The sequence below is a fragment of the Lutra lutra genome, chromosome 1 (genome assembly GCF_902655055.1).
Source record: "Lutra lutra chromosome 1, mLutLut1.2, whole genome shotgun sequence".
NCBI lineage: Eukaryota > Metazoa > Chordata > Mammalia > Carnivora > Mustelidae > Lutra > Lutra lutra.
Window position 1 is genome coordinate 28,708,658 of NC_062278.1, and position 60,948 is coordinate 28,769,605.

Genomic DNA, 60,948 nt, shown 5'->3' on the forward strand with positions numbered 1-60,948 from the left:
AAATGCTCATTTTCACAGTGCTGGACAGAATAATGGTTTCTCAAAGATGTCCACATCTTCAGAATCTGTGAATATATTATCTTATTTGGCAAAGAGACTTCGCTGCTATGACTAAATTGAAGATTTAGATGTGGAGATTATCCTGGATTATCTGGGTAGGCCAAATGTTTAATCACAATGCTCCTTGTAAGTGAAAGAGGGAAGACAGGAAAGTTGGATTCAGAGAGATTTGAAGATGTCACCCTGCTGAATTTGAAGATGGGAGGAGGAGGACATAAACCGAGGAATCTACATTGGCTCCAGAAACTGGAAAAGTCAAGGAGACAGAGTCTCCCCTAGAGCTTCTGAAAGGAAAGCAGACCTGTCCACCCCTTAATCTTAGCCCAGTGAAACCCATGTTGGATTTCTGACCTCTAGAACGAGAAGATGATAAATGCGTGTTGTATTAAGGCACTGGGCGTGTGATATTTTGTTACAGTGCTCATAGGGAACCACCACACCCCCCTTAGGGCTTTCCTACTAGCTGTTTCCAGTACCTTCCAGCCTTGGAATCTTCCCAGGGCTAGCTCCTCTGTGTCCCCTCGTCTCAACTGGTATGTCATCTTGACCATATAACCCAAGGAGCCATCTAGGCCTTCAGCTAAGTCTCTGCATAGTATATGTGCCATCTTTCTGGGTTTTTGTTCATAGACTGTTTCCCTCTAAGTTCAGCTTCATGAGAACAGGGATCTTATCTGTCTCAGTCAGCACCCCATCTGTGATATTTAGAATGGTGTCTACCCTTCATCGGTATTTGTTGAATGTCGGAATTAGGGAACCCGGTGAGGGCTTGGGATCCAAATCTTACAGAAACTTTTTAGATATGCACAATGGGGCCACAACACATGTATTCCCATCATCCTCAGTCAATGCAAGAGCCATCTGCTACCGCCAAAACCCCCAGCCCCTTTCCTCCATTTTGATTGTCTCTCCTTATTTCTACCCATCTCACAGAGAATGGTTGAGAAAATACGAGAGTGGTCTGAACATTCCCCCCACCAAAGTAAACTTCGGGATAAGGATGGCACATATTACATCTAGAGGTCTTTGGGTTTTTAAGGAATAAATGGCAGCATATGAATATTAAAGTACTGGAGTTCCTTTAAATTGAAAATTTCATTTTTATTTATCTGTTTGATAACTATACAACATTGCCACCCCAGCAAAATCCTGTTGCGGCAAAAAGAAGACGAGTACCTCCCTCCCTCCTTCCCTTGAAATTTGTTAAAATGGCATTTCCCTTGGGTTGCATTTCCTCAGACCTGTGCAAAAACATCTCCCAAGATAGAAAGCAATGCACAGCTGTAGGCTCGGGAAGCATAATGCTGTGCTCGGAATATCAGATTTTTAAATCTACCAAAGCTGGAAAAGAGATTAAGAGTTAAGGCTGAAAGTCTGTCTTTAATGTGCTCTATTATGCACCAGGCATTACAGTTAATATGTCCCTTCAGATTTTGATGACCTACTTTTCTGGGCTTACAGATGCGGCAACACACATTAAGGATAGCGGTTCAGCAAAGATTACATATTTCTTTGCTTCCATTGATTGACCTCATACCCCGAATATTATGGTGCTGTTTTGTTGTGTGTGTGAGAAGGAAAGAGAGGGGTGGTGAAGAAATGGTGAGAGGAAGAGAACAAGAGAAATAATTCTGTACTTTTATGATCCCCATAAATAATACAGCATCAAGAGGGGGAAGAGAAGATTTAGAAATTGTCCCCTGCGTCTCACCATACATCCATCTTTGGTTGTTTTTCAATATTTTAGGAATATTTCCTCTTTAACTGCATTTGAAGTTTCTAATGGAGGTCTTTATTTTTCCTTTGGCCAGAATTTGCAAACTGGCAGTAATTGTTCAGTTGGTCCTCATAGACATGTTTCATTTGGTTCCACCTTGCTTAATTTTTTCTTTTTTACTTAATTGATACACTTTTAGGTGGATATATATACACTCTCGTTCCAGCAGATTCCGGTACTCACTACTCCCTGGCCTCTGGCTGCTTCACACGTTTACTTTCCAGATGGTCCTGGACCCCAGTGTAAGAGACCACGATCTAGTCTATAACTGGCTCATATATGCACCTTGGAACATCTAACTCTATTTGCCTCCATATAGACTGTTTACTTTGTTGTTCCTATTAAGTAAGAATATGACTCATAGATATGGCAACCTTATTTTTCACTACCCAATCAGGACTTCTCCTGATTTATGAATTTAGGTAGTGGAAAAAATCTTCCAAATTTAAAATTCAAATCACAATTAGATTTAATAACATCTTGTCTTTTTTCCAGAAAAGATTGAGGATGGCTATTCAAGGTAGTTGTCAAGATCCATGATGAAGTGCTTTTATTTAAAAGCATCAGATAACCTAAAGTCTGGATTATCTTGGAAATTCCTGCCCACATTGATACTGCGTGCCTGGCAGAAGGCGGGCATGAAAGGCTGCTGTTTTATGGAATTTGTTAGAAATGCGGTTTCAAAGTAGGAGACAGATGTTCCATTTTCAAAGCTTTTGACACTATTGATAGATGGAAGATTTCACACTGGGCCAGGCAAGACTGGGAATCCATGCAGCAGAGATCAGCATACATCTGGTTCCAAAGTGAGGCTCACTGAGCAGAGGAGCCCACAAGAGATGATTCTTAGTAGAAAGTGCCGAGTGCAAAAGAAAAAAGCAGGTGGAGAAGGCGGAGCAGGTGTCGAGGCCTCTGTGGTAACAACTACCAACCGGAGCAGAGTCAGCAGTGACTTGCACAGACAGGAAGGAGAAGAGGAGGTGCTTTTGGAAGAGCCAGAAGATTCTGAAGAAAAGCGCAATTCCCTTTCTCTGGAGTCCAGTTATTTTCTCTTTTTCTATTTTCTATTTTTTATTTTCTATTTTTCTTTTTCCACATCCAATTCATTCACTCCCCAGTTCAAAGCTCAGGAGATGTTGGGATATACATTTTAAGTCAAGCCAGGTCCAAACCACCATCACCTCTCATCTGACCTTTGCGAGAGGTTATCGGCTACTCTTCTCCAACGGCAGCCAGAGATTGTTTTTTAAGAAAGAAAATAGAACCACATCACACCTTTCCTTACAACTCTCCAATGGATTCTCCATATTCTTGTGATAAAGCACCATACTTTTCACCTGCTCTTCGAGATCCTTATGATGAGCTATCTACCCCAGGGTTTCTCCATGTTGGCTTTATTGACATTTTTAGCTGAATAATTCCTTGCTGGGAGGTTGTCCTCTACATTGTAAGATGTTTAGCATCATTCTTGGCCTCTACCTACTGGATGCTAGTAGAGTTACTTACCCCCAGTTGTGACAACCAAAAATATCACCAAACATGTCCAAATATCTTACCCTGAAGTGATCTTTCTGGACCATGCCCTGACTCTGTTTGAATTCTGCATCACTTCCCCAATGCCTCTGAAATACCACCACTACTCTCCTCTTCTCCAGCCATACCATCTTTCTTCCATCTCTTCAAATGCATTCTCCAACATGTTTTGTCACTTTGCGCTATCATGACAAACAACACAGAGTAGGAGGCTTAAAAAACAGGCACTTATTTCTCACAGCCTGAAGGGTGGGACATACAAGGTCAGGGTGCCAGCCAATATATTTTCTGATGAGAGCTCTCATCCTGGCATGCAGATAGCTACCTTCTCTCTGCATCCTCATAGGGAGGAGAGAGAGAGAGAGAGAGAGAGAACCCTCTGCTTTCTCTTCCACTTCTTAAGGACCCTAATCCCATCACTGGAGCCCCCTGTTCTCATGATCTCATCTAATCTTAATTATCTCACAAAGATCCCACCTCCCAACCATTGAGGGCTAGTACTTTAATGTATGAATATTTGGGTGACACATTCAGTCCGTAGCACACCATTTTCCATTTTCCATTTCCATTTTCCATTTTCCATTGTTTTCTATTCCTCTACCCCCAACTCTGGACCATCCAATTCCTACTCGTCCTTCAAGGTAGACTCTTTCCTGATCCCAGTAGTTAGTTTCCCTACCCCGAATCTCATATATTTTCATAATACCTATTATTCACATGTGGTTTATCACCGTTAAAATTGCTTTTTAAATTAGTTCCCCCTGTTATTCTTTCTGCCCTGAAAGTTGCATCAGAATAGCAGCCATATTTGCACAGCTCACAACAGCTCCTAGCACAGAGCCTGATGCACAGCATTCCCAAATAAACAATGAAAGATGAAAAAACAATAAGTAAAGATGAAATATTAAAAGGCGGGAGGCTCAAAGAGGGATATAATCACATGTAAGCCCTGAAGCTGCCCACTTGGGGATTCTTTGGTAGATGGTGTTATAATATATAATAATGGCTTTGCCTACAGTCATAATAATAGCTAACATTGATTGAGAGCTTAATTTATGCCAGGTGCTGCACTATATATTTATTGTATCAATGAATCCTTAAAATCATCTGACAAAAAAATTGCTATTAGCATTCCCATCTTACAAAGAGGTTAAGTAAATTGGCTAGGGTCACATAGCTACGAAGGGACAGAGCCAGAATTCAAACACCAGCAGTTAGACCCAAAGGCTGTTCTTCTACACCCCCCCCCCCCCCCGCCAATGCTATATTGCCTGCCATGAGTTAGGGAGCAGGGAGTTCAATTCCTAGCATTTCCTCAAACTGTATGATAAGAGATTGTTTTAATTGTGCCCGAGGTCTACAGGTCTATATTCTCAAGAACAAGGATAAAGAAATCATTCAAAAGCAGAACACTAATTGCTGATGAATTCTTCTCAGTACCATTTGGAAGATGACAATTGGGCAGAAAGATATTAGGGGAGAAACAAGGGAATAAGGAAGTTAAAGACTGTCTTCCCACCATATCATATCCATTTCAAGTTTCATTTTAATTATCAGACTTCTCTTAGAATTTATAAACATATTAGTCACATGTACCTTGGTATGAATGATCTTGAGCCCATAAAAAGAAAACTATCTTCTGAAACTATGTGTATGTGCGGGTGCATGATGGATGTGAATATAACAACTATGGGCCCTGGGGTCCTTCAGTGCAGGGTAGATGTGAGGGGAATGACTCAGAGAAGAGTTTGGGAAACCATAAGCTTTGCTAAGTCTACTAAACACATGGTTCCAGAAAAGTAGGTGGGAGCAGGGCACTGGATCTGAAGTGGGAGGGGTGCCAAAAGTAATTGCTACCCACTTTGCAATTACTCCCAGGGCCCAGAAGCTGAGAAAAATCATCCTGAGGTCTACCTTTGGCACTGTAAGCCTGCAATAGAGTTTTCATGAATAATTCACTTTGCCAAAGTAGAAGTAACCAGAGTTTGTAGTTCACTTTCCTTCCATTAATTTAATCTATGACTTTCATTTTGTCTCTCTGTAAAAACAAAAGGGATACTAATATTTAGCTGTGAGCCAGGAAAGTGATTTATTAGGCAGCACTTATAAATCATTATTCATAGCACACTAATATTCTTGCAAAAATCTTTGCAAAATAAGATTTTTACTGAGAAAACATTTGGGAGAAAAACAGGAATTCTATAATTCTGGTCAACTGAATTTGTTTCTTCTACAGTTAAAATTTCAACTACCCAATCTTGAGGCATGTACTCAAGTGCCAGGGACGGCTCAAAGTATAAAGTCCATCTGTCTAATGGAGGTTTAGCCTATCAATCAAATTTGTCATTACTTGGATTAAGTTGTTGAGATGAGCAGCTTTTTGGAAAAGAAGGAAGATGGAAATGCCATAACAAATTATGGTAAATTATAGGGATTGGGGGTAAATGACCCTATACCAGTAGAAATCCAAGATCCTGTTATTTGGACTCTCTTTAGGACTGATAGAAAGAAAATATTCTTTCAAATGCGTCCCTTTGGCATCCTCCTGAGGCACCCGCTCTTGTCATCATGATGCCATCCCGGGGCACTGGCTATCAGTGCCCTCACGACTAATTAAAAACTTGCATAACAGCAATGTTAGAGGGCTCAGAGTCCTTTCCCTCTGAAAGCAGGACTTCTGGCTCCACATGTGGGGCTTGGTGCTATCAAGCTAAGCTAATTCTACCACATAGACACAGGCTATTTTTGAGCAAAGCCAACTCCAGTGCCTCACTATAGTGGGAACAGGAGCTGACCTTGGCTGACCCTGGATGGCCTAGACATCATGGCTTCTCTTAGGAAGTTATGTCATGCAGTTCAGAAAAACAACGTGGAGTGTCGCCTGCAAAGTGCTTGGTGCCGGATGACCGCAATAAATCTAGAACCTTTCCAGAAAGTCATTTTCAGGGGAGCAAAACTCCTGACTTTTTTTTTCCTTCCTCTTTTCTCCCTCTCTCAGAAGAACAGAAGAGGGTGATGAGATGTTCAAAATGGCAAAAGTGGTTTTGAAAGGGCAGGGGGTGGGAGGTTGGGTGAGCCCGGCGGTGGGTATTAAGGAGGGCACGTATTGCATGGAGCACTGGGTGTGGTGCATAAACAAGGAATTCTGGTACACTGAAAAGAAATGTAAAAAATTAAAAATTAAAAAAAAAGCTTAATTTCATACATTTTGAACTTGGCATAATCACATGTATACATTAGCAAAAAATGTAAACAAAATAATGTTATTGGTATATGTTGTGATTTCTTTCAAAATTAAATATTGTCTTGAAATTTTCATTTGTAATTAAAGTAACTTGTAATTTTTGAAAGTCTTAAAAAAAAAAAAATGTCGTCCTAGGCTTATGCACAATGTAAGCACACTGATCTCCTTAAAGACAAGTTTAGGTACTTGTTTAGTTATTTGGGAAAGTCCTATATGTCTCTATGTGTGAAATCAACCTTTCTAAGATTAGGAACCTCTTGAAGGGAAGGAAATTTCATTCCTAAGTGTGTATGTCTATCTCTCCGGGTCAGCATTTAACATGTAAATCTAAATTATTTTACACTCAGGGAGCAAAAGGAAAACAATGTAATTTAGAAACATTTTGCATAAACATGTGATTATCAGACGTTCATGAAAAGTATGTGCCATTTTTCCATGAAGGACAAAGTATAACAGGAAAGAAATGACAAGAGAAAGTAATGAGCTATCACACAATTATTCTCCCTTCTTTCCTTCGGTGAGGTAGAAAAGTTATTCTGCAGCTCTGTCCCAGACCACTAACACCCCTCATTCCGGGGCCCATAGAAATTGCTTCCATGCTGCCTGGGGAAGAAATTTAGCAGGCTACTAGCTGTTCTTCCAAATATGTTTGGAAATTCATGGGTCCTGTCCTCCTTTAGTTGCTTCACTCTCTCCTTATGCCTGCTAACGTAAGCAGAGTGAAGTCTGCAAAGATGACCAGAAAATCTGGAAGACGGGATGAAAATGCAAGTTCCTCACTTTATTTTTTTATGTCATCTGTTTATGGAGGAAAGTAAAATTAAGTTATGTTCCTTATAGTTTTAAATAACAGTGAAAAATAATGGTTAGAAAAAAACTTTTCAACTTCAACAAATTTGTTAAGGCTATTGAGACACTAAACGAATATCAGGACTGGGGTGATTATTTCCTAATTGTTTTGAGCCCGGTGGATTTTCATTATGGATCAAAACAGGTTCAACAATTTTGTTGCATGTATTGTCCTCATGATATAATTAATTGTCTGTATTGTAAAATTATTGTATGTCGTTCAACAAAAAGAATGGGGCCCTTACTTTGTGTCCTGAACCATGTGAAGCACGGAATGAAATCTGATTTAAAATAAAACACGGTTCCTACTTTCCGTGAGCTTCAACTCTGATTCCAGAGAAAAGACACAAATAAATACATGCCTTTTACAAATGTTGTAAGAAACACAGTGACAGGAAGGCTACGGAAGTTAAAAAAAAAATTCTTTTCCAGCAGCAGCATCACAGAAAAGTCTTCAGAGAAAATAGCATTTAATACTAAAGCATAAAATAATATTTTGCTCAAGAACTGATTTGTGTATGTCTTACTTCCTCAGCTACACTGTAATCTTCTTGTGGCTAGACAGTGGATATTAAGCTTGCTTTTATTTTACTTGTTTATTTTTTTTTAAGATTTTATTTATTTATCTGAGAGGGAGAGAGAGAGAGAGAGAGAGCACAACCAGGGGGAGGGGCTGAGGGAGAGGCAGAAGCAGGCTCCCCACAGGGGGTTGGGTCCTGGGACTCTGGGATCATGACCCTGAGCGGAAGGCAGATGCCCAACAGACTGAGCCACCCAGGCACCTCTATACCTGCTTTTTAAAAAATTCTCCATCTTTTATTCTTTTAGCAAGAATCAGCTGCCTAGGAGGACCTTCAGAAATAATTGGTTTTGATATTTACTGAATGGTAAGACAAGAGTCAGAACAAAGACCAAAAATGTCCACTGTACCTTCTAGCTACTAGCTAGAATCTAGCTTCTAGATTCCAACAGCTTTAAGTGGCAGATAGTCTAGTTCCGTTCTTTTGTATTGTAAATTGGGAAAACTGGATTCTAATTCTCACTTTTCTACTGGCTTAATCTAAGAAGTGGATCAGCATTCAATGATCTCACCTGAAAATGAGCCCACTAGCATCTTGAAGGTTTAATAAGTATCATTTTATGACATAAAAGAACTGTAAGGTTATTGGAAAGACATTGTACAAATACAAGATGCCATTATTACTACCGCAACTTGTGTGTGATGTTAAGTTCATTCTTGACAATAGCACAGAGATTTCTTTAGAAGTATGTCATTGCTTTAATTTTTTATTTCACTTTTATGTTTCATGTGGCTCATCTTTTTGAAGTCATTTTCCTTGTTTAAATAGTTTTGTATTGTACCTTTTCTCTCAAACTGGTTTTATTTTGATGGATTTTGCTTCCCTGGAGGAAGCTGAATATGGAAAAACCTAAGAATCATTGAGCTGCTAATAATAATTATCCTCTGCCCTTTTAAAGCCTCTTTTATCTGAGGATATCAAAGGACTTTTCAAACCGGTATCTATAATTACCTTCATCACACAAAAGACTAACTGCCAGTGAGGCTGAATGACTTACAGGAGGTTGACAAAGGCAAAAAGCAGAACCCCAAATCCCCTTCCCATTTCCTTCTTTCCTATCTCCCAGACTTCAAGACCCTTAGGGAAAACTGAGATCCAGCGTAGGCTCTAAGGAGATCCAGGGAGAAAGGGAGCGAGTCTTCATGATACGTAGCTCTAATGAAGACCTAAAGCTGCGACCCTCTGGTGGCTTATAACCTAAGAACATTTGAACACAAGTGGCAAGACACCAGTTCAACAGGAAACCAGTGGAGGGAGAGGTTACTTCGGGGCGTAGAGGCTGAGAAATGTTAGTCAAGTGGAATTTCAGTCGACCTACCCCAGTGGCCCCTTCTCCACCCTAGTTTGCCTTTGCAATGTTCTTTCTTCCCTGGATTAAAAATAATAATAATAACTAAAAAAAATAGAGTTTATGCTTGGTAGAGGGCAGGGGTTCACTTTTCCCTCAGCAGGCCAAGTTTAGAGCTAGCAGGATGAATTTCTGGGTCCTCCTTAAGGGTATAATTTAGCCACAGTGTTCGGTAAGATTTAAAGTGCTTTCACAATTGACCATCCGTTCTTTATAACTTTCAGATTCTCTTTCTGTATTCTATTTGAAGATAGAATGACATATCTCAAACTGGCAAAGTTCCCCTAAGAATGGGAAAAATGAGTAACATGAACAGGGGTTGATTAAACATGGGGTCTCAGAACTGGTAGAAGGTCTGGCTCTGACTGATGGCTCTGGGGCCTCCCTACTAAATGGCAAACTAGGGACCATAAAAGAGATAATATAGCAAGGAGCTTCAGCCATCAAGTTATTCTAAAAATGGAGTGGGGCATTTTACACCATGGAGAGAAGGGCACTGGTTGTTATCTGGATATTGCTAATATGTCCCCTAGAACCTAAATGGAATAATTTTTTACTATTAATTTGAACAAGAGTGCCGAGACACTTTATATGTATAATAAAGCTAATTTCTACATTTAATAGAGACAATTTTATTTTTTAACATTAGTGGAATCAGCATCTTATTAAATTTTAGAAGTGAATACAACTTTTATAACTTCAGGATTTCTTTCTGGGATCTATTTGGTGATTAAGATGCTCTCATTTCAATCCCCTTAGATTAGACCAAATCGGTGGTGCCATTTGTCTCTTAGACATATCTCGAGTGTTCTGGAAATGGAGCATTCTCACAGTAAACTGTTTCATACAATAAATTCATTTTTATATTTGCTCTTATATTTCAGCCAAATGCTAATGGTTGGTATTTTCCCGATCAATGAGAAATTGATGATGTTTGATTTCAGGGAAACAGTGGCTATTCCTTATGAAGCATTTACTATATGCCTAGTCTTGGGTTAAACTGTATCCGGTGTCATTTAATCCTTAAAACAGCAACATAAGGTAGACCCTAGTATTATTTGCATTTTACAGATGAGGAAATAGAGGCTTAGAAATTTAAGTCATTTGATCAGTGTCCCACAGCTCTTAGGAGACTTAGCTGTCATTAAAACCCAAGTCCCAGGGACTCCAAACACACTCTTCCATAGACTCCAACTTTAACCTGTTTCGTAATTGATTCTTAAATTTCTAGTTCTCTGACCTTCACTGTGTCTGGCTAAGCCATCACAGACCATGTGCCATTACTATCTGCTCAAACATCTTCAGCCAGAATGTTGACATATCTATATTTGATCAAGCTGGAAACACCACAGATCCGTACCCCCATACCTCAGGCCTTATTCGGCTTTAAGAATGCTCTGGATACAGCTTTCGACCTTAATGATTGTAATATTCTCTCGAAAAGAGATGACCTTACCAAATGTCATTTCTTGGTAAATAAAGCTCTACTGCTGTTGACTTTTGATTCATCATCACACTGATATCTAGTGTCAGTCCAGAGTGCTGGACGAGGCCGTGGTATTGAGCTCTTATAAAGGGAAACAGGTGGCTGGTCACATTGGACATAGTCCCTTTGGCAGAGGTGGGGGAACTGTAACTAGTACTTAGCATTTTAATTGACGCTGGTGTTTGCAGAACCGCTTTTCTCTTTAAAATTCTTTTCCAATGAAGGGAAACCAAAATAGAAAGTATTTGAACTTCTTCTTGTGTCATGAACGTTTAGCTCCTTCAGAAGACGAGACTTTCTTTGCCTCAAGTGTAACATTCACAGTCTCCCCGAGCGAACACTCGGTCATCGCCACCAATACACGCCAGTGCTTCACATATCGGGGAGAGTCGATGTTTTCTGTCAACTTTTTAAACAACTTCCCCACAATCACCGACACTCTCCAAATAGAATCTGCTGACTTCAATGGCCGGGTCAGTGTTACAGAGTGACTCATTGCCGGAGAGAACAAACAAGCTCAACAAAGGCTACTTCAAGATGTAAATCCTGCTTCCTTATTGCCTGTGAAAGCTAGAGTGTTCACCAAATAGAAGGAGAAAGTCTGTGTTTGGGGGTTCCTGCTGTTTCAGATATCCCTGGGCCTCCAGAAATATACACACCCTCTAACAACTCTTCCCCTCCCTTTCCTCTCCCAACTCCTAGAGTGCACCAGATGCATTCAGTTCCTCAGTGAAAATACTCCTGAACCTGATCCAGCCCGGCTCCAACCCACGCCACTTCCCAGAAGCTAGCCTTGCCAAGGTCTCCAGTAACACGCTCACTGCCAAAACCAAATGGCACTTCTCCATCTTGATGCTCCTTGACCTATGTACAGAATTTGACTCTGCTGATAACCAATTACACAACTCTCTCTTCTTGGCTTCTGGGCCTCTTTCCTCATTTAGTCTGCCTCTCAACTCATCTGCTTTGGAGACCCTTCACCCCTCACCCCCCCAGCTCCCACTCGCCATGGGGCTACCCCCACTGCTTTGCAAATTAGCTGTTTCACGCACGTACAGTCGCCTCACTGATGGCAAAGGCAATGCTTTATTCACGCCGGAACCCCGGGGCCCTAGGCAGTGCTTGCAAAATCGCATGGGATCAAAAAGAAATGTTTGTTGAATGAATGCACATATCTCCTAGAGCAGTCTCTATATTCACTTCTGTCTTGGATGCCGCGTCTGGCCGTAAGACAAGTTGCATGACCAATCCATACTAAACAGAAATGTATGGCATGCCTGTAACTTTTCCCACGCCCAACATCCATGTGTCAGTAAAGAACACCGATACAAAACTCCCAAATAAAACTCCTCACTGACTGTTGGTTGTTTTTCAATTCTATTTCCAGTTCCTAATTAAATCTGCTTTTTCAGTCATGACATTTTCTGAATCTGATTTGCCTTCTTTTCAACTCTTCCAATGGATTTTTTTTATCGAATAAATTTTCAAAAGTACTCTGTGTTCAACTGGCATTTGTATAGTAACTACTTGCTCTCATGTATTGCAAAGAGCAACGAATTATTATTTGTTGAGTGATGGCCACACGAACCACTGGATTATGTGTGCTGTTTCTCAATTTCATCATTAAGGTGGTCCAGACAAGTGAATTAGCTGTTCTATTGTCTGTTTATTTTAGTCATTTTAATGACCAAATTGTATTATCTCAGAGGTGATATAATCAAAGTAAAGCAATTTGTTATTTCAATGAAAAATAAGAATTTGATCCTATAAGCTGTTAATTTCATTTTATGGCTAATATGTAATCCTTTACTCCTGCTTACGTAACCATAGACTCATCTCTCCAGAATCCCCAATTATATTTCTTTCCTTCTTTCTTTCCTCTTTAGTTCTTCTGATGAACTTAACTTTTTCACCTGTCATTTTGATTTTACTAGACTTTTCTGAGACCATACAATTTTTTTAATTTGTTCTATAAATTATGTGTAAGTTGCTCTTGCTCAGTTGTGAAGTCTTTCATTCTATTTCTTTTAATATCTTACTATTTTCTCTCTTCTTGTATACCCTGTGAGTGAACCACATCATGTGTCTGCTTGCTACTCTCTTTGTATGATCATTTCATTTGTATCTTCTCCCACTGCATAGATGACGGATGGATGGATAGGTAGATAAACATATAGTTAGAGAGAGAGAGATCAATCAACAAATTCACATCTTACAGATATTAAAGAATTGTTCAATACAATCAGCTAGCACTAAACCCTTACTTTCTAATGACAGATATTTTCTTTTTATCCCCTTATTATAAGCAAATCTGTTCTACCTTTCTAGTGGATCAAGGCATTTATGTTTGAACATCGTTGTATTTGTGGTTTATAGAGTTGTCTCTCCTTTCATGTATTCTGTTTTGTTTTCATTGTCTCTGATTATAAACTCTGAAGGGAAGATCTGATATTTATTAAGCATATCCTTAACAGTTTCCAACATTGCGATATGAGGATATAGGCGATTAAAACATGATTTATGTCTACTAGCAAATGATCGTGTCTGTGTTTAAAACTATTAGGTATCTGAAACTACAGAAATCGATTAATTCTTTGTTCTTTCACCAGAGTATATTCACTCAACCTCGCTAGCTGGAATATGTAATAAAAATGGACCTTTTACATTATTCGATGGATCTTGTTAGATCAATAGTATTTCCTATTTAGTAAAATGCGATGTCTCATGATTTTTCATAGCAATCTGTATAATTGGAAGGGATTCACTTTGATTAACATCAAAGAGTGGTAAGTGATACAAGGCACCATAATGAAATATAAGAGAAGTCTCTGTTGATAATTCTAATCCATCTGAGTTTCCAAAATAGATAATTTTAGGAAACTAAAGAGAGGATCCTTTCAAGTTTCCTGATGGTTATCATTTCTTCTAGTCGATTCTGCTGCTATAAACCATGTACATCCCCAATGTCTTTCTCCGCTTGTTATGGCCACACTCTTTTGCCCAACATTTTATATCTTCAATAAAATAGAAATGAGCAACAGCTTCCTGCTAACCACAAATTCCCCTTCTTGTTTTGCTTTGTCTAAATGTTCTTCTTGAATGCCCAAAGGACTTTCTCTTCCTGCTTGGCACAGTCCGAAATCAGTTTGAATCATATTATCCTCACAATCAGTGTACCTGCCTTATGATTCCAAGGGTAATTTGTGTCCTTTAACCATAGTGTGCTTATCATCAATGCTTCAAGGGACTACAATCTGGCCTTGATCTTGCTCAGTTTACCAAGGCTACTTGGGGGTAGAGTTATTCATGAGTACAATACTGGTTTTATTCCTATGACAACTCAGAAATCTATTTCTCAACCAAGGCAGTGATTTTTAACAGTTTTTTTTTATTAAATCACATTTATAAGACAATGTTGATACCAAAGTGTGCATCCATTTTCTCCATCAAGTTCAAAACAAACAGTTCTTTTTAACATCTCTCCTTGAACTTCAGTTCTGACCTAAATCTTCAGCCCTTGAGCATCAGCTAAAAATCTCGTTCTGCCTTTGTGTGTTTTTTTAAGTGTGTGTGTGTCTCTTTTTTAATGTCTCATTAAAAGATTAAGCTGTACTATTATTAGTTGAAATAAATGGGTAGACTTTGTCTTTCTTACTGCTCATCCATGTTTTTATCTTCTTCCGGTCAGATAACCCTAACGCTGGGTCAGTTGGTCTGCCAAAAAGACTGATTATAGACCTTTGTTTTGTGCAAAATTCCCACTGTCTCCCGGGTGTGGTACAGAGACACTCAACCATTCTTGAGCTGTCATAGCGTTCCTATACATTTTCGTGCATAAACAGACCTACTTTAAGAAATTATTTATGACCTTACAAGTTTGTGTTTGTACTCAACTGTTTTCCATGTTTATTTCTGGATACTAACCTGGAATCTATCCTCTCAGCTCGAAGTCATTGTTACAAGTACCCTGAAGATAGTTAACATTCTCCTCAATTCTTTGAAATTCCTGGTGAACAATATCTTCCCTTGAGTGAAATCTACGTGAACCTCAAACAAGTAATTACAGGGTAGAAAAGTTGTCAAAGCCCTAATCTTACATTTGTGGAAAAAGTATGATTTTATGAATTCTACTTTTTGTATGTTAAATTCAGTGAAGTCAGTTTTAATGTGACAACAATACCTCAGAAATGGAGATTTTCATCCAAAATGTGTAAGTCAGCAAGTTGCAGTCACATAAGTTTGGAGGCAGGGGTTTTCTCAAGATGCCAATTCTACTTCTCACCACCTTATCTAAAAGCTTAGATCTCAAAAGACTTAGAGCTCTAGATCAAGTCTTGACACTAACTCGCTGGATGACATGAGGGAAGGCAGCAAAACTTCTTATGACTCAGTTCCCTCTCTGTAAAATTGGAGGATTAGATTAGAGAAGCAACTGTCAGTTCCATCTAACCCGATGGGTCAAAGTAGAGCATTCTTGTTCTAGCACCAGGTAGGACAGGACCAAACCCCCAGCCTACATTTTCCAGCATGAGCTGCTGTAGCAGGAGGAAGTGTGTATCACGGAAGTGTTAACCACCATGTGTGCCATGGGAATGGAGAAGGTTGAGAACAGCTGAAGCAGAAAATCTCTAAGACATCCTTAGAGGATATAAATTTTCCTACCCAAAGTGAGTCATTGGAATAAAAATAACAATAATAACATTTATTTTTTATTTTTTTTTAATTTTTTAATAAAAACACTTTTCAGGAGACTGAGATTCTGAAAATTAAACCTATGTGTATGTGGTCTATGCCACATAAAAAAATACTACAACTTTGAGGAGACGTGATTATAAAACTCTGCGGATGAAATAATGTAAAAAATATTGTCACACTTTCACATAAAGGCAGTAGAACAGTAGAATATTGAGACTGTTCTACTTTGCCAGAGCACAGCCCCTGACTAGTGAAAGCAACACCCATTCTAGTGAAGGGGGCAGACATGTTTTCAAACTATTAAAATGCATGCCCTGCATGAGGTTGAGACTAACCTCGCACAGAGGCCAAGGGAGTCACCTGAAAAGGATCTTGAAGCATGAGTCCATTAGGAAAAAAAGATGGCATGGGATATCCCAGAAAAAGATATAGATTTCACAAAGGGGCTGTTATGTTTAAAGAAAGATGAGAAGTACCCTGAACCTGGAGAATTAGAAGGGTGGGGGTACCATCAAAATAAAGATTGAAGACATGGGTAGAAAGTAGGTTCTTACAGGATAAACTAAGGATTCAGATTTTATGTGATAGGAATTCTTGGCAATGTTTGTTTCTACAGTATTTATTTTTTAAATTCACCTATTTTTCTTTTCTAAATGATTACACCTGCCTTCTAAGGAAAGAGGAGGTAATCAAATGGAGAGCCATTTTCTCTGTGCCTTGATGGGCTTAACTGAGCAAGTCGGATGAGCTTTAATGTCCCTGAGGTTTGGGAAAGGAGTAGCTGAATTAGTCTGAAAAATGGAAGGAGAAGAATTTGGAGTTATTTGATAAGAAAGAGACTAGAAACAGAGAAATGAGGGAAACCCAACAAGACAGAGAAAAACAAACAAAATACAGCTTCATAAACATGTTAGTAAATATCCACCACATAAGGGGAAATGAAGGATATTTTAGGAGTGATTAGTTCCCTGCTCCATTTGAAATGACTTGTATTGTGAATATTTAGTCCACTCCTGAAACTTTCTCCCAGATCTCTAAGTTCATCAAACCCGTATTATGTTAAGTATTTATTGTTTGTGAAAATCAAGGGGTAGGCTGAGTTAGTGACACATATATGACACGTGCCACAAACTGAGGCTGAGGTGACTTGCAAATTTAACCTCCGTGGGTATATGTTAAACCTTTGGAAACCCTTTTGATCAAGCAGCCATGGAATTGGGGAAGATGAAGATTTTAGCCCATTTTACCTAGAAGTCAAGTGCAGGGACAGGGGTAGTAGAGGCCCACCTAATCTCTGCTCATAGTCGGCTTGTCAGTAAAAGAGTGGCATGACCAAATTCACTGTTAAGTGATAATTTAGCAGTATGCAAATGGGCAGAGACTATGCAATTTGGGACAGTAAGATAGTACATCAAGAGGTAGTCCAGATATCGAAGCAATAGAAAATGGCACTTAAAGCAAAGTTAGGTGCCTGTGGGTGTCCCCATGTATCCAGCTTGATAGATCTGGGAAATGGTATTTGCAATAGGGAATCTAGAAGGGCACAGGGTGGGAGGGAGGTGACAAATTAGATTGAGAATATGCTGACTTTGAATTGACTGTGATAGAGTTAATTAGAAATGCCCATTAGGAGACTGTATACACCTAAAGTGAGATCGTACTCATAGTATTTGATTTAGCAACAATGAAACACAGACAGTGCACTTATTCCCTCTTATTGAGTTATGTGGTTCTCTCCCTCCTTCCTTCCTTCATTCCTTCTTACCTGCCTTCCTCGCTCCCTCCTCCCCTCCATTCTTCTCTCCTACTTCCCTCCCTATTCACTCAGAAAACAATTAAAGAAAATAAACACTTTGTCACTTGCAACTTTTCCTAAATCACTCTTTATAAAAATTATTTTGCACATTAATTTATTTAAAACATGACGAAAACATTTGCTCACGTATATATTAAATGAGTTGTTAAGGTTTGATATGGTGAGACCTATTATTTTCATTTTTTTAGGTTACTATTGTTCTTATTAAAAGAATATTGCTCCTGTCATAAATATTTTATATACATCATATTTCTTGGATTCTTTCTGTCTTAAGAGGAAAATTATTCTTAAAGCTATTCCTTTATCCATTTCTATCTATTAACATTAATTTAATTCCCTAAAACTGTCTTCTCATTTTCCTATTATTCTATCTATTTGCTCCTCTCATATGAATGAAGGCTTTCCCAGGTCCTCTGACTTTGAACTACCTAAATGTAAATGACTGATTGGATCATGTCACTATACATTTATGAAGCTTTAATTACTTTTTGGCTCTGTTATAGTCATCTTAGAGTTGTTATATAAATGCTCCATGAGAATCATTTAAAATTCAATTTATTAAGCCAGCCATTTTCCCACAGTTAGAGCAAAAAAGAAAAGCATGTTAGAACCATAGTCAAAATGGTTTGAAACCAGCATAATCACTGCTTTTTCTTTAAGTTACAAAAAAATAGACTTTATGAACATATTTCAAGTAGAATTGAAAACATTTGAATCCGTAAAAGCAGTTAGAAATCATTTTTAATTATCTTTTTATGAATTAGGATAAGTTTGAAGATGTGATTTTGTACATATGACATAAAGTTAGCAAGATAAGAAAATCATGATACTTTAAAAAGTGTGATGCTGGGCGCCTGGGTGGCTCAGTGGGTTAAGCCGCTGCCTTCGGCTCAGGTCATGATCTCAGGGTCCTGGGATCGAGGCCCGCATCGGGCTCTCTGCTCAGCAGGGAGCCTGCTTCCCTCTCTCTCTCTCTCTCTGCCTGCCTCTCCGTCTACTTGTGATCTCTCTCTGTCAAATAAATAAATAAAATCTTTAAAAAAAAAAAAAACTAATCTCTAAAAAAAAATTAAAAAAATAAAAAGTGTGATGCTTGTAAAAACACTAATTTTTAGTGGAAAGAGCTAAAATATATGCAAAAAGTGGTGACAACAATGAGGATTAAACTTTATTAAGTAACAATAAAATACTGTCACTCCACTAATGATTAAATACTTACTGGTGTTTCTATTATCTCCACAGAGAGTTGACTTTTAAACACTATGCCTCAATTTTTTTTAGAAAAAAATTCCTTTAGATGTATTCCTAAGGATGCACTCCAAACATTTATAATACTAACAACTTACACTGATTTTTTTTTTCAAACCTGAGAGTACCTAGGGCCTATTATAATACTTGTATCTATTTAGATCTCTAATTAAAATGAGTTTCTTTTATCATGTAGTTGATACAAAAATTGGACAAAGGATAATTGAGATAAATTATCATCATGTAGATTTTAAAGTACATTTATTCTGGAAAAAAATACATTTGAAAATGATAGTCACTACATAGAATTTATCCAATTATATCTTAAAAATAACTAAATTTGAATATCATTTGCTTGCATTCTATATTTCTTCTGAAGAACTTCAGGTATTTTGTTATATGCATAATATACATCAGTAAGTACTTATTTAGACAATAGATAATCGCAGAATACTCAGAGATAAAAATAATGGAAGTGGTTATTCCCATTAAAAAGAATCCTCAAGAAATTCTCACACAAAGCCAGCCGCAGAACTAAGAAAAAGAACAATACAATAGTCTGGTGTCGTTATCCATGCTTAAAACCACACTATTTTCAAAAGTTTCACCATGTATGTATAAAGGATATCCAAAATCTTCTCTAAAGTCTTACCATTTGTGTGGGGTGAATAAATTCTCCAGAACGTAGTCGAAGGCCTTATAACTAGTACCTCTTCCATAAACCCTTCATGAAAAGGTCACTGCCATTCAAGCTCACCTTTCCTTTCCCTTATATATTTATATGTGTCACTCAACGCCCTTCCTCCTGCTTGGAAAGCCATCAAGAACTTTTATCTTAGGAGTCAGTTGCCAGTTCTGTTTAATGAACCAGTCAGCAGGATTCTCGACAGCCATGAGTATAAGCCTGTCTGTGCCCTTTTTTTCTCAGACTAAGAATGGCATTACCTCAAAAGCTGGCCATTGGGAAGTAGCCTTAGAACTAGTTAGGCAGCCTCAAAGCCCACCTGGACAGCCTATTCCTGGGTGTACATCCTTTCTGTTTTAATTCTATAGGTCTACTGACTCTTAAATGGGTTTATCAAGGCAAAAGAAATCACTGAAAACTCCTCCTTTTTCATTGTCTATGCTCGGGCCCAGATGTGGAGACTGGAGATGTTAACATGTTTTGGTTAGCCTTCCAAACAGAAGACATAAATGCACAGAGCTTTCTGGCATCTACTGCTTCAGTACTACTCTTCCATCCTCCCCCCACAATATTATCATATTTGGCAAGATGGGGCTCAATTCCACTTAAGAGGATGGAATTAAACAGTCAGTTGGTCTAATGCTTGGAACCTACATACTCTTAGAAGCACAGTTAAATTTAATCAGATATTAGGCCATAAAATTAATAGTTCTACATTTGGAACTAAAACAGATTTTTGAGTTTCATTTGACATCTTAAGAGTGAGTTGAGATAGGGACGCCTGGGTGGCTCAGTTGGTTAAGCAGCTGCCTTTGGCTCAGGTCATGATCCCAGCATCCTGGGATCGAGTCCCACATCGGGCTCCTTGCTCATCAGGGATCCTGCTTCTCCCTCTGCCTCTGCCTGCCATTCTGTCTGCCTGTGCTTGCTCTCTCTCCCTCTCTCTCTCTGACAAATAAATAAAATCTTAAAAAAAAAAAAAAGAGTGAGTTGAGATAAATACATAGTACAACACCAGGCCCATTAAATCAAAATATGTAATAGTCCTATTTTATATTTTAAGGCTTTACAGTGGTACAAATTGCTAAGCTATATTTCAATTTTAGTACATTTGCATACTGTGTACAAAATAATAGGAAACAAGGTAAAGAAAGCATTGTGGGCATTTGGAATATGGGAAGAAGTGATGATGGCACAAATAAAGTTTACTGCTAATGAACTAAAGAAAATAGATGGAGTGTGTTGTTGATGCCATGGTGCATCTTTTTGGAGCTCAATCATCCCTTAAACTATAATGGGCAATTTCAGACTTTCTATATCGACTTTTCAACAAATGAAATGTACATGTATTCAAATAAGCTAACCCTTGATTTTTCCTAGACAAGTTAACCATATTGTAGATTATCAACTTCGAACTCTAGAATTAATTCTTTATCTTCCTGCTCAGCAATTTCCTTCATAGTCACATATATTTTGGGAGGGCTGTCCCTATTCAACAACTGCCCCCACCCTGCCAAAGGCTTTCTATCTTCAGTCCTACCCCCAAATACAACTTTTTGCTTCCTTTTGCAGTTTCACATATTTTAGAAAAATAACTGCAAATTTCTGAATCAAAATAATTTTAAAATTAGATCATTAAACTCTTAAAATCCTTTCTTGCTGATTTTGATAAACACAAAATTGAAGCTAGTTTGTTCTTAACAATTTTTAGTACAATTCCCAATTCCATGAGTCAGCAAATGGCATTTACTCAATCACCAGTCATGCCTTTTATAGAGGAAAGGGAAATTGTATTTTCTTTTTTTTTTTTTATTATTATTTTTTTAAAGATTTTATTTATTTATTTGACAGAGAGAGATCACAAGTAGACGGAGAGGCAGGCAGAGAGAGAGAGAGAGAGAGAGGGAAGCAGGCTCCCTGCTGAGCAGAGAGCCCGATGCGGGCCTCGATCCCAGGACCCTGAGATCATGACCTGAGCCGAAGGCAGCGGCTTAACCCACTGAGCCACCCAGGCGCCCCTGTATTTTCAATCATCTATCAAAATAGTAGATATCTGTATCATGGCTTTCCTCCTCAAATATGGTGGGACTGTCAACATGAACTTTTCTCTTTTACATCTTGGGAATTTTCTGGAGCAATGTAACTTTACCTTACATTTTTCTGCATTCTTTCTCCAAAGAATTTTTGGTTTTGTTTTTGTATTTGTTTTTATTTTGTTGATTTTTTGTTTTGTTTTGTATTTCTTTGTAGTTGTATATAAAATTACCATTATTGTTAAGGAAAGAGGATAAGAAGACAATACAGGAGTTTTATCTTCACTTTGAAGACAGAAAACTTTTGTTTCCCCAGCATATAAAAGAGGCAGAGTATGGAATGTATAATTATTTATTTTGTAGTAGGTATGTAAAGAACACTAACCTCTCTATTGAGTGCTGCCCTTGACCCTGTACCAATAGACATTTACATAATCTCTTTTTAATTTAATTCTAAAAGTAACTCTATCAGATAATTTCCTGAGTTTTAAAAAATGTATGCATACTTATCAAGTAAAGAAAAAAGTTAACAAATATTAAATAGAGAGTAAAATGTCTTTCACTGTTGCTATTTTAATGAAATTTATCCTAATTTACCATTTTAATGACTTTCCTTCCTTTGTTTATTCAATGAATGAATGGATATATAATTCTTATGTAGTTCTGGTGACTTAGTAATTATATACATTAACTCTTCACATTTCCTGAACATTGTAAGTGTAACCTACTTTTGCGTTATTATATTATTGGCATATATAGTTAAAAACTGAGTGTGCTTTGCTAAGAAGTGGACCTACCATAATTAACTGTTTCTCATGGATTTTAAGTTGTTACTAATTTTTCACTATTACAGGTATTTTTAGAATAAAAAATTTTGCCATAAAGTTTTGTTTATTTGTTGCTGTTATTTGTATTTAGGAATTTTCCTTAGCATAAATTATCAATAATAAAATAAATCAGAACAGGAGTAGTACAAAATGCTAATAAATTAAAACGGTAATTAAATTTTATATTTGCATTTTAAATGAACAGAAACAATTGTTTTACAAATACTACTAGTAAAACTGTTACTCTCTTACTCTCATATGCTCCTGGTGGTAACTCCAAGTGGCACAAACTTCTCTTTGGAAAACAATCTGATGTGTAACTTTTTATATCCAATGAGCTAGCGTTACATTCTTGGGAGTCTCGCCAAATAAAATAGTGCAAAAGAGGGAAATATATCTAGCACAACAATGATCATTGTAGCTTTGCTGATTTCTTGATTAGTTCTAATCTTGTGAGTGAAAATTACTCCTTTATTATTATAGGAACAATGCGTATTCACGGTAAATGATTTATGCAGTACATAAGAACAAAACATACCCTCCAGTCCCATTCCCTAGAGGCAACTGTTCCTAACAAGCTCTTATCAACCTCCACATTTTTTTCTATGTAAACACAGATTTCTTTTTACACAGGTCACACCATACAAATTGCTCTTTAATTTGCTATTCTCAATTACCATAATATCTTAGATATCTTTCCATTTCAGTATGTACAGATCCAACACATTCTTTTGAATGGCTAAATAGTTTTCCATTGTATGGTTGTACTATACTTTGTATATCTAGTACTCATTTTCGGTTGTATGCATTTTTCTCTATTATAAAGAATGTTACAGAAAAATATCCTTTTATATAAATCTTTCCACATTTACAAGTATAATTGTAGGACCTCCTTAGCAGTAGAATGGCTAACTGGAAGGTATATGCATTTTAATTTTAGGTAGATTATTACCTAATTGCCCTCCAAAATTAATCTACATTTCCAACAACAGATTTGATAATGCCCTTTCCTCATACCCCTTATAACACTGGGTATTTTCAAACCTTTAAACCTTTGCCAACATGATAGCTCTTCATTTTATCCACAAGCATTTGTGCTCAGTAAAGCACCTGGAAGGAACTCAGTAGAAGACATGCCACGGGTTACAAAGAGACAAGCAATATAGCAACAGGTAATTTATACAACATGAAATCACACAGTCAAAAAAGTTTGAGTCTTAAGAGTTTTTGGAGGTGATATGCTTCAAATTTCTCATCTATTATTGAAAACTTATATCTCATTAACTTCAACACACACACACACATGCCCACACACACCCTCTCTCTCTCTCTTTGGGGGATGGCAAACCATTTCAAAACATTTATGTTCATCTCACTGGTGAGAAAACTAAGATCCAAAGAGAAAAAGCTTTCCAGTATCACACAACCATTTCTAGATGAGCAAGAGCTAAAATAAAACTCCACTACAGGTACAATGTCATTTCCAAGGCAACATGCAAGTATAATGTGTAATGTGGCTTTATATACAACGTAGACAATGGCACAATAAAGCCGGTTGATTTGTCATTTTATCAGTGGAAATCTCTTCTAACTAGCACAGTAATATTTGACATGCATAATGAACATCTGAGAAAAAACTAACTTTGTCCTCTTTAGTTTTTAGATTTCATGTGTTTAGTGTTAAATGTATTTTTTCCCAATTATTTGAAATTAATCATAGATGCATGTTAGATTTGGAAACCAGAATGTGAATTTCCAAAGTAATCCCTAACTTTCCCAGATGCAAAATATTTATTGCAAAATTCTGAAAGAAGGAGGCAGAGAAGGGAAAGAAAGTTCTGATTAGGTCTGGTGTGAACCGGGTACATAATGTTATGTGTCTTCTGTATTCCCATTTTTTATTACAATATGAGCATTTTCTCAAGTCATTAAATATTCTTTGAATACTTAATTGTAATGCCTATAAAGACATTTTTAATTTATTAAATTCCCTTTTAGGTTACTTCCATTTCTCTATATCACAAATAATACTGCAAAGAACCTTATATACAACTTTTTGTACATAAGATAATGACTATTTTAACAAACATTCATAGAAGTGGGTTTCTTGGGCCCATGCATATAAAAGCTTTTAAATGCTCTAATGGTTTTCCTAAAAGGCTAATCCCAATTACAATACCTATCAAGAGTGTGTTAGCATGTTTGTTTCACTTCACTCTTCTGAGCATTGAGCATCGTCATTACATTGAAAGATTTTTGAAAGGGACTATGGATAATAATGTTATAAATCTTCCCACCCCACCCTCCTCCCCATTTTCCAAACTTCATATTTTGTTATTTTATTCTCATATTTAAATGGATTACTTTGGTTGGGCATATGAAACCAAGATGTACAACAGTTTGACAGGTCCTGGAAACTAGAGCAGGAGATCAATGAAGGAAACTATCAGTTCAATGGCAGACTTCAGAGGAGGAAGAATTCAGGTTGGCAAATTCAGGCAAATTCAGAGGAGGAAGAATTCAGGCTGACAACCTGAATTCAGGTTGGTAGAATTCAGGTTGGCAAAGAGAAGACAAGGTTGCAGTATAGGAACAGGAAATGCTCAGAGACCCAGAGTTTCAAATGAGCAAAACACCCTCTAAGAACAACTGTTTTGATAAACTGGATTAAATCAGGTAGGGTCCATTTGATTCTAAAATCTTCTCGGTGGTTTTCTCCTTTAACTGTCTTTGAGTGGTCACCACCTCCTCCCTCAAAATTATTGAATTAAATATTATCAAGAAAGTGAATAAGAATGAAATAGGTAACAGGTTTAATTTTCAAAACCATATTTCCTATGGCAGGAGACCACCCCTCTCTGCAGACCTTTGGTTTGATCAGAATTCGCATAGCCCATTATGCTATGCCTGCTGATCTCAAGAAAACCCAGCATACTTGAGCTTTCTCAATTTGTTTTTCTGCATTCTTCATCAACACACCACTAGTCAGAATCCTCCCTAAGTTATAGAATCTGAGCTGACAGTTTTCAATTTGGAGCTTCCAATAAAATTCTTTTGCTAAATATATGTTTCTTTCTCAGTGAACAGAGGGAAGAGAAGATTTCATAAGCCTGTTTTTAGAGATTATGTCTTAATTAGCTATCTCAAGTATAGAGTACCCCCCCATCCATCTGTAAACTAGTATTCAAATCTGACCACCTCATTATGTTCAAACAATTAGATTAAAAAATGAAAGATAAAAGGCAACCATCTGGATATCTGATATACCACCCAAAGTCAGAGTCCTAAAAACACTCTGGGTTTACATTCAGTTTCCTCTTACATATTTATTCATGCATTTTTGCATTTTTAAAGACCATGTCCAGAAAGGATCTGTGGCTTTGCACAGTTGGATTCCCAAGAAGCCCTATTTTATGCCAGAGACACAACAGCCTTTTTCTCACTCCTCAGAATGCAGTGGGATACCCAAGTGTTCACAGAGGCTTTATTTATAATAACCCTAAATTGAAAGTAGCCAGAATGTCCTTCAGTGAGTTAGTGGCTAAACAAAGTCTGATACACCCATACAAGGACTACTCAGCAACATAAAGGAACAAACTATTGATAAGCCCAACAGCTTGGATGGGTCTTAAGGGGATCCTGATGAGTGAAAAAAACCAATCTCAAAAAAGTTGCATACCATAGATTTCCACTTACGGAAAATTCTCAAAATGAGAAAACTATAGAAAAAAAGGACAGACCAGTGGTTACCAGGGAACAGAGATGGGGATGAGGCTTTAAAGAGAAAGCACAAGGGAGAGTCTTTGTGATGAAGAATGCTTCTACACCCTGATTGTGGCAGTGGTTACATAGATCTTTACATGGGGGATAATCACATAGAACTACACACACACATCCCTTAGCCCATGTAAAAATTGGTAAAAACTGAGTAAGGACTGTAGTGTAGTTACTAGAATGATACCACTGTCAGGTTCTGGTTTTCATATTCTACTACAGGCATTCAAGATGTCACCACTGTGGGATACCGGTGGAAGGTTCACAGTACTCTATGTACTCTTTTGCAACTTCTTGTAATCTATAATTAAGCCAAAGTTAAAAGTGTTTTTTGAGAAGGCATTAAGGTCTTCATCCAAGTTACCCTCCACTGAGACCATTAGGGCCCTGCCTCACCCTTTGAACTCTAACCCTCTGACCCCCACCAGGAAAGTCTTTCTTGGCTCTCCCGATTAGGCTTGTCTCCCAGTGTTACATGTTCTCATGGCTCATGGTTCTTCTTCGGGCCTAACTATTAAATGGCTATTTATAATAATTCCATCAGTGTAACTAACCTAGGGCTTAATACCTGCCTCACACAGACTATTCACTTTTAAAAGGCACTTGGTTCACTACTGTGTCTTTAGTACTGAATATATTCCTTAAAACAATGTAGGGGCTTAGTCAATACTTATGGAAAACAAGAAACGAGAATGACACGGCCCATGAGCAAGCATTTCTGTAAGTCACAGCTGGGGAATTTCAGTCCGAGCATGAAGATGAGATCATGGGGAAAGTCAGTACATAGCTAATAGGTAGTTCATCACATTTTATACAGATGTCTGGTACCACAGATTATAAATATTAATGCACACCGTGCAAAACAGTTCATTTAGAACCAATCGAATATGATTATTTGATTATTTCCATCTTGTTGGGAAGAACATTTTGACTATTTTATTTGCCACTGGTAAAATCCAGTCTCCATCCCTAGTCTATGTCTTTTGGGGTATATTCCCAACAAAATATGTTAGAATAATCCCGATGATGAGGACATTCCTACCTTTCAGTGGCTTGCAAAGCTGTTCCTGCCCCTAAGGCCTCAAGAAAATATCAAGGATATAATGATCACTGACACTCTGATCCCTCTTTCTCCTATCTCCATCTCCTAACATTGAGCACTTCCTTTCTCTCAACTCAAGTAATCCCATTCCTTCATACCATCTTTTAGCTATTAAATACCTTATTTAAATTATTAAATAGATATTAAATACCTTCTAGCCATTAAATAGTGTGGAATGCACATGTACACACTTTCCCGCCAAATCTCAATTCCTCAGTATTCATGTCAACTCCTAGGAGGAAAGAATCAGACTACAATGATGAGAGTGATAAGCAAACAGAAAGCTCTGGAACAGTAAAGATATTTTTGAACAGAGGCAGCGGTTCTCTAATCCAACTTGCTGTCGTCCATTCCGCCTCAGATGCCACAAGGACAGAGATTGCAAAGGGAGCATGGCAGCTTGTTTCTGAGAGTTTCCCAACCCTTGGGGTATAAATCAAAGGGAACGTTTAAGAGACATCTGGACATACAAAATTTTGCAGTGCTAGTCTGTGTGTTCTGGAAGCAAGTACATCAAGAGACTTCTGTGAGATCTCAGTGTCTTTCACAAGATGAGTTCTGAGCTACACAGTGAGGATAGGCAAGCTGCAGAAACCAGATGCCAAACAGCACCAAGAAAATTCTGTGGGAAGTCGAGGAAATATTTCTAAGATAAGTTCTTATGTAAGAAAACTTGAGTTTACTTCCTTGGTGGTTTGGTTCAGCGTAGCTAGATGACAACGGCCATTAAGTACTGCTGCTTTGCCTGACAATATTTTAACATCATAAATTGAGCATTTTGTGATGTTTATTTGGTTTGTTTGCAGAAACTATACAATACTTTTGTTGTCAGTTACTTGAGTTATCATTTCAGACAGTAATAGAACCAGGTAAAGCCTAAGTCTAGAGTAATGATATTGTTGATTAACATAGGGAAGAAAAAATCAAAACAAATTTGCTAATTAGAATTTTCCAGAAAACTTTTTTTGTCCAGAATAACAAATTGATTTTTACGTTTCATTTCTCACTTGGCATTTTTCTTTTGAATGAGACAAGGATTACATTTGAAATTATTGCCATACACTGACCCGTAGTGGTAGCAAATTATGGAGAAAGGAATAGACCATGTTCTACTCTTTTGTTTTCTGATTTCCTTTAGGTGAAAATCTCTTCACTCCAATTTGAAACCATGCAAATTAATCTCTTTTCAAGTATAAACCACCCATCTGTCCGTTTTGTTCTCCCTGAAGTCATTTTGGAATTCACTATTGAAAATAAAGTTAATATCTTTAACCTACGTAATAAGTACATAGGGAAGAAAATGAGTGTAGGACACATAAAGAAAATGAAAACATCAACATTTATTCTCCCGCATTCATGACACTCATTATCAGAACCAGAAAATTATCACAGCAATAAGAAAAATATAGACTCCAACAGGCAAATGAATTGTGCACCAAAAAATGTTATTTGCAACTAGGTCGTTTAGAGCATTAACACCTATAATAGAAATTAAGTTCTACATCATAGATAGAACCCTCAGGCATTCTATGTATGACAATATAATCCATCTGTTTAGTCCAGAACCATAGGAATCATCATCAAGAAAGGGCCCCAGGATGAATAAGAAAAGAGAAGGAAGAGAGAATGGAAAAGGAAATGTTTATTCCCCCGTCTGGTACAGATCCAAGCACATTTTTGAATTAATGAAGTCCACTTTTGGTCTCCTCCTACTTGTGGCATCTTCCCCACTTTTTGGTAATTTTAGTTTCCCGTATCCAGGCACTTGCACCTCCCCGAGATCCACATTGTAGAAATCTAGAGATATTTGACCCCATGAACCATCTTCTCCGTGGTAAATATTTCCCCATCAGCTGACAAAAGGGTCCACTCATTCGGGTAGGTTGTTTATGATGATAAACAAACCAGTCTAATGCTTGGCATACATTAGGTGATTAAAACATATTTGCTGAATGAATAAATGAGGGATAGCTGGTATTAATGTCACGCTAAGGAGAAATTTCTAAATTAGAGAAAATCTCTATATGCATTGGTTTGGAGTTCTTAGCTTTGCTGGAATTCATCCATAATGAATTTTGTCATTACTGCATTGTAAGGAACTGATATAAAAAGTTATTCTATTATCCATAGTTTCATATGGATAGAATATTATATTCTGTTACTCATAGTGGCTTTCTCAAATTCTCTTAAAATAATAATGGTAACAATAATGCTAAGCAATACACATGGCTCTTAGAGTGTGCCAGGAGCTTTGCTAAGTGCTTCTCATATCTAAATATATTTCATCCTCTCATTAACCCTAAGGGCATGCACTATTATTATTCCCACATTAGAGATGAGCAAACTACACAGTTTATGAGTCCAAGCTCACTGGCTACCTTAATGTTAGTTCAAGAAGGGAAATATCAAAATACATATAAAATCCACAGCTCTTCTGTCTAGCCAGTAGGCTCATATTTGAGCTCTGAGCTCCTGTGCCATCCTTGGGGTGGTCTGGTCTCCTTTCTTATTTACCATTATTCATGCCTGATTTAAAAGCTCCTAAGGGCACCTGGGTGGCTCAGTCTATTAGGCATCTGCTTTCAGCTCGGGTCCTGATCCCAGGGTCCTGGGATCAAGTCCCACATCAAGCTCTCTGCTCAGTAGAGAGTCTACTTCTCCCTCTACCCTTCCTCCCTGCTTGTGATCTCTCTCTCTCCCTCTCAAATAAATAAATAAATAAATAAAATCTTTTTAAAAAATTCCTTAATGAGAAGGGATCATCCCGGATAAATGGGCTATGTTCCATTTGTCAGTGGCAGTGGTTGCATCCTCGCCATACATTGACGATGCTGGTGACGACAGGAAGAAAAGAGAAAAGAAGTGATAGTGTGAAAAGGGGCCCACTTTTGTCCCACTTTGTAGATTTCACAACACGTTTCTAACACTAGATGGAATCAATAATTTTTAGCCTCCAGGGTTGATAATTGATTTAGGATAATTTCCTTTTTAAGTGACATTTTTAATATTGCTGATTTTCGTATCATCAACACAAGCAGTTGGCGTGATGACTCTAGTTAAGTTTCTTCCTTATCAGTTATATCCCCCTTCTTAAACTAGCGTTGAGGTAGCTAGTGAACTTGGACTTATAGACCATTAAAGCAAAATTCGAACTTGCTTCTCCCTCTGCGCCTCACCCGGCCCATGTTCTCTCTCTCTCTCTCAAATAAATCAATAAGATCTTTAAAAAAGGGGGAAGGGGGTGATGGCAAAAAAAGAAATAAAACAAAACCAAAATCACTCGTCTAGTCATTTGGGAACCTAGTCTATCTGTTGGTTCATTAATTACCTTCAATGTATGCTACCTGATACTTTTCTCAAATCACAACTCAATTTCATATCATGCTTTTTTCCCTCTGAGAATTGCATGCCAACTTACTGATTTTCTTTCTAGAGTATAATTTTTTCGGTCATGAAATAAATTAACTTGTGGATTTTTAAAAGAATCCCAAAAGGCAACAACAAACAAAAATATATATATTCATAGGAAGAATAACAACCTTGCATAGTACTGTGTGAACTCGAATTCACAGAACTAAAGAACATGAGACACTGCTTAATTCCTCCCTGGATTTAGAACCTTGAGCCTGCTGGTTCAACTCACTCTCGAGTTATCCAGATACTAGAGGGATCGTCCACTTGGATTGTGTAATCATATCTCCGTTTTCTCTCTTCGCTGATATAGTATGAAAACCAAAAACTATCAAAAAATAGGAGTAGCCATTCTCTTTAGCTTTAGAAAATACAGCATATGAAGTTTACTGAAAAGGCTTCTAAGATGAAAATGGGAAAGAAAAAGCAATGCTAAGAAAAGAAGGAAAATTGTGTACTGCCCATTTTCCACTACCTTCTACCTCTCAGCGGCTGAGAAATGACACGGAATGCATCTTAAACCCAAAGACCGAGCCTGAAACCACTCATAGTACAATATGCATATTTGGCATCTAATTGATGATTTAAATCAGTAGAGATGCATAATCTAGATGAGTCCACTGGCTATCGGTCTGGATGTTTATCATCTGGAAATTGGTACCACCTCCAGTTCACCTGGTCTACAGAAAAACAAAGAATTAGACCCCTTAGTCAAGTGGATGCTAACACAATGGGTTATTCTACCTTATTTACTCTCTGGACTACCTTATTTACCTCTCTATTCTACCTTACTTACTCTCTGGATCCTTGAGCCTTTCTTTGATGCGCTTAGCTGGCAGAACTTCTGCGTCAGTATTCTGAGCATCAATATTTATCGAACACCCACTGCAGCAAATGAAGAAGGTGCAGAAGATTAATCTAACTATGGACTATCACAGGAAATGACTTCTATGGCTTCTGCGAAGGGCCTTAAACAACAAATCCATGAGTTCAGTTTGTTTTCTTTGTCAAGTGCGGGATACAAACTTCTCCCAGCTAAGGTTTTTGATAAATCAATTCTGTGCTTCTCTACCTCAAAATGACCACGGCATGCATCTTCCGTTTCAATGAATGAGTCTTTGGTATTGTTTCAATGTTGAATCTGTTTCATGATTAAGCAGTGAAATGCTTTTGGCTGCTGATGTCATCTATGGTGAGTCCTGTGGTGGGTCTTCTGCTTGTTGTTTAATCCAAAGAGGAATAATGAACCACTTGCTTCTAAAGAGGGATTATAAAATAAATAGAATTTAAACATCAAATCAGAATTTTTTGGTGTCACGAAATTAAAGTTGAATTTGGAAAAAGGTTTACCTTGAACCAATACATCAGACCTTTAAATAGGTTTAAATAGGATGTTAGAACAAGTCACTGAGTTTTTACTGCTGCCCTGTGGACAGCAGAACCAAGCTGTCAGCCTGGACTTTGACCCGGGCCCTTGGGGACTCATATTCCAAATGTTTGACCATTAGTGTGGAGTTTGAGATTTGAAGCAAAACACTGTAAATGAAAGTCACGAACTGTGGGCGCTGGAAAAGAGATGTATTTTCTGAGGTAATGACTTTTTAAAGTTTTTTGTTTTGGTCTGGTTTTCATTTTTGTTGTTACTGCTTCTGCCATAAAAGTGAAAACAAATATTATTTCCTTTCAAGACAATGAGTAATTTAGTCTCTTACTTTGGAAATTCTGACACTAATGTGCTGCGTTAAAACAAACGTTTTAGTACTCAAAAGACTCCAAAGAGTGCTAAGTGAAATATGAGTGGTTTATGGGAATTCATAAATTCTACACTAAATGCAAAGAAACAACCCAACTTTTGAATGACAGTGTTTATAATGTTGAATGGGAGACACAGCAAATCCTTTATTCCTGTCTTTTGTGTTTTAATTCGTAGGCGGGATTATAAAAAGTAAACTGGGCAATTTAGAAATACCCAAAAGATTATTTTTCTGACTTTTTTCCCTTCTCGGTGTTTCCATACTTAACCCATAAAATAGAAAAGATTAATGTGAAAAGTTACACCAAAGATAACGGTATAAAAGTCTCTCTAAATTGATACTCATAAAATTCATTTCTTTGGCTGCTGTGTAATTTGTAAAACATTTCCAATGGCGTCTTGGGCCAGTCTCTTCAGTATTTGATCTAATGGAAGGCACTGGAAAGATATCTGATCTTGCACAAGCCAGAAGTTTAGGCCCACAGCAAGAGAGTGCATAACGAGAGTGGGTAACGTGTGTGGCAGTTTTGTAAGTGAGCATTGGTGTTTGCAAGGTGGGGCTTGGAGAACGGGCATGCCTGAGAGCGGGCCTGAGCCTATGGTTGCCTGGGCTGGGGAGGCAGAGGGCATTCTGCCAAGGGTGTGGGTAGAAGTGAAAGCCCATCCAGATTTCATTCCCCAAGTGACAGCCCAGAACACAGTGCTTTTTTCTAAGTTATACACCCAGTGGGGCCCCTTTTCTCTGAATGGTCTGCCCAGAGGTCCGAAGTGGTGCCTTTAATAATATACACACGAAGGTGTTCTAGCAACTGTGACTTTGGCTGGTTCCAAATGACCACTTCTATTAGAAACAATTCAAAATGCCTGTCATGAAAATGACAAAGGCTCTTTTTTTTTTTTTTTTTTTTTTTTTTGCATTTCAAATACAGCACATTTTTTTTTTTTTTTTTGCATTTCAAATACAGCACATTTTACTTATTATGGAAAATTAAAATATTCTGTTTAGGTTTACAACATACTTGAGTCTATTATAGATTGTTCATATGAAATACTGAATACAACAAATATAATCAAATAGGAACTAAATGTAACTTTAAAACCTTTAGGTAAGTCTATAATTTGTTATTTTAAAAGGTTCCTGGTAAGGGTACCCGGGTGGCTCAGCCCATTAATCCGCAGCCTGCCTTTGCCTTGGGTCATGATCCTGGAGTCCAGGGATTGAGTCCCACATCAGGCTCCCTGCTCAGCGGGGAGCCTGTTTCTCCCTCTGCCCCTCCCCCTGCTCATGCTCTCTCTCTTTTTCTCCTTTCTCAAGTAAATAAATAAAATCTTTTAAAAAAAGGAAAAAAAGGTTACTGCTAGGGGCGCCTGATTGGCTCTGTCCATTAAGGGCCTGCCTTTGCCTCAACTCACAATCTCAGGATGCTGGGATCCAGCCCCGTGTTGGGACCCTGCCCAGCAGAGAGCCTGCTTCTCCCTCTCCCTCCACTCGTGCTCTCTCTCTCTTTCAAATAAATAAATAAATGACGTCTTAAAAAAAAAAAAAAAGAAAAGAAAAGGCTACTGTTAGGAGAGTTTATAATTTGTTATTTTCAAAGATTACTGTTAGGAGGAGAAAAGGTTACTAGTAACCAGGGAAGTAGTTAAGAATAAAATCACAAGAGTCAGGCCTGGATTCGTATCCTGATATCACCTTCTGCTGGCTTGTCACCTAGGACAAGGAACATTGCTGCCTAAGCCTGTTTTCTTACGCAAAAATGGAACTGACGGTAGTACCCAACTCACAGAGATATTGTAAATATAATCCATAGAAAGCCCTCCACATGGCACCTGTTGGGCACACGTCAAGCATTGACTAAAATGCTGACTGGAAGGAGGAGGAAGAAGAGGCAAGGTGGCAGGCAGAATTTCTAAAAGTCTCAGAAGATGTCCTACCTGCTCCTTAGTCTCCAGAAACTACCAATTTGATGAGTTATCAAATTACACGATTATGTTATACTATAGGGGTGTGGTTGGCTCTAAGAAAGGGACATTGCCCAGGGGGTCTTGATCCAGTCCTTTGCACCCCTATAAGCAGCAAGCTTTCTCCAAATGGCGGCAGAAGAGGACACCACAGAAACGCAAGCATGAGAAGGACTCAGGACCCCATTGCTGGCTCTGAGAGGAAGGGGGCCAGCCCAGAAGAAAGGCAGAGTCCTCTGTAGGAAAACAGAGCCGTTCACTGCTGACAACCAGCAAAGAAATGGCCACTTCAGTCCTACAACCAGAGGAATGGGATATGTCAACTCGAATGGGTTTGGAGATAAATTCTTTCTAGAGGCTCCACAATATAGCCCAGTCAGGCCAAGGCCCTGATTTCAGCCTTGTGAGACTCTGAGCAGAAAGCCCGGCTATGTCCACATGTTTGCTGACCTTCACAACTGAGAGGTAAGTGTGTGTTGTGTGAAGCTGTGAAGATCGTGGCAATTTGTTACACAACAACAGAAAATATAGGCAGTTGAGAAGTGGCTTGATGTCAGGAAAAGGCACCAGTTCTCATGGCTAAGGTGAATTTCCAAAAAGAAAAGGCATTTTTCATTTGCGACGACGTGGATGGAACTAGAGGGTATCATGCTTAGCGAAATAAGTCAATCGGAGAAAGACAACTATCATATGATCTCCCTGATATGAGGGAGAGGAGATGCAACATGGGGGGTTAAGGGGGTAGGAGAAGAGTAAATGAAACAAGATGGGATTGGGAGGGAGACAAACCATAAGTGACTCTTAATCTCACAAAACAAACTGAGGGTTGCTGGGGGGAGGGGGGTTGGGGGGGGCTATGGACATTGGGGAGGGTATGTGCTATGGTGAGTGCTGTGAAATGCGTAAACCTGGCGATTCACAGACACGTACCCCTGGGGATAAAAATATATTATATGTTTAAAAAAAATAAAATTTATTAAAAAAAAAAAAGAGTTTGAAAAAAAAAAAAAAAACAGAAAGACTTGTGTCTACTAAGAGGTCACTACAGCCCAGGTCACTAAGTTGCTACCTGTGGTCTCTAGGATTTTGATAATTTCCTGTCTTATATGTAGGTCTTTTATCCATTTTGAATTTATTTTTGTGTATGGTGTAAAGCATGATCTAGTTTCATTCCTCTGTATGTGGTTGTTCAGTTTTCCAAACATCATTTGCTAAATAAAGAGACTGTCTTTTTTTCCTTGGAAAAAAAAAAGAAAAGAAAAAGAAAGGCATTTTTGTGTTTGCTTGGAGAGATATCTTATGGGAGAACTTTATTTTATTTTATTTTATTTGGAGAATTTTAATCAACAACTGAAAGTACTAAGGAGTAACATTTTTATTTGATTTTTCTAATAGCATACAAAAGTGATTTACGGTAAAAAATCAAATGTCAACCTTTCCAAGAGTATATAACAGTACTAGTTGGGCCAACAAGGAAAACAAATAAAGAGATACTTCTAGAAATAATTTTCAAAGTGAAAGTATGGGGTAAAATCCTCACTCTGAATCCCCATGGAAAAATATCAGCTATTTTGCATTCATACATTGCTTGTATGGACCAAAAATGTTAAGAGATAGAGTAGACCAAAATAAATAAATAAATAAATAAAAAGTCACATTAGGATAGTACTGAGGATACTACTGCTCAAGAGCCTCTCAATACAGTGAACAGTGAATATTTTGGTTTGCCTAGTATTTTTTTTCCTTTGGGGAAACTGCCCATCTTCCTGGTGGGTTGGTTCACAAGGGGCTGTCTCTTTCTCCCAAGGGAGGAACTTGCTTCATGTTAGCCAATCAAAAGACCCCAAAGGACACATATTCATTTCTGTGCATAATGACTGAGGCAGAGTTGTTCATAGTACCCAGCACCGACCATCAGGAAACCAACCAGAGAAAGAAAGGAAACACAAACCAACAGTAAATACCGCTCGCCTCTGGAGGTAAAGATCGACTGTATCCTCTATCAAATTCTTGCTTATCCAACCAGTACTTTATCAAAGTTCTCTTCTCGTCTCTTTATTTCTTCCTGCAACTTTTTTAGGATTCTACTATGCGATTATGATCTTGCCTTCTTTTGAAGCTGCAAAAGGACAGGTAAAAGGTGTATTTTTTTTGTATTGCCGTTTTTCAGAGGTGGGTAGTTGGGGAGCGCTAACTTGGGTATTATGTGTGGGTATCCTGCACAAAGATGGTTTCTGCATCTCACTCCCAGAGAACTCAAACTGGCTAGACCACCCCTTTCCCTGCTAAGTAAAGTCTCTTCAAACTACATATATTCCAGGAAGCAAAAGCTTGGGGTTCAGCATCTCTCTGTGATTTGGTCACAAGTGAGGTGACTCGTTAATTTGGCGAATTGCTGTTTGAGCTTATTTCCAGTAGAGCTTCTGCTGAGAGAAGAAAGGACAGCAGGCGAGCAGAGAACATACTATATGCATCACTGAAACTTATTGCTTATCTCTATTGCATTTGAGTAAATGCTCTTTTTTCTGTTGCTGCCAAGTAAGTCATCATATTTTAGTTCTGCACTGAATCCCCCAGCAGGAGACGAGATTTGAATAGATCAGAGTGCAGGAAATAAAAGAATGCACACTTTGGCTCAAACACTCCTCTCCCCAGCCTTTTTCCCACTGCCTTCATTGGTCCCTTGCACGATCCATACTCATCCATGTGAAATGTTGTATAGAAGCAATAGTGAGGTGTTGTGTAAAAGTGTTACTTGAATCGAAATAGATCATTGTTAATTCTTCTGATTAAGAAAACACATGCTCAGGACTCCTGGGTGGCTCAGGCTGTTAAGCATCTGCCTTCAGCTCAGGTCATGATCCCAGGGTCAAGTCCCACATCAGGCTCCTTGCTCAGCGGGGAGCCTGCTTCTCCCTCTGCCTGCTGCTCCCCGTGCTTGTGCTCTCTCTCTCTGACAAACAAATAAAATCTCAAACAAACAAATAAACAAAAAAAAAAAAAAAAAAAAAAACAGGGGCGCCTGGGTGGCTCTGTGGGTTAAGCATCTGCCTTCGGCTCAGGTCATGATCTCAGGGTCCTGGGATCGAGCCCCGCATCGGGCTCTCTGCTCAGAAGGGAGCCTGCTTCTCCCTCACTCTCTCTGTCTGCCTCTGCCTACTTGTGATTTCTGTCTGTCAAATAAATAAATAAAATCTTTAAAACAAAACAAAACAAAACAAAACACATGTTCATTGTGAAAAGAAATACAGCAATGAATAGAAAAGAGATTTACCTGAAGTTCTTCCTCTCAGAGGCCCATTCATGTTTCAGCGACTAACACATAACATCTCTGTTTATTATACCTTCCTGTGTCTTATTACGTAAATACGGTCATAGTCATATGATTCTCCGAATTCCACGAGCCACTTATTTTTAATGGAAATATAATCGACATATACTATTCTATTAGCTTCATGTGTACGACAATGTGATCTAACATTGGTATATGCTACAAATGATCATCGCAATAAGTCTAGGTACCATCTGTCACCATACAAAGTTAATACAATATTATTGAATATATCTCCCACGCTGTACATTGCATCCCCATGACTTCTTTATTTTATAACTGGGTATTTGTATCTCTTGATTTCCTTCACCCATTTCACCCCTCAACCCACTTCCCTTCTGGCAACCACCATTCTGTTCTCTGTATCTTCGAGTCTGAAATTTGTTTCATTTTATTTGTCTTATTTTTGTAGATTCCACTTATAAGTGAAATTATGAGGTATTGTCTTTTTCTATTTGACTGATTTCACTTGGACAGCTTTATATTTTATCCATTATTTACCTGCCCTCTATTTCTTTCCTCTTTCCACACCTTTCTGCTGGTCAATCATATGCAAATACATTACATATTTTACTCCAAAATGGACTCATATGTCACCTACTTTTCTGTATCTGGCTTTTCGCACCTAGCCACACATTGCTGAAATCCTTCAAGGACGACTAGGATAAAATTAATACTTTTTTTGTTAATGGTTGTGCAATAAACCCTAGTATGAATGTCCTACAATTTATTCAATTATTCACCTCTTTATGAGTATTCAGATTGTTTCCAGTTTTGTTGCTCTCACAAATAATGATGCAATAGGCAACTTTAAAAAAAATATTTTATTTATTTATTTGCGAGAGAGACAGTGAGAGAGAGAAAGAGAGAGCATGAGCAGGGGGAATGGGAGAAGAAGCAGCAGACTCCCCACTGAACAGGGATCCCGATGTGGGGCTCCATCCCAGGACTCCAAGATCATAACCTGAGCCCAAGGCATGATGGCTTAACCGACTGAGCCACGCAGGCACCCGCAACAGGCATCTTTATATAGTTGGTGTTTTTGGTTTTATGGAGTAGTGTCTCCCAGTAGGATCGTTGAGCCAGAAGAATGTACGTGCGTGTGTACATAGACGTGGATTTGATGTTAAGCAATATTGCCAAAGTGCCTCCCAGGATAGCCTGAAAAGTTCACACATCTGTAGGAATGTACAAGGATGGCTTTCCCCACAAGCCACTGGGCACCTGGACCTAAACCATTTGTATTTACAACTTGATGAACGAGGAGTGAGATCTCATTGCTACTTTATTTATAGGAACTACTGAGGTCGACAAAATGTATTTTACCCCATTTTTACTGGCCATTTAGGGTGTTCTACTCTGTAAAATGCCTACTCGTTTCCTTTGCCCATCCCTGGTCTGCCTTTATTTTACATAACCATGAAAAATCGCAGTGATTGTGACTTGAAGAACTTGAAGGATACTGTGATCCTCCGGTTTGTCTTTCCCAAGGTTACCCCTTGTCCTCATCTCTCCTTACACATGGCACAGTTGGCCAACTGCGGTCTCTTTAGCCATGTTTACTCTTTCTCTGAGAGTCCTGAGAACCTCCTACTGGGACAGCTTGTTTGGGTTTTCCTTGGCTTTGGAGGATACTATTCTGTAGCACTTGTCATGAATTAATTATGAAAATTATGACTTTGGGGGGGAAGAAAAGATTAATTTGCTTTTTTAAAGCAACATCTTATTCCTTCTTTATCCAGGTATCTATTTATAGCTCAATGTAAAAATCACGTCTTTCCCTCAACTCCTTGAATAAGCTCTGAGTATTTCCTTAATACATTCTTGGCCTGGCCCTGGATGGGGATGGGGGTGGGGGGGGGGGGGTCTTTGCTTGTGTTATTTGAAAAAAAAAAAAAATGCTGTGTGAGGACAGTGCATGACCCAGTTCTTTTCATTTATTCCAGGTCACTGGTAACCAGATGAATTCTAGTTGTGCAGGAAGGTTAGTATTTGTGGAGACGTGTGTTATGCTTCTGGTCTGTAGCTTTGTTTGAAAGCATTAAGTTTCTAAGCAAAGTAGGTGGAAGCTTGAGGGTTAGTGGGCAACAGAAATACGTGTATATTTAGCTCTGTTTGTTCTGGCAAACTTCAGAGGGCAGATCTGGCTATCCCGGCTCCTCCTAATGTGTGGCCAGACTTTACCTACGCCTCTGATCCTATCTGACTTTGAATTTATCCATCAGATGCCTCGTTCTCCTCACTTCATCCAAGGGAGCCCTCCTGAAAGACCTGACAAAGTGGCTGATAAATCTTCCGTCTAAATGGCAGATTCCAAACAATAGAGCCAGCACAAGTTCGTCAGAGCCGGAAATATAATATGCCCTCTCGGTCTCGGTGCTCTCTTGTAAAAGATGGTACACACATATGCTGACAGTGGAGTGACTTTTAAGAAACTTGGAGCCCTGCACGAGGAAGAAAATGAGGCTCTGGGCTTTCTCCCAGTTGCTCAGGTATGCCACTGAGTCACACAGCGGTCAGCATGCCTGGCGACAGGCCATGTGTGGCCCCTGAATTGTGAAGCTCTCTTAATTTACTCCTAAATCTTGATTTTTCTCGAAGCAGTTCTTTCCCTTGAAGGGATCTTTTAATTACCATCCTCTGGACTAACCAACCAAGCTGCAAAACCCTGAAAGCAGCTGAGAGAGTCTTCCTTCCACGACCATCAAGTGCAGCCTCAGCACGTTTCCCTGCCTATGGAAGCAGTTTCTGTCAGCCGCTTCCTGCCAAAGCCCTGCGCTGAACGGAGGTTGTTGTTTCTGATGCCACTTCATGATCCCAAAGAACAGAAAACTTTAAATAAAGGGAATATCTTCAGAATCTGAAAATTGTCACAGGGCTCTTATGTAAAATAAAAACAGCAGCTACCAGGCGAGCTTTGGGTTAATAATATCCTTTCCTTGTGAGAGGGCTTCTTTTCTTCTCTAGCAGCTATAATGTTTCTCTAGGGAAAGTCACGTGTGAGGAAGCAAGCGTGGATTTTCCCTTTTCTAGCTCCACTCTGGCTGGGCCCCTCCTAAGTCAAGGCATAATACCACTGTAAATGGCAGAATAATAAAGTAGCATTGTCCAATATTCAACTTCAGCTCACTGACACCCTACACTAACCATCTGAGCAACAATGACGTCGCTGCTCAACACAGATAGACGTAGAAAGCATTTGTAGATGGATTTAGATTACCTGTTTTTCCATGTTTTTGGTCAGTACACGAGGTTCGTACAAAACCACACTGTCTCCCAAGGAGAGGTAGTCAGCCTGATACTGTCCAAGTTTCATCTCCATTAAAAATTTGCCCCAATCGCTTCTAGGTTTAAGCTTGGTGAAAGGTTGTGATTACAGTTTGTAATAAGATGAGTCATTGCACCAAACTTAGTCATGAAATAGTAGAGCTAGAAGAGGCTTGTAGATGAGATCCAATTTTTTTGTCTGTCTCCACGTTAAGTTAATGAAACCATCTATGGCTCCATTTTCCAAAGCGCATTTTATGAAACAAAAGCCAAGATATACGCTCTGCCAAAAAGAAAATCTTTGAAGGGAGACAAAGAAAGATTCTGGAAAACATGGAGATTCACAATAAATATTATAATATTAAAAGCTTAACTATGACCTTCAATACAGAAAGTGATTCAACTTCGTTTAACCTAGTGAGTCTCAAACAGATTTGACCACAGAACATTCTTTCTCACGTGACCCGTTAACACCCTGTGGAACCACTGTTACATGGAAATAACACTTTGAATCATGTTGATCAAATGATTGCAATTGCCAGAAGTTCTCCAGAGAAAATTTTAAACTTTCCTTCAGAGAGTTATGTCATTCTCTCAGAAATATTCTGCATTCTTGATTTCAAGAGAAATCTTCCTTTTGGTAAATTGGCAAGGATATTAAGAAAATGGGGATCACTGGCTCCAACCGTTGAGTGGGAAGGGCAGTGCTATTACTCAGCTCCCCACTATTGCTATAGAGTGAAGAACACTTGATCTTCCCTTCCTGAAAAGAAACACCAAAGGAGGACACTTTCTCTCTCCTCTCTCTCTCTCTCTCTCTCTCTCTCTCTATTTTTACAGTGTTCCTTCTTGGTAAGATTAGGGCAAATCACTGTTCTTGCCTTCCCTGATCTTTTGGTTCTCTCTTTTCCTTGAACTACATGTGAGGTTGATGGTAAACAACCATCGACCTGTGGGTAAGCATCTTGCTTTGTAGACCCAGTGCTTGCCTTGCCTGGGCCTTGAGTTAAGATTCATGGAGTTGAACACTGGAAATAGCACAGTGAATGGAGGAAAGAAAGTAGGCAAAGTCATAGAACTGTACTTCGGTCTCAGCCCCAAGCCACAATCCCCAGCTCAAGAAACCATGACTGTTAAGAGTAGGAAAGCTGTCTCTACCCTTGAATTCTTACCTGATTGCTTGTGTCTGTTCTCAATTTGGTTCTGGAAACTTGAAAACCAGAAGTGAGGAGGAAAAGAATTCATTGACACCCTCCGTCCCCAACACCTATTATTCTTATAATACCCTTTCATCAGTTGGAAATGATTATGAGGTCACCCTGCAGCAATTTCTTCTCCAGCTCAAATAATTCCAAGTTCTTTTCCCTTTTGTTCCCCATAGGTCCATTTGCCAACACTAATTATTTTTTGTTGCTCTTCTCTGGTTCATTTCCAACTTTTGCAATCACTTAAAAAGTATAGAGCCCCAAATGGGACAAAGACTTCTGTGGCTCTGGCTTAGTCTGGGCTTCTAGACGGCATGTGGGCCACCGCAGCATTTTATGCTTCGTGGTGTATGCAAGTGTATCCCCACGTCATATTAGCTTTCTTAGCAACAGACTGGCAGCAATGGCCCCACTCTGTGGTTTTACTATAATTTACACTTATTTATTGTGAGGTTGATTAACAACTATGATATTATGACAGTGGCACCGCTAAGCATTTCTGACTCTGTATCAATATTGTTCATTTTTTCTAAGTGCTTCACATTATATACTATTCCTAGGGGATCCTAGTGGGTTTCTTTATAACTCTATCTCGAAAAGATTAAGTTTGTTTTGACTTTTCCTGGTGCTTGAGGCTAGGAAACTTTCTCATTCATTTTAAAACCTCCAAAATATTTAGTCAAATTTATAAACAGTCATTCTAATCCTGCATTTGTTACTCAGTTTCTACATACTGCATTGGTTTGCTAATGCACACTTAACATTAAGACCTCTCCATATGTAATATAAGAAATACTTTCTAGCTTTATAGTTCACAGATTGCTTTCACGATACATATTCTCCTTTATTCATTCACTAACCAATATTTATTGACAGTGTATCAGGAATTGAGTTGGGTACTAATGGGATAAAGGTGAATATGATTTTTTTTCATGTCCACTCTTGCCACTGTTATTCAACATAGTACTAGAAGTCCTAGCAACAGTAATCAGACAACAAAAAGAAATAAGTGGTATTCAAATTGACAAAGAAGTCAAGGTATTCAAACTGGCAATGAAGAAGTCAAACTTTCTTTGTAGATGACATGATATTTTATATGGAAAACCCAAAAGACTCCACCCCCAAACTACTAGAACTCATACAGCAATTCAGTAATGTGGCAGGATACAAAATCAACGTACAGAATCAGTTGCTTTTTTATACACTAACAATGAAAATACAGAAAGGGAAATTAGAGAATCAATTCCATTTACTATAGCACCAAGAACCATAAGATACCTGGGAATAAACCTAACCAAAGAGGTAAAGGTTCTGTCCTCGAGGAACTACAGAACACTCATGAAAGAAATTGAAGAAGACACAAAAAGATGGAAAAGCATTACATGCTCCTGGATTGGAAGAATAAAAATTGTTAAAATGTCTATACTGCCTAGAGCAATCTATACTTTCAATGACATCCCCATCAAAATTCCACTGGCATTTTTCAAAGAGCTGGAACATACAACCCCAAAATTTGTATGGAACCAGAAGAGACCCCGCGTTGCTAAGAAAATGTTGAGGAAAAAAAACAAAACTGGGGGAATCACGTTGCCTGATTTCAAGCTTTATTACAAAGCCATGATCACCAAGACAGCACAGTACTAGCGCAAAAACAGATACTTAGACCAGTGGAACAGAGTAGAGAGCCCAGATTCGGACCCTCAACTCTATGGTCAAGTAATCTTTGAGAAAGCAGGAAAAAATACACAGTGGAAAAGACCTCTTCAGTAAATGGTGCTGGGAAAATTGGACAGCGATGTGTAGAAGAATGAAACTCCACCATTTTCTTACATCATACACAAAAATAAACTCGAAGTAGATAAAAGACCTTAACGTGAGGCAGGAATCTATCAAAATCCTAGAGGAGAACATAGGCAGTAACCTCTTCGACATTGGCCATAGCAACTTCTTTCAAGATACGTCTCCAAAGGCAAAGGAAACAAAAGCAAAAATGAACTTTTGGAACTTCATCAAGATCAAAAGCTTCTGCAGAACAAAATAAACAGTCAACAAAACAAAGAGGCAATCCAGGGAAAGGGAGAAGCTATTCAGAAATGACACTACAGACAAAGGGCTGAATATGATGTTATAATTGACCTCAGGAGGCTCACAGTCTTTGGGGGCAATGGGAACAACTCTGTGCCAAATGGTAAGTGCACGGTGGGAGGAGGCAGTGCTTTTTCACAAGGGGTGGGTGGAGGATTTGCAGATTGGCAGATTGGCAGGGAAGGAGACCCTAAATGAGATTCAATATACCACAGGGTCAATATACCACAGTACAGTACAGGAGGATTAGGGGGAGTGGGGGGAGTGGGTAGAGAGAAAGCTAAAACCAGAAAATAAACACAGATTTTGAAGGTCTTCATAAACTTAGCATTAACTCCCTAGCTGGGGTCTGTATCATCATCAGTTTTACAGATGACAAACTTGTGGACCAGAGAGACACACAAATCCGATGTTAGAAGAAAGATAATTTCCGGTCCTTTGACTCCTGGACCAAATCTCTTTTACATGACACGTCTGTTATAAAAGTGAAGGGAAGACTGCGAAGTATTTACAATTTGGTGGCCAATTTTTCCCCAAAGTTTGTTTTTTATTGTAGAAATTAAACCATGTTTATGGTAGGACATTTGCAAAGTAAAAATGAATGAAAAATAAGTAAAAATCCTAGGTAACAACATTTCAAAATATCTCCTCTCTCATATATATATATATACACACACACGCGCGCGCGCACACACACACACACATATGAATATATATGTATATGTATTTTATAAAATTGAAACTGTTAGGTATATAGTATCCTGTTTCCTGCTCTTTTCCTTGAACTAAAGTCTATTGTAAATATTTACCTCTTGCAAATAAATATGCTTCCATACTATGATTTTTAAGGCTCACAAAGGATTCTATCATTTGTAATCATTGTAGAATATTCCATTTATGGATCTAATGGCACCAGTCTGTCCATTTCACTACTGTGAAACATTTAAGCAGTTTCTAATAGTTTGTATTATGAATAACATTTCCATGAGCAACTTGTTCACATTTCTGATTTTTTTTCTTTAAGATAAGGAATCACTAGTTCAGAAAGGACAGGGCTTTGAAGGCACTTGACACTTACCTGGCAATTTGTCCCAATTTACCATCCCACTAGAGATGAACAAAATGCCAGTTTCATTGCCAACACTGTGCAGAAGATAAACAACTTCTTTTTGCAACAAATAGCTTTTGTATTTGATTCTTTACTAACTTTAGAGGACATGTATCTCAGCTGTAACAGGTTTAAGAATAATATGTTAAGCCCCTGAGGCAGTGGCAGAGGAAGGGAGCGGGCATACGAGTGACAACTGTATGCACTCTCCAACCACATTTGCATTTGATGACAAGAGTCCTTCTATTTCCGGCCATCCTGGACTACTGTGGGAGATGTCCACCTGGCAGATCATACAGAGGCCAAAGTCTGTGCCATTCACACCTTACTTGTGACAAAAAGTGTCAGCCTGTAAGCCTTCTCCAGTCCTGAGAAGAGGAGCACTTGTCATATGGCCCGGGGCGAGCAGCAGGAAGTTCTCCTTCAGGGTTGCACCACCAGAGGCTGGACACTCAAAAAAGTGCCCTCCCAGAATCCTGTGGATATCCGCCCACTCGGCCCTCCTGGGCAGATGCCTGCTCCCTTTATGGGCAATTTCCCAAGCCATCAGTAAGGCTCACTGGCCACCCCCACACCACCCACTGAGTCTATTCTCTTCCCACTTCCCTACCTGCCCTCCAACCCAAAACACTTTAGTCTCCTCTCCATGACATTTTACAGAAAAGTATTGAGATTAATAAAGCAAATGCTCTTCTCGCCACATCCCCAATGTAACAAATATGTTCATTTTGCCAAAAGTGCTTCCGCTGTCGTTTTCTTTCCAAGAAATAGAATGTTATACCACTCCTCATGCTATTCCCTTTCCTCCCACTTCCTCAGAGATAACCACAAGCTTAAGGTGGTGTGGATCCTTCTATAAACCAGGTAAATCCAAGAAAATCCCAATTCTTCTTCATTTTTCTGGGTCAACCAGATTTCTTCTCATTTACATATTTGAAGGCACTGAGTTGGGCACTAAAGAGAAAAGAACTGTTTATTTGGAAGAGAAGAGTTGTTTTCTTACATGGATATGGAGCCATCAGAATGAAATGACAGGAAGGAAGCTCTTCCACTCTGGCCTCACTCAGATGATCATGGTCAAGGAAACAATAGAGCCATTAAACATAAAAATATGAACATCAGGGTGTAAATAGTTGGTTGATGTAGAAGCCTGATCAGAGATGCAAACCTGGAACAGTATTCAAAAAGGAAATAAATTCTTTTTTTTTTAAAGGTTTTATTTATTTAATTGACACAGAGAGACACAGCGAGAAAGGGAACACAAGCAGGGGTGCGGGAGAGGGAGAATCAGGCTTCCTGCTAAAGAAGGAGCCTAATGGGAGGCTCGATCCCAGGACTCTGGGACCATGACCTGAGCCAAAGGCAGATGCTTAATGACTGAGCCACCCAGGGGCCCCAAGGAAATAAATTCTGAATGAAAACGTTAATGTTCAATAGCAAAGAGATATATAAACAAAATATGGTCAATATTTTGATGATATATTATACAAGCTATAAAACCTTGTTTTTGAAGACTACTTAATAAAGATAGGGACATGTGCATGACAATATTGAAATTTTAACAAGGAATAAAAAAGGAAAAATGTAAAGCGTATACGTAGTACTATGTATATATGTGCATACATATCCATCTATGCAAATAGAATCATGGATAGAGAGATAGGACAGATAGCAACCATTTTGTTTTTATTTGCATGTATGTGTGTTTATGTTTACATGTTAGAAAAAAATACTTGGATAAAAGTAAATTAAAATGTTAATTTTGAGTGATGGGATTACAAGTAAATTTTGTTTTTCTTTTCATTTTCGCAAATTCTCTTTAGAGTTGCATAGCTATTTCTTTACCTAATGTATGTGTATGTCTGTGCGTGCATGTAAGAAAACAATGAGATTAGAGATAGGTTGAACTTCATTCAATAGGAAAGGCATTTTTGCATTCCTTTGGCCATCTTCAAAGAAACCAACCTGACAGCTGTGCTCCACTGTGTGCAGTCATGAAATCTAGAGAAATGTTAATAAATTTAAATGAATGGATGCAAAGTGGACCTCCATTTTGGGTTTATGTGGAGGAAAACTTATTTGTGTAAAAAAAAAAAAACCCTGATTTTGTGATTTCAGTGTTCTTTTCATTCAGTCAGGTTGAATAAGTTATCAATGTCATCAACTAAGCATAACTGAATCACCAAGATAAAAAAAAGAAAAAGAACGAGATTCGACTAAAAGTAATTGATCCAATAGCCACATGTAGACACAGAATCAATTTCAGGGTCAAGATAATGAGAAAACAAGGTAAACACTTATTTTGTAAAACTTATTCAAATATGCTTAGGAACAATAATAGATAATCATGATTTTTGATACAGCGAGTACTCTTTTTAAACTATTTGTTTTTAATGCTTGAGGACAGACAATATGCTTTTATAGTTTTCATTGTGAAAGCTTTTCCAATGTTGGGTTCTTTGCTTTTGGATGGTTGTGGACTGCCAATCACTTCTAAGTCCTCGGCATGCCTTCCCTCTTTCCTCCCTCACTACACAAACAACCAGAAATCTCAGCTGACTCAGGAATGCCCTGTTCTCAAAGAATTTTCTGCGAAGAGGGGAGAAGCTATTATCCCACATTTCTTCACTTTTATTGTTGTTGAAATAATTTTTGCTCAGAAAAATTTAATTTCTGATTCCTTTCAATGAGAGACCAGAGCAGCTAAAACTGAGTGGAAAGAGTTATTCCTAAAATGGAGCTTAGGTTCACAGTCATAATAAAAGAGATCTCACCTTGGGTGCAAATGAAAATGTCTCAAGAGATGAACACACATAAACACATTGTCATCCATTAACATTATTAGCAGGCATTAGTGTGCATTAATAAAAGCATAGTGTCTTAGGGGTGAAAAGAGAGTTAGACATTATCTAATTCAAGTCCTCCCTCATTTTTTAGATAAGAAAACCAAAACCAAAAAAAAAAAAAAAAAAGTGACCTGTTCGGATTGTAGCTAGTGTTTCCCAAATCTCAATGTACTTTAAAAAAAAAAAAAAAATGTTAAAATTTCTTCCAGATAGTTGCATGTGGTCATCTTTTGGTTCTGGTTGCACACTGTCTTAATCCTGGGCAGCCGGCACCAGCAGAAGCTTCATCACATAAACCATCAGGGCTTAGTGGCACAGTAGTCTCATTGAAAGCACCTCTGACCTGGGGACCTTCTGCTCATCCAGACCACACTGCAACTGACCAAGACAATTTAGTGTGGACATCAGGTGACTCTAATGATGTCAAAAAAAGAGAGAGAGAGAGAGAGAGACCACTTAAAAGCCCATTGCTTTCAGAAAGGCTTCTTTAATACTAGAGTCCACTATAAAATTGGTGATTATTGTATGTCATTATAGGAGGCCAATTTTTATGTGAAAGTTCTATTTTGTTGATTAAATGAAATTCTTTTTAGTGCCATTGGGTCACACATAACATATGTCCAGTCAATTATTTTAGGAGTAGTTGAAGATTTCTCTTTTCACAGTAATAGTTTTTTTGGCAATCAATAGAGCTTTGAAGAATCATTTTTCTTGATAATGACCTAGATCTTTTTTACAGGAGTTGTTTTTTTTTTTCCCCCAAGATGGATAGAGCTGGGTCATGGGAAAGGTGGATCATACATGCTTTATTGTAATGTTTTCAGTAAGATCGATGATTTTGCATTCCAAAAGAATGGCACAAAAATAATAGTTTTTGGTAAGTTGGAGTAACTAAAAACAAATGTGGGTTTGAGTTGACAGATGTCAAATAAAAATATTGACAGTAAAGAAATAGCCAATTTTTTTTTCCAGGAAATCTCATCTCTTTTTATCCTACTTAGATCAATAAGACAGATTTAAGCTATATGATGGTCAATAATTTAGCCAGGTAGAAGAATCTATATTAGATATTTGGGAATTGACTTTCAGATTTAATTCTGACACACTGATTTTCCGTGGAACAGTCATTTAACTTTTAATTGCTTCACAAATAAACTATTAGGTTTTAGCTATCATTTGTATTTGTAAAAAAAAAATTGCATGTTGACTAAAGGAAATACTTGCTTTTTGTTTGTTTGTTTTTTGTTTTTAGATTTTGTTTATTTATTTGAGGGAGAGCATGAGGAGGAGGACCAGAGGGAGAGAGAGAATCCCAAGCAGGGTCCACACCCAGCATGGATGTGGGTGCAGGGCTCAAGTTCATGATCCTGAGATCAAGACCTAAGCCGAAATCAAGAGTTGGAGGTTTAAGTGACTGGGCCAACCAGGTGCCCCAGAAACACTTGTGTTTATATATGGTTGTTTGCTTCTAGTTTCCATTCAGATTAGGATAAGAAATTCGGGGGGTCTGTTGACCTGCTCTTTAGTGATACATGCAATTTTACACTGAATAGTGTTTTCTCCTGGAAGGGTTAAAACACTAGTACTGAAAAGCTTAACTAAAGACCCCTTTTTGATATAAACAACGCTTCTATTGACAATGTGGTTAAACATCTCTGCCATTCTTGTCTGAGCACCATTTACCCACTCTGTTCATGACCAGGGAACCCTATGGACTTACCCTTTCTCCCTCTTTCCTATTCTCCAAGCAAGACACTTGAAGCTATAGCTCATCTTCATGCCTGGTACCTATAGACTGTGGCACTAAAGTACAAAACTTAAAGGTTAAAGAGTGCCTTCTGGCTGCAGTGAAGACGGAAGCGGGACGGGACTTCTTTCATACCTTCATCACACCTTAGGTGAAGAGGACAGACAGATATACTCTGTCCCATGGATTCAGAGCTACAAGGGACCCACATCTGATTCTAATCCTGATATACTCAGAGGGATCAAATAACGGCTTTAACCATGCAATGATCCAGTGGACCCAGCAATTTTCCTTAAAAAAAAAAAAAAGAAAAGAAAAGAAACTATTCCCATAGGATTAGGCAATGCCATGAGAGCTCAAATTTGGGGAATTTGGTAACACAAACTGGGCATGGGAAACTATTTTGTGCAGCTGCTCCTGCTCATCACACAGGTTTTTGTTTAGCAAGCACTTTCTCTTTGTTCATTTTCAAAGATATATAGATAAAGACACGTAATAAAATTTCATTATACTCCATGGCACCCCTTCTGGAAAATAACAGAAAAGTTGTGGGTTTTGTTTTGTTTTTTTCCATCTACATCTGCCATAGCCTAAATGAAATTCCCTTTTGAATACGTGAATCAGTTGCATGGGAGTTGGGGGTCACCTAACTCCATCTGAATCCAGCATCTGCAGACTGAACCCTCAATCTGAGAGGATGAGAAATGGAAGATGGTTTTCAAACTTCTGGATGGATTGTGATTCCATTAAGTGTTCCAAGAGTTGAGTCTAAGGATTCTGGACCAAAGCAAATTATAAATACTGTCATTTGTTGTATATCAGAAAGCTCCTTTCCACCTTTTCCTAACTAACTGGGACTATTCTAAACATAGTGTGAATAGACCATCTTGGCATCGATACCAGTAACATACTGAGAAATTTGGAAATGAAATTTGTACTCTACAAATATCACTAATCATAGAGGAAAAGGACAGTCAAGGATATCCACCAATTCCTATGATTTTCTAGATACAAACAGTGGTTCACGCCCTACCTTTTCACTCGGACCATCCCAACAAGACCTTCTCGGGAACTGAAACAGGTAATCTGACCCATGGAAAAGCCTTCAGCATTCCAACAGTTGGAAACTGACCCTTCTCCTGACACTGTGAGCAAAGTTCCTTCCACCTCGAGCAAAACTGATGCTACAAGAGCATCCTTGCAGGAGAAATCTCAGTGCCCACATCTCTAGAAACTTGGTCCTTCCTGAAGTCCCTACTGCTTATGGAACAGGAAATTCTGGCAATCAATGCCAAGTTTGAGTCAGGTCTCCAAGACAAACGATGACAAGTCATCTAAACACTGCGGCCAAGAAAAGCCAAGGCAACCAGAGTAGACTGGGGACATGGTCTGTGTTCTTTAAACTTCAACCAGCCCATTGTCTAAATCTTGCGTAGTCAGCACCAGCAGACACAAGCAGACACAAGGTCACACAATACAGCAGGGTAGAGAAGAGCAGACAACTCTCTGAGAACTCCCCTGACCTGAGGACCTTCAGACCATACTGTAACTGACCAAGACAATTCAGTTGGGACAGCATACAAATGCCTGATCATGGCAGTGCTTAATCAAGGTACTAGCCAGAGTCTTTCCCAGATTTTACAGGATCCCTATTATCTTAAAAAAGTGGCAGCATATCCCAGCAGAACCATTAACAATAGCTCCTTCTTCTAGGCATGTCCTGGATCCCAGCCTAAATCCTGATCTTTGTCTCTGCTCTGCTCTTTGTCTATCTGGATCCATTTTCCAGCTTCAGTATCTGTGACCCTTATCATTTGGTAACTGGCCTTTGAAATGGCATTTGGGGCCCTAGTTTTCTTCCTGTTGTAGAAACATTAGAGAAAGAAGCAAAAAGCAAAAATAAGAATTCCACCTTTCCTTTCAGAGATAAATACTGTAATACCATTTTCATGGTATATCCTTACACACACATGCTTACACATACATGATAATTCTGCATAGATACGCACATATGAGATCCTACAGGAACAATCTGTTTCCCAGTGCCTGTCACACACTAGAACACTCTGCGAACATGAACTGTTGTTTGAATATTTGATTTTTAACTTGCTTACATTACTCAGCAACATGTAATGAAGATGCTCCATGTCAATCCATGTTTTTTCCCACATGACTTTTAATAAATACAGAGGACGCATCATAATTTAATCCTCTATTGTTAGACACAGGTGGTTGACATTATTTTTTTCCTAGTATAAACACAGCTACAATAAACATTAGCCTATTTAAATTTTTATATTCCGGGATAAATTCCTAACAGTGGAATTGCTGGGTCAAAGAATTTGCACAGTTAAAACCTTTCATATAAAATGATAAACTTGCCTGCAGAAGACAAGCTTATACAGGTTTATGCTCTCCCAACAGTAGCATATCCAGAATGGTAATTCATTTATTCATTCTTTTATTCAACAAACGAATTTCATGAACTACAATAAATGCAACAGATACTTTTGGGACCAAACACAGAAGGACTGTGATCTCCTGGGTATGCAGGGCGGGGCGGGGCGGGGGGGGGGTGGTGGAGTGGGGGGAACGGACATTAAATAAATATCACAATGATCAATTATAAAGTTTAAAAGTACCATGCCTGTAAAAAATAAGTTTCTATTAGATGTGTATTGGTTATATTTTGATGCATAACAAATTACCCCAAACTCTAGTGGTTTAAAACAACAAACATTTATTATCTTACAGTTTCCATGGGTCAGGAATCTGGTTACAACCTAGCTGTAGTCTCTGAAAAGATTTAGTACGTAGATTTGAGAAGATGACAGGGCAGGTCTTAGTGAAAGATTAAATGTAAATGAAGCAGAGATATAAATCAGAAAATATTCCCAAGTTTCTGGTCTCAGCAACTGACTATAGAAAATTTAGGTTTCATTATTACTATTTTATTGTTCTTCTTATTTGCTTCTTCAATAGAGACAAAGTATTTTCTCATTTGCTTCTCCTTTTGCATTTCTTTTTATGTGTTCACTCATGAGGGGGCGTGTTTTGGTTTAATTGTTTCATGCCTACTGTCATAGCAGTCTTCCAAATGGTAGACTTTGTATTAGAAACTTGGTCTTTAAGATCTCCTTTTTTTATTAATTATTTTTATTAACATATAATGTATTATTTGCCCCAGGGGTATAGGTCTGTGAATCGTCAGGCTTAAACACTTCACAGCACTCACCATTTCACATACCCTCCCCAGTGTCCATAACCAAACCACCTACTCCCTACCCTCCTGCCCCCAGCAACCCTCAGTTTGTTTTGTGAGATTAAGAGTGTCTTTTGGTTTATCTCCCTCCTGATCTCATTCTGTGGTCTTTAAGATCTTTTTAGTAATTTAACCATTATAAGCCTTCAACATAAGATGCATAACTGTGTGTTCATAAGTAGGTATATAATAAATTTATGTTCATAGAGGTATCTATGTTTGTAAAGGTTTAGGTTGTCTATAGTTGAATACATAAGAAACTGGAAATAGTGGGTTTTTCTGGAGAGAACTGGATAGCTGAGGGACAGAGAGAGACTTACATTCCCCGTATACTTTGCCTGCCCGTGGAATTTAGTTCCTTATGCTGGTATTATCAGTTTTAAAACATTCTACTTTCGGGGCGCCTGGGTGGCTCAGTGGGTTAAAGCCTCTGCCTTCGGCTCAGGTCATGATCCCAGAGTCCTGGGATCGAGCCCCGCATCGGGCTCTCTGCTCAGCAGGGAGCCTGCTTCCTCCTCTCTCTCCCTCTGCCTGCCTCTCTGCCTACTTGTGATCTCTGTCTGTCAAATAAATAAATAAATAAATCTTTAAAAAATAAATAAATAAAAATAAAATAAAACATTCTACTTACAAGTCAATAGATATATAAGACGGTTTTGCTGAAGTAAACGGGGATAGACTTCAACACCCATTTTTGTCACCTTATATCTGTTTTACCAAATGAACAAGATATATTCTTGTTCCACAGGCCTCCAGGAGAATTCATTTTCAAATACACTGGTTCAAAAACATGGGTTGTATCACTGTAAGAATTGAATGTAAGGCCATTCTTGGTGTATGGTAGCCAGTAACCTGAGACCATTAGTAACAACAGTAATTTGCTCTGTGTATCCTTATCTCCTGTGCATTATCTTCACCAGGTATCAATTATCTAACACTCACTATTGAGCTTGTGCATTATCTAGACTCTTTGATTCACATCCTTAGGTCCTCTGCCACCTGCCTCTTAATCATTTTCCTGCTCATTAACAGCTCCAGTGGGCATGGTCGTAAAGGGGAGGCAAAACTCGAATAAATGTATTTGTTACTGTTAATTGCTCGTATAAAAGGCTTTATGAGGAAAAGGTTGACTTTGGTGATTAAACTGAGATGTTTTGAAAATTTTAATTTTTTTTTTTTATTCTTGATTCTTGGACATCTGTACATTCTACTTACTACTAATTACTGGTTTTTCTCTTCTGCTACTAAAAAGTATTATCTGCATAAAAGACTCTAGCTGCTTACAGGACATTCATTCATTCATTCATTCACATTCCAGCATTTATCCCCACACTGGGCAGTATAAAACGAAGTTGCAAATACAATAGCAGGTGTTGAAATGAGCTGTTTCAGGCTGGTAATCAAAGAAATCAGCAATAGACCATAAGAATGCCGTAAAAAGACAAAGTGACATAGTATGGGCCGATTTAAGATGGATATAGAAAGGCCAGATGTGAGATGACTTTTCAGAAACACACAGCCCCACAGAAAACAGAAACCACCTATTTAACGTGCTTATTAAAAGAATGGGGAAAAGACATGGAAATGGAACAAAATCTAAAGATAGGAGTAGAACAGATAACTGAAAGGGCACTCCAGGGGCCATGACTTGTTTAGTAGGTGCCCAATATCCATTCTTTCTATTGTGATAACTGTTTCCAATTTATCTGGGAATCTGTTCTTGGCCACTAGTCTCAGTTCTTATGGTCTCTGATGAAAAAATGCTACTACCTTGACTCCAGAACCAACAGGCCACCTGGAGCTGGCCAGTTAAAACATCATATTTCTCTGGCAACAGTAATTGGTTCCCAAAGATGCCACGGCCCACCTCAGAACCCATGACGCCAATTTGGGGGAATTTATGTTGCCCTTTTGAGGAATCAGATTTGTCTCTTTGTGTTGGGCTAGGAATTGGGAAATTTAAAGTCAGGAAATGTTTCCACCATCTTTTTTTTTTTTTTTTTTCTGTCAGTGAAGCTCAGAATAAAGCTGTAGATGAAGCAAACACACCAAAAGTTCAGACCCCCATCCTGCCGAGAGGACTGAGGCAAATCCAGACCAGCAGGATGCCCCGTGAGCTATTGCCTAAACCAGCGCCACCTGGATCCATCCTGATCTTGGCTTCCCAGTTACATCAGATAATTAATTCAAGTTTACCTCTGCCCTTATAATAGTTTGGACTGAGTTTCCATTGCACAGAAAAGAGTCCTGAATAATAGGTTTTACTCATATAAGGCACTGAGGGAAAGAACGATGGTTTCATTTTTGCTTGGCTAATTATTAGTTTGCAGGTAGGGGTCCTGTCTCATGGAGATAACTTGCCATTCATGCACTAGAAAGACCCAACCCAGGTCTAGCAGAGCCATGGGGAGTAGGCTCTTCTACTGGGCAATAGGCTAGGGATTTCTCTTTCAGAAATTTAGAGAGTGGTAGACCCCAATACGGGATCGCTGAGATAATACCTGACAGTGGCTCACCTAAAATTTTGTAATTGGAAATATTGACCTGTGAAAGAATGAGGTTCTGAGACTGAATAAAAAAGGTGGCTAAAATTGGGGAGCAAAGAAGTGGGACAGTGAAGTTCAGAGTAGAAATGTGGGAAATGCAAAATTATTTCCATCCCTAATATAATGGAAATCTCTCTGGAGCTGGCAGCGGAACGGATGCCTGGAAAACATGGTCAGTTTCACCGTGACATTGAAACTTGCTGAATTGAAACACTTTGCTGCCATCACACTTTGAAATCATCATCCTAGACTTGAATTTTTGGGAAAAGTTGAATAAGATAAAAAACTCTGAGTCACTTTCGTGATAGCTCGATGCCAGGAAGTGATGACCTCTTCGGAATAATGGGACAGTGACATCAGTTTACAGTGGGTCACTAGGTATTATGCAGGGTGGCAAGTTTTTGTGCACTATCCAGTAATACGCTTCTTGCATGAAATATGAGACCAGAGCTCTAATTCTAACAATGTTATAAACAAACCTATGCAATTAAAGCCTGGTGCATGACTGGAAGCAGAGATAAGCTAATAAGATTATAAACCGACTAAATAGATCCTGAAGCCATATGATGACATCATGAAATTTTAGAAGATACAGCTGGCTTTCAGTGATATTTTTGCAGTTGAAAATATGTAGCATCTGGTCTTTCGTTTATCATTCTTTGCTGAAGTAGTTGTCATCTTGGGTTTCCTTTTATCATGTAGATGTGTTAAGGTTAAAAATAAAGTCTGAAGATTTTGATAGAACATTCTGTATAATTTCAAGGAAAAATTAAGCAAAAATTAATTACTGTTTCATAAATGAGCTATAAAGATGGGCAGTGCCCTGAGCCTTTGCACATGCATTAAACTTCTTTGTACTGTTGGAACACCATCAACCTAGAGAATGATTGTCTCTCATGCAACTGTAGAGTGTTTCATCATTCCTTCTTGCATGCTTTCAGTATAGAGAGGTAGTATAATATCCTGGGCGTTGATTTCTTTGGTTCAAATCCCAGTTCGTCATTTATTAGCTGTGTGACTTTGAACATATTATTGGATCTGTCAAGTTCAAGTTTACTCCTCTATAAAATAGGAATAATAGTAACTGTTACTAAATGACAAAACATTTGTAAAGTATTTCGCAGCATGTCTGATATATATAAGTCTCAAATAAATATTATTTATTATTAGTCATTCACTTAACAAATATTTATCGAGGACTAAATATGGCTCAGGCCCTATGCTAATCCCTGGGAATCCTCGGCCAAGAAAAGAGAAATGGTCTCTTAACAATTAACTTGTGTGTAGGGATCATCTCTGACATTTTAATCATCTGAAACCTAACTGCTCCATTCTCTGACCCTGGACTAAGAAGATCTTTGAGAAGCTATGTTTCTGACATCCAGTGTTAGAGATGAAAAAGGATCCATCCGGAGAAACAATGTTAATGTTTTCTTATAGGCACCTCTATAATAAAAGAGAATGTGTCCTATAATTACATGCTCTTATCAAAAATTTAATTCTAGGTGGTAGGCAGGATAGGAGTGGACACCTGGAAACACATTCCCGCATCCGAGTCTGCTCCTGATGGACGGACCTGAAGCCGGTCACATTGACTTCTCCTCTGCTTTCACTTCTGTTATGTCTCTTCTGCTTCTGCAACTCCTGCCACTGGTATGCCTGCTGGCAAGTTTTCCTTCGCTGCAGGCCCTGTCTCCTCTGCCACATGTCCTGTCATCTCCATTGAACAACTTTCAACATTGCCTCTGTGGACACCGCCTCTGGTCACTCCCAGATCTGACGGGGCCCCTGCCTTCCAGAAGCTCACAGTCTAACACGGTGTAGGGCATTTGAAAATTCAACCATATTCAAGCCAAGATGAACTAAGTCCTAACAAAGTAGTTGAAGAAATATTATAAAGAAAGGCAAGTTTTATGAAGAGAGTGGCATTTGAGCTGACTCTGGCTTTTGATGGACAAAAAAATAAAAGGAAGACCATCTCAGGCTACAGTAATGGCATAAGCTTCTAAAAAGGTCATCACTTTGCTGTTCTTTTAATAGTACAAAAACCCAAAACCAGTGAAGGCTTTCAACATGATGATCTAATCACTTATATCTTCTGGAAGGGCATATTTAGGTCTGTTTTTCCAAGTATACATGTGTGAATGATGCCGCTGGTTTTGCAGGATACCAGAGGAAACAGAAGATAGCTGTTTTTGCTTTACTTTTGTCTACTAGTTTCTTGCCGGATAACATACTGCAAGTGATAGATGTTAACACTGAGTCCGTTTTAATGTGTGGGTGCTGGGGAGCGATGAGTACTGGGATGTGTACATACATGCACATACATACATAAAATGGAAAATAATAATTTGAAAACAAAAACCCTTTGAATTCTTAAACAAGTAGTCCAATTTCTATGAAACAATAGTAAGTGGTGGGCTCCTGGGTGGTTCAGTTGGTTAAGCATCTGCATTCAGCTCAGGTCACGATCTTAGGGTGCTGGGATCCAGTCCCAAACGGATCTCTCTGTTCAGCGGAGAACCTGCTTTTACCCTCTGTCCTTCCCCCTTGCTTGTGATCTCAATCTCTCTCTCTCAAATGAATAAGTAAAATCTTTAAAAAATAAAAAAAAAATAAATTAAAAAACAGTAAATAGTGATCATATAAAGTATTTTTATTTTCTACTAGTATTAGTTACTGGCTTTATTTTGTTTCACATACTGGAAGTATTGTAACTACCATAGGCTAATTCAAAAAGCATATCCAGAGTATCTGAACATTAATTACCAGCTCTTTTTGTGATGACTTGATTAATATCGCTAATCCTCATTACTCACCTGAGACTGAGAATCATGATGCCTTTGATCCATAAGATATACAGAAACAGGATATGACTAAATGAGACTGTTCAGGCTCATGGTATTTAGATATGTCAATGAAAAACCTTTAATGCCATTGCAATACAGTTTCTTATCTCTCCTCACCAGAATAGAAGACAATAGAGCGTGAGAAATGCATATGCCCAGGTTTTAACAAAGAGCCCATTACCATATTAGACTTAGCTGTGCTCAGTTAACTCTGAAGGATCAAAACAGAGGCAAATGATCCAATGAGTGCACTTTATTGCCGAATGTTGTCCAGATTAAAGAGATTATTTTAGCAAATGTTTCATTAGTGTTTGACTTAACAGACAAACCACTATTTTCCCTCTGAGCATGTTTTAATCAAAATGGAGAAGCCAGCAGATGCTGTTTGATAGTTTTCAAACGTATACCAAAATTTCTCCCACCATCAAATACATTTCAAGTTCCTTTAAAGGTGATATTAAGAATGCTTATGCCCAAATTATATAGCTCAGTTCACTTCAGAGCTTTCTTGCTATTTTATGTCAATTCTCTTCCACACATCATTCAAACAGGATTAAATTATATATGCTTTACACATATAATGTGTTGAAGTAGTGAAAGTCAGCCTAGCTTCCTGAAAAGATTAATTAAGTGCATCAGCTCTTCCCTAGATAAAAAGAACCTATAAGTTTGGTTCTTTGATGCAGGATTGAGCTACTCCCTCGCAAAATGGACGGAAAAAATGTTGATCACAGGTAGGGCCATCCTAAAATTAGAATGTCTCATTCACATTATGTAATTGAGGAAATTTGAAAAAGCCTGACTAGCAGAAGACCAATGCTCGAGAGACACAAGGTATGCAATAACACTTTAGGAACTATCAAGTAATACCGTATGTTTTTGATTATGTGTCATATAACATTGATTCATCATTTGATGTCTAACATCGCTGAAATGACGATGTATCTTACACTCATTGTCTGGGGGTGTCAATTGCCAGTACATCTGGGTCAAAACATGCTAAGGGAATGTCAGCAGCTCGGGAAAAAAAGTCCCAGAGATAGTCATGGAACACTCTTTTAAGAAATGCTACAGAGCAAATGCTTCTTGGTGGCCCAGAAGATTAAGTTGTGTTTAAAACAAAACAAAACAAAATATAGACAGCAATGATTGAGTCAAAAAAGGATCCTTGACAGACAGACTCAGGGTGAAAACATTTTAGGAATACTTCAAAGAATGTATTTCACTTATATTGTCCTTTAACTTGTGCATAAAAGTGATAAAAGATTTTAAAAATGTGTAAGTTTAAAAGCATTCCTACAATATGTGTAAAATTAAAATTTTATGTGATGAAGAGGCATCATGTCATTGTTTGATTGAAATTTTCTTTCTTAATAGTACATGAAGCAATTGATGGTGTGTTAGAAAGTTGGTACATAAATACAGAATGTTACCATGGATTTGTAGTGAGTTGGAAAAAGGTCATGTCCTGACACCAAAAGTAAGGTTGGCGCATTTCATAACTTTGTTTGAGGGAGAGATCAGGGAAATAACAATAACCACTACTACAAAGAGACCTGGAAAGTTCTGATGTGCATGCAAGCCATCTGGGTATTGGAAAAGCAAATTTTAGCTCCCGGGGGGAATCTGAATCTGCTTGCAATTGATAAAAATACCAATCTAGTCCTATGTTAACACGTTGACAATCAATGAAACTTGCTGGAAGCATAATAACATCTGCAAAATGTGTTTTGATGACAAGGTGTTATAGTAAGTAGCTTTTATAAAAAGCTAATCAGTGATGACCATGAGAAAAAAACACATTGGTAAATTCATCATTTATGATATAGTTCAGTAATCTCTTCCTCAAAGGAAGAAACCCTTCCTTGAACTCCTGAAATACAAACCAATGCCTCCTTCCCCAGTAACACCCATCTTAATCACATCTTTATAAAAGAACATACCAAACTAAATATTCGCTCTCCCTCAAATTGGTACCTTAAAGCAAGTAACCATAGTGTGTTCATCTGGTATCCAGAGAACTTGATATAATGTACTACAGGGTACTTAGTGGACAATCAATACATAATTGGTGAAAGAATGAATATGTTTAATGTATTTTGTGTATAAGATTCACAGGCATTAATTTGTAGGCAGACAGTTTGTAAATAAGATTAATGATGCTGTTACAATATTACAAGTCTTAATTTATGTGGTATAAAAGATAATGACTGTACTACAAATATTAATTTATTGATCTACTGTACCCATCTTATCCTTCTAGTTTTACTTGCTCTATTCACAGGCTGGGGAACGTCAATCTCTTGTATTTTTTTTTTCAAAGATTTTATTTATTTATTTATTTGAAAGAGAGAGATAATGAGCAGGGGAGGAGGGGAGAGGCGAAGGAGAAGCAGACTCCCCACTGAGCAAGAAGTCCAACGCAGGGTTTGATGCCAGGACCCTGGGATCATGACCTGAACCAAAGGCAGATGCTTAACCAACTGAGCCACCCAGGCTCCCCAATCCTTTGTATTAA

General features: G+C 38.3%; 2 long non-coding RNA genes across 2 annotated transcripts; one reads left to right on the forward strand and one right to left on the reverse strand.

The window, feature by feature from the left end:
• Positions 1-31,089: 31,089 nt before the first annotated feature.
• LOC125105168 (uncharacterized) lies at positions 31,090-36,279 on the reverse strand. The gene is made up of 4 exons (XR_007128832.1): positions 36,149-36,279; positions 31,542-31,726; positions 31,266-31,354; positions 31,090-31,149 (listed from the first exon to the last, which is right to left on the reverse strand). It is a non-coding gene; the product is annotated as an uncharacterized LOC125105168 (long non-coding RNA).
• On the forward strand, positions 36,267-40,365 carry LOC125105130 (uncharacterized). The gene is made up of 3 exons (XR_007128818.1): positions 36,267-36,317; positions 39,462-39,499; positions 39,741-40,365. It is a non-coding gene; the product is annotated as an uncharacterized LOC125105130 (long non-coding RNA).
• The last annotated feature ends 20,583 nt before the right edge of the window (positions 40,366-60,948 follow it).